Below are 72,089 nucleotides of genomic sequence, written 5' to 3' on the forward strand. Positions count from 1 at the left end.
ATATATAAAACAATGAGACACAGAACATTGTGTTTCAAGGGAATCAGTGTATTTATAGCATAGGAATCAGATGTGCTGGGTCAGGCATTCCAGTCCCGGTGGGCAGTTGGGAATTGGCCCAGGTACTGGCATCCATGCAGGTGTAGACTCACCAGGCCCAACTCATAGTTCTTATGGAAACCGTCGTAGGAAGTGAGTCATTTAAATATACTTAGCATATCTCATTAGCATATCTCCCAGGTACCTCAGGTGCGCTCCTTTTTGGGCACAGAGGTCTCTCCGTATGTTATTTAGAGGGAGGTTTGTGGTGATACATATATACAACTTGAGAGAGACCCTAATAGAATCAATAGGACACGCACAATAAAATAAATAAATATCGGAAAACAATTGCACATTTTACAATGAAATATTAAATTAATCTGAGGAAGAATTAGTAAAATGTAATACAATGTGTATTGCAGTAAATATTTGAGGGATTCTCTGTATTTTGTTTCTGTTTCTGAATAACCTTTAAATATGCTATGAGGTCACACATGTATACAAAAAAACATAAAAAAAAATCAAATTTGTTGGACTTTGCACTGTGGAACCCCCATAACAGAGACTGAGTATGACATGGTGTGTAACTGGTTTGTTACATTCCTGCACAAAAGGGGTTAATGTTCAGAATGAGGCTAGACAATAGGAGACAGCAGAGGTCAAGAAAACTATAAGGGAAGACAGAATGGAAGTATATATCTCCAGAGAAACAAACCTGATCTCACAATAGTTCCTCCTTCTATGCCATACATAGGTATTAGCTGTGGACACTGAATACACTGGACAATGGACTCACCCTTACACGCTATCCCAAAGGAATGCAGAAGATAAAGAATGTTTGAGAAACTGATCACAGAAGATAAAGGCTGGGTTGGAGAAACCTGCCTGGGCAGAATGATGTGAGAATGACATAGGGATAATGTTTTTTTTTAAAGTATATATACTAGTGCTTTAGAAGAAATTCTTTGTCTAGACCAGTGTGTTTGCTGTTAGCACTCAACAGAAGCAACACTGTGCTATTTATCCTAATTTTGTGCTGTGCTATTAAACAAAACTTACCGGTACTTTCAGAAACGTCCTTGTGTCAAACTCGACTTCCTTCACCATTTAATGTTATTGAACATTAACATAGAATATAATTCAAAAGTAAGGCAGCAAACTCTGTTGCAAATGTTTTGTTTTACCACCAATTTTTTTTTTTACATCATGAGTACTTCAGTATTAGGTGATACTTTTTATTAATTGGAGTAACAATTGATACTATAAAACAAGCTTTCAAGAGTTCTGCTCTCTTCCTCAGGCCTTCAATACTGATTTACAGAGATTCCATGAGCTTAACACAAATGTAAAAGAAGAAAAACTAAGGCAGATGATGCAGAGAAGGACTAAACAGACAGGGCAATACATGAACGAAAGGGATAGTGAGACACAGGACTATACATCCATCAGCAGTGTGGAGGGGGGTGGGGATGGAGCAGAGGAGAGAGGGTTTAATTATAAAATTCACAGAGAGGCAGGGCGAAATATTACAATAAATTATGGAAGTGGGTTAAAAACCCCATATCAGCATTAAGGAACCTATTCTATAAACTTCGATAAGTAACTCGTCGAGGATTTTGAGCACTTCCCATACGTTTGGCAAGATTGCTTTTCAGAAATCTCAGATGACCTGCCAAACTTGGATCTCCGGGGCACTTGTGGGTCACCGGGGGACCCCGCCGGCCTCCGGTATCAATCCTGTGCAATAAAACTAAAAGAAGCTGGCGCCAAAATATTGAAAGTTTTTAAAGTACGATATGCTTATCACTGTTTAGTGAATGGCAGTTTCTGGCAAAACAATGCGATTTCGAGCATTTTTTGCCTTATTGTACGGCTTTTTTTGTGCCATAGTATTATAAAAAGCTGTTTTAGTGCAATATTGCCCTGTTATCAGATCTTTGTGAATAGCAACACAGGCCATATCGCACTATAAGGGCATTTATAGTGCTATAGGCCACTTATGGAAGTTTAGTGAATGAGCCCCATTGTGTTGAAATTGTAGCTCAATCAAAAAGAATATACTTCATTACTGAACATGGACCACTTTCTGCTCTTTACATATGTATCATTCACACATATCATTCTTATCAATAAATGTAATGACAAATTAAATAACATGATGCTAGTGTTAACCAGTTAATATCATATTAATAGGGATCATATCGTCATATCGATCATATAGGGAAAAACTATCACTCAAGGTAGTTCTGTAGAATATCAGAAAATGTTATGATGAAGGAACAGAGTAGTACAAACATATGTTTGTGGCAGTATCCCTCACAAAATGATGTATAAGGGGCACATTATATGTATATATATATGTAGAGGTATCAGTACCGTGTTAGCCGAGCTTCAATAATTAAAAAATAAATAGATGATACCGTTCTGTGGCTAACGAAATGCTTTTATTTGTGTGAGCTTTCGAGATACACTGATCTCTTCTTCCGGCGATGTTACAATGAATGAAGCAAGCAAAAGGTATACTTAAAAACAGTGTCTCTTGGAATGTTATTTGTGCTTGTCCTTCCCCTGGTGTGGATGTGTTTTATGGCTAGTGGTGTCAACATACACATACATATATGCTGTAAATGGAGGATCGGATCATTTTTGGCTGAAATTCCCCATTGATGTCGGCTGCTTTGGCGCATACAGAATAAGCCTCTAAAGGAGGAAATGAAAGTGTTTTGTCTCTAACCAGCCATTGACTTCCAGCTGAAATAACACTGAAGATGTGATATACTGTAACTGAATCTCAGATCAGCGTTCCACAGAGAGTGGGTGTTCCTACAGTACTTCTACTGTAGTTTCAAATTGGATTTCCTCCAGCACAAGTTAAAAAAAAAAGGTAAACTCACAACAGGAGGAAATGTAACAGTTATCCAGAAAAAAAAGTCCATGATTTAAAAGTTTGGAGGGGGCAAAAGAGCTCAAACATGTCTTTCAAACGAAACTTTTAAACTGAGCGTTGGTTATTTTAAGCAGTGTACAGGCAGTCCTAGTTTTACAACTCTTCGTTTTACAACGAATGGCTTATCCAACGCTATGCAATGCATACCAATGTTCATTTTTAGAACGCCAAAACGGCCTATCCAAGGCTCTTACGACGCTTTGCAAAGTTGTTTTTGTGTATATAATATATATATTATACTATATAATATATTATATTTTTATATTATATATTATGGTATATTATATATATAATACAGTATATGCACTATATAATTTATGTGTGTGCTGCATATCTTATTGTCTGCGTAAAATATTTTGTGAATTTTAGCATTAAAAATGCCTTCAGGAACGGAACCTTTCATTTAAACAGTGTTTCTATAGGAAAACGTATTTCGCTTTACAACATTTCGCTATCCAACGCCATTTTGAGTAACGCATTGTGTCGGATAACCGAACACTGCCTGTACTGGCAGGGAGTCACAGGCTGACCAAGGTTCTAATTGCTATAATGGGACAGCTAATATTAATTGTTACAAATAATTCTTTAAACATCAGGTAGTGTTTCAATAATAATTAAGATAAAAAATAAATCTCGTGCTATGTCCCATTTGAAATCGTTATTTTGTCTCCAAAATACAGACGTATAACATCTAACAAATCAACTATATATTTTGGAAAGTTGTTTGTCTCTTCGCTGTGCATTTGGACACCTCTTAAGATATCGTAATCCAAATTTGCATGATGGTTCCTGAGATCAAGATTTTTGTCTGTTTGGAAATTGGATACATTTTATTTTTAACTCTATGAGTTATTAACATTTCTCTAAGCAAGTCAGCCATTTGGTGTTGTACCTGGTAGGATATGTATCTGGCATGTGACATCATACTGCTGATATCATAATGCACATAGCCTGGTGGCATATAAGGAGAGTAAGATAGCTATAAAGTTTACGCAAAAAGTGGACGATGAAAGAAAGAGAGGAAGTCAGTTGGCACATGAGAATAAAGTAAGAATGGTGGTGGAGGGGTGAGAGGCAGAAAGAATTGGGGACATTCTAAGGTATTAAAGGAAAGGGATGGGAGGGAGAGAGAGAAATTAGGATTGTTTCTTAGAATTCCCAAGCAACGCTGGGTACTTTTAGCTAGTACTGTATATTATAAATGAGCAAAGATCAAAAATGCTGAATAAGAAAAAATGTAATGTATAGTAAAAAGGTGCAACATCCATGCATCTGTGTTCTAAACAATAATTTATAGCAACAAAAAAGACATCAATATCTCATATAAATAAAAAGAAAACAAATGTTTCACATACAGTCAAATATTCCACAGATAGAGGGCCATCTATCCAGTCATGGCTTCATAAATATACTAAAGAACAAGTGTATTGCTTTTGAAAGTGACAGAGCAAGCAATACAATGCTAGACAAAATTGGTACCACACATATTGCTAAAGTTATACTGTACCCATGACCCATACAATATATCTCGTAGGTGGAAAGGCATGTATAAACATCTAATGTAAAAAACATATAAACGTTGCAAAAGAAAGTTCAAGCAGAAAAATAAAAAAAACTGAATAAAATGATATATCCAGGTCTTATCCATGTGAAATGTGGAAAACACTCAAAGTTAATGAATAAAATGACTCTCTTTGCAGAGATATTTTTCATACAGGAACTGAAGTGATACTGGACAGTATTTCATGTAGATCCTTATTGTTCCCCACATGTGCTCGCCTTAGTGTACCCCGGTACCTCATATCCACATGTCCCCTTCACTGAATTCTTTCTGGGGCATAGATATTTTGCCGATACACTTTAGCTCTGTGCAGGATGTTGAGTATTTTGCAGCCTCTCACTCCCATAGGGTATTCACATAGAACACTTCAGGACCTTATTCTTCTCATCTGCCGCAGTTCCCGAGTTACATACTATTCACACTTGCTAATCATTTTGATTTGAGGAATTCCATGTAGTCTCTCATGTCATTCTGAACTTTGTACATTCACGTTCTGCAAATAGGAGGTTAGAACTACTTCTACACCTGTTGACTGGATAATTTTGGATACTATAACTTTGACATATGCTAATAGCTGGATTAGATACAGGTGTGAGCAGTAGAGATCAAAACAAAGGTACAGTATGCTGTGACAGGGGTTCTGCCCATCAGCTTGTGGGTTCTAATCCTGTTGGGCCTGCCACCAGTACCTCACAGGCTGCCTTGGACTTGTCACCTCAACGTAGCTCTTATCAAAATCCTTTTAGGAATTGTGGGATGTGACTCCTTAGCGCATCCCCGGGAACATAAGGTACATTAAAAAAATCTGTGATGCAAGCGTGGGTTAGAGCAGTGGTGCACAGACTGGGGGGCGCGAGATTTGTCTGGGGGGGCGCGGGCTGTTGCAGAGGTCCCACGCTCCTCCCCAAGGCATTTAAATTAATGCCGGGGGATCGCGTGAGGCCTCTGCAACACTAAAACTTACCGGGATTCAGGCACGTCTCCATGGCAACGCGGCGTCAAATGACGGCACAGTGTCATGTGACGTCACCGGCGAGGGGGCGCGACACCGGGGGAGGCCAGGCAGGGGGGCGCAGCATCAAAAGTTTGCGCTCCTCTGGTTTAGAGGACCTACTCCTTTTAATATTTTTTTTCCTTTGTGAACCACTTATACATGTACAGAGCAGTGTTTTGTGTGACTGCTGCCACAGCTGTAGGGTCTAGTGAGAGAAACTATGCGGCAGATCCACAGAGCCCTGTTAAATCAGGGCAAATAACGTGACATTACTTATATAGGTAACGGACATTAGCTTCCCTGAGTTTAATGGAGATTCACAAAGCTAATGTTAAATCCCACACTTCCTAAAAGGATTTCCATAATAGTGAACAGTGAATAGCTTAAAGGTATGCTGTGAAAGTGATGCATCATTGAAGCTGCAGTGCTGGCAAGCAAGAGTGTGGAGTTCCCTTACTCGGCAGCCATCTTGGAGTGTGTTTTGAAGCTAGAAGGAAAGATACTACACAGGGAGCCCCTGAGGACCCCCACTGCTGCAGGCGTCTACCCCACTTGTCTACACATGCTTGTTATTCCAGTCCTGCTGTAAGTAGGGTTTTGGGTTTTAACCCCTTCATGACCTGCTGCAACAGGCTCCGTTTTTTTATTAAATAGTTATTTTTCTTTCAGCTTGATTGTTTTATGTTTGTCTTCTGTTAAGTGTTTCATGTTGTTTGTCCCATTTTAACATTACGTATTACACTATTATATTTCTTTGTTTCTGTCCCTATGTTACGGACCCCCGGATTGGAGATTTTACAGTGATTGGAGCATTTGGATTATCTTCCCTTCCATCTGTTTGGACTCTATTAGGGACTTTGGATTCTTTTTGGGCGCGGGTCTGTATATGTTCTCTGTGAAAGTGATGCTGCCCATCAGCTGGTTTAGCCCACACTGCTAAAGCTGCTGCACAGAATAACAACGGTTGTGCTGGATTCTAATCCTGTTGGGCTTTATACCAGTACCTCAGAAGCTACCTTAGACGTCAACTCAACATGGTTCTTATGGAAACTTTTTTAGGAATTGTGGGATGAGTCCTTTAAATATACTTAGCATATCTCCGAGATCCCTCAGGTGTGCTTCTTGAGCACAGAGGTCTCTCACTATGTTATTAAGCGAGAAGTTTGAGGGGATACATATACATCTTGAAATCCTATCCCTTTGTAAGAGCTAACTCACTCTCCCTGTCCCTATCTGCAGGGCTAGGTGGATAGGCCTCTTGCCAACCTATGATCTCAAAGTTCAAAGAGGTATCTGTAAGCAGGGGGCTCTTTATATCAGTCTCTGGGTTGTGTCCATTGGGGGCCACCCTCTGGCGGGTTCCATCATCCGCTGTGCCCTAGATGTAAAGCGTCTAGTTTCAGGGTGTCTTGCAGGCAGCAAAGCCCTTCTATGCTCAAGACAACTGTCCCTGTGAGTCTCTTGGTGGCAACACAGTTCCTCTGAGCTCAAGAGATCCCCTGCAGTTTAAGCAGGAGGCTTTTCAACCTGTCCGATGAGCCAGATGGAGACTGATAAATTGTCTGTAGCTGCAATTAACCAGCTCCCTTCTGGATTCCTCAGACCAATATAAGCTTTCTGTTGAAGTCTTTTTAGACAGGGGTTCTGTCCTTTCACATGGTGTTAGTGCAGGAAATAAATATTTGTGTCAAATATTGAAATAAATATTTGTGTGAAAGTATTACTGCGCTTAGAATCCTTTTTGCTCTGTGTTCTCGTTTTTTCTGTTTGAATTTGCAAGTTGTTTGGGGTGAATAAATCCTGTGAATTTTGACATGTTGCTAAAGGTTTTATGTTTCAATCTCGGCACATTCTGTGCTAGGCAGCAGTATATCTGGGAGATTTTGTAATTATAGCCAGAACAAAAACTATATTCTTCAATTTCATTTATTAGCAATCTTGTGAATGTTGTTTAAAAATTCTGATTCAAATCGCTAAAAAAAGTGAACCTGCATAGGTTTGTATGCCTCAGCTCACAAGTAAACGGTTCCCACTTTTTCTTGTAAACAGTTTCAAATCAATCTATTAGAAATCATGTCGACATTCCATAAATATCATATTTAAGCCACGTGGAAGAAAAAAAATCCGGATATACTGTAATGTAGGCATGTATATATCTATTAATATCTGTTTATTAAAATCTGTACTAATAGCTATAAAAGTGAGGGTTGAGAGGTCTTAAAAGACTGTAATATTGAAATTGTGAAGTTCCTTCAATTGAACTTGTTGAAAATGATGGATTCTAAACTGTTACAAAATAGATGAATTAGACGGCTCTCCTTGATAATTTCGTCCTATGTAAATTGTGAGCAGGTGCAGAAGAGGTAAAAAATGTAGTACACAGCGAGGACCCAAAGAAAGGGCTCAAAGAACCCCACTAATTGCCCTCATTCTAAACTGTGACATTTTTCTGTTTCTTGTCTAGCTGTTTAATTATCGATTATGTATCATGTAGTTTTGATGATGTGTATTAAAATTAACATAACCAATAATAGGAAGAACAAAAAAATGAACTCCCATCAGTAAAGGTATCTTTTAATTAATGTTTTCATTGCTGTAGAGGCAACATACAGGCATACCCCGCTTTAAGTACACTCACTTTAAGTACACTCGCGAGTAAGTACATATCGCCCAATAGGCAAACGGCAGCTCACGCATGCGCCTGTCATCACGTCCTGAACAGCAATACCTGTACCGAAGCTGTGTGCAAGCAGGGAGACTATAGAGCCTGTTACAAATGCGTTATTTACATCAGTTAAGCACGTATAAACCGATTGCAGTACAGTACATGCATCGATAAGTGGGGAAAAGGTAGTGCTTCACTTTAAGTACATTTTCGCTTTACATACATGCTCCGGTCCCATTGCGTATGTTAATGCGGGATATGCCTGTATTTCACTCTTTTTGAATCTGGGCCATGTTTAACAATATTTTAGATTTCCTTGTAATGGGATTAACTCATTCAGTGTTAAAATGTCTGTGGTTACAGAGTGTGATATAATGTACCGTTTTGGTCCGACACAGCACCGTGTTGCACCAAAACATTACAAAATAAATTGCTAACTGCTTTATTATAACTCCGGAGTACTACTCACATATTGGATTCTTTCATAGAGTTCCAAGACATGCAAGTATTATTTGTCAGTTAATTTGAGTGTATGTATATATATTTTTTTATACATGTGGTTACAGAATGCCATATAAATTTTGTCACTGGGGCCATGTCATCAGCATTGTATAGAGACATGGACGTGATCCTTTCAGACAGAAAAAGAAGTCCACTTTTTCTGTTTAGGAGCAATCAGTGGGTAAAACCTCCATGATGTTCATTGAAGGTCAACAACGTGTTGGCTTTTGAACACCATAGGGGTACTAATAATGAATAATCATGGTAACCTCCTGATTACTTGTAGACTGATTGTACAAGTACCGTAGAAAATGTATTGTATGCTTTCCTCAATCATGTACTCATCAGGTCAGGTTGCTCTGCTATAGTGCTTGTTAAAGTGAAACGACTTTCTCAATGCTATTATTATAAGGTATGACTGCCACCTAGAGTATCTTTAAGTATCACGTGTAACCGTTTTAGAATCTATTGATCACATGACATTGCCTAAATTGAAGCAAGATAACATTGGCAATATAAGGTTCCCTAATGTTTTAGCCTAACACAGATTTACTAATCTTTTGTCTTCATCCAGATGTTCTGGAGATCTGTTGAGGTGAATGTGCTCGGTAGTTTTAGATGGAGTCACTGCACAAAGGGCTTTTTGTTTTTCCTTTATAATTATAGAACACAAAACTAGATAAAACATTAGAATTACATTATGCAGTGTATCCATGATACTTTAAAAGGAGTGAAAAAAAGCAAGGACACAGCATTCTGCTCCCCACGACAAGAGGGAAGAAATGATCTGTTTTGCACAATCTGTTTTATTATTTCCACCATGTTCTTGATATCTCTTCACAAATAGTATAACTCATACAAAATGTTTTACCTATCCTCACCCATCACATTCACCCAGAGCAGGAGGTAGTGAGATGTCACTTTGGCCCATATTTAATAAGTGGTGCTATGCTGGAAGACACTAGTTCCTTGGATACGCTGCATTTTATTACTTGTGATGAAACCTGAACGTTGTGTATGGCTAGAGATGGGTGAATTTGTATTTGCGGTTGTTCAGTTTCAAATATTCACATATTCATTGGAGGTTTCAAAATTCCCCCCCAAATGGAAAAGAATGTAAGAAATTTGAGAATATTAAAGAATTTGCACCAAAAAATTGGAGAATATTACAACATTTTATTTTTATTTTTAAACAGAAAATTGGAGCATATTTAAAAAAATAAAAATAAACAATGAATCGCATAAAAAAAAAATGAAAATTTCCAAAAAATTAGAGGGGCAAATTAGCGAATCGAATTTCTACACTTTTGGCCATCTAGTGGAATTACCAGTGTATTACGCCCTTGTTTCTAAACTGATAAGATTATTGAAGCCTATACAGTACGTGTTGTTACTTTAGCGTTGTGTAAGAAAACACAAGGTCAATGATTCCACAAAATGTTAAAATATTTGTGTCTCACTGTGATTTTTACATTTGCTGGCATTATGAGTGCAACACAGCTTGTTTTTATTGTTTCTTGTACATTATCATCTTGTGCCTCTTGGGAAAAAGTTTCATACTGTACATATTTCAGAATAAATCACAATCAAGTTAAGAAGAGGTCCATCCAATACAAGAGAACCAGTGATGTAACTACATTTGTTGGCCCCCCCATCAAACATTTTGACAGTGCCCCTGTCACGTACTGCACGCCTATGAGCACGTGACCTGCATATGGGACCAGGATTAATACACAGCTATCTACCTGGCCCACTTTTCAACTTCCGCAATGGTCACTCAAATGAACAATATCTCCCCTCAATTTGTCCCAATATAGCATCTGTCATGGACAGCACACTTGTGAGCATGTGACTTATATATACAACCAGGGTTAATAAACACGGCTGAACTAGCCAACTCACCTTTTGCCTCCACAAGGTACTTATGAGGCCTTGGTGCTGTCAGCGCCCACACTGACGCTCCAACGACCATGTTGTTCCCTGGCATCCTTCCTCACTTCTGCCCACACTGAAGCTACAGTGGCCATCTAGGTTGCTGGCTTCCTGCCTATAAAAGGGCAGGACTTCCTCCAGGAAGGTGCCTGAGAATGGTTTGTATTGTATTGTATTGTATGTCTTTATTTATATAGCGCCATTAATGTACATAGCGCTTCACAGCAGTAATACATGTGGTAATACAATAAATAACAGATAATATAAATAACAGATCATGGGAATAAGTGCTTTAGACATTAAGGAAGAGGAGTCCCTGCTCCGAGGAGCTTACAGTCTAATTGGTAGGTAGGGAGAACGTACAGAGACAGTAGGAGGGAGTTCTGGTAAGTGCATCTGCAGGGATTAAGTTTGTTCCCATCAGAGTCCTGTGCTCCAGTTCATTTTCACCCTGCCTTGATCCCAATCTTTGACTTCGACCTTGCACCTCTGCCGCGTGTCTCGACCACTACCTGTGACCCAGACCTTGCTCCATTGCCACCTGCCTCGATCCCAGCCTTTGACCCCTTCCAGAACTCTAAACAGCTTTTGCTTCGGCACCTATCCTTATTCATCCCAATCCAGCCAGGCCTTTTGTCCTTGAGATAAATGCCTCTGATATGGGGATGGGAGCTGTTCTCTCTCAACATGAAGACTTGCAAGAAAGATTACACCCCTGCAACTTATTTTCTTAGACAGTTTCTGCTGCAGAGAGAAATTACAGCATCTCGAACCAAGAGCTCCTTGCCATCAATATGGCACTCAGATAATAGTGTCATCTTTTGGAATACATTGAAGGAGCTAGGAGACTTGGGACACACCAGGCCGGGTTGGCTCTGTTCTTCACTCAGTTACATTTTATAATCTCCTTCTGTCCAGGCTCAATCTGATGCCTTGTCCAGACTATTCTCTACTGGAGAGATCTTAGAGACTGATTAGGACCCCATTTTTTTCCCTTCCTGCATCATCTTGGTTTCATCTCCCCATTAAAATAAGATTCTTCTAGCACAGTTGGAAGTCTCTGCTCAAGCACCAGTACCTCCTTCAAGACCCGACATACCTCTGTGCTTCCGCAAAGAGGTTCTATGTTGGGAACATAAGTCCAAGTTCATCAGCCATCCCAGGGTGAAGAAAACACCTGAATATTTATCATACACGTACTGGTGGTTGCACTTAAGGCACAAAAATCTGTTGTAGCAAAATGTGTCCGAAAAATGTACTTTACTCTATAACCAGCATGCAACAGTTCAATCAGAGCCCAAAGTATCACCTTTTAAAGTTTTGTTTTAATATAAAAAATACAGCTTAGATTACAGAAAAAAGATTTTTACAAGAACATACAGTTACAATAAATGCAGACACGTTTCTTACAATAAAAGGATAAACATAGCAGAATTCCGTATACGTTACCACACGCCATAAATTCTTCCCATAGAAGTCACTGGCATAGAAAAGAGGAAAATTCAGGTGTCTGATCCCAAACACACCTCTGTTGAATTCTAATTTTCTATTCAAACATGCACACATTTATACCCAGCCCCTTTTGCATTGAAACACACATAAAATCCACACCTGTCGCAAATCAGCTAATTTGCTAACATATACGACTTGAAAGAAAAAAATATTGTCTTGCAGCATTTAAATATGGTCTGAATAAATAAAAAGCCTCATAACTTTGTGGCAATAATACTTAGACACAGGTGAGCCATATCGATAGGTGCAGGGAAGTTTGTTGAATGTAACTATTAATTTTCACCGGCTTGCTCCTAAATTTGAGTGACAAATGGATATCTGTCTATTGCCACCTCCTAAACGTGAAGGGTTTGGTTTTATTGCATCCGTCTTATTGCAACTGTTACGAATATCTATCTGTTATTCTTCAAAATAGATGTCATCCCATGATATCCTCATTTTTAATAAATGTACTCTTTCGTGGAATACCTTCTTAGCCTCGCCCTCTGATCCTTTAAGTGTGGTGTTGATTTTAGTGCCAGAAGGGCCATAATTTAATCCCATCCCTGGCAAAGCAGATGCCCTTTTCTCTAGATTCTATCAGTCCTACACAACCCAGAGCTGCCGAGACAGGCCATAAAAACAATTGTTGTATCTTTCACACAATTTGGAACCAACGTTAACCTCTGAAGTACCAGATTTATTAAAATACTCAATATCCCCTGCCATTTTTATTACAGCCCCCTAAACAAAAATACGAAACAAATGTAGTTTCCACCGGGTTCCCCGTGTGAGCAGCTTTGTCAGCACCCCCCTCTCACACACCTTGCTCAACCCCCCCACACAGTCCTCTTCATCCTCATACTCCCCCCTTTTAATGTCCCTCTCCCCCAGTGCCTCACACCCTTTCTTACTCTTTCTCCCTCTCTCCCCAGCTCTCTCACTCACTCTCCCCCCTCTCTCCCTCACACAGCCCTACTCCTCTTTCAATTCCCCCCCCCCACACACACATATACACGATCCGTCCCCCCACACACTCTCAATTCCCTTCCCCCATACACACACTCAATTCCCTACTACACAGACAATTCCCCACATGCACACAATTTTCACCCCCAACTCACAGACACTCACAATTTTCACCCCACCACACACACACTCAATTCCCCCCATACAATCCCTCTCCCACACACAATCCGCCCCCCTCACAAACACACAGTTCTACACACACACACACACACACACACACACACACACACACACACACACACACACACACACACACACACACACACACACACACACACACACACACACACACACACACTTCCCCCCAGACCAACGTCCCCCCCCTCCACACACAATTCTTCCCAACACACACACAATTCCCCCCTATACACACACACGCACGCACAATTCTGCCCCTATACACACATAATTCCCCACTAAACACACACTTCCCTCGCCCTCTATACACACACACTTCCCATCCACTACATTCACACAATACCCCCCCTCCTCCTCCCCTAGACACACCTTGAGGAGGGATAGGGCTGCTCGGAGCCCACCAGTGTGGGAGCTGCTGAGTGCTCAGCCATGTGAGGGTCGGGAAAACAGGCAGGGGAAGAATTGGCTGTGCAGCGACGCCCTCGTAACAAGCAGAGGCAGCAGCAGAAGCTGGCACAAAACCTTGAGCCCGGTGCTGGAAGTTGGAAGTGGGTTGCTGGTCGAACCAGGAGTCGCCTTTGCGCTGCCAGGCCCAACTTCCAGTCCCAGCCTGCAGGGCCCCCCTGTGCTCTTGGGCCTCTCCCCCGCACATGGTAGTTATGCTACTGATTTCTATGACTGCTCTATTTCTAAGGTCGGGAGGACCAAATGATGCCTTTAGTTTGAGTATAGACAATATTGGGGACATGAAAAGTTAGTAAATTGGAAAAAAAATTATTTTTTTCGTTTTCTTCTTTATGCAAGTTGGAACTTTGACCGTCTTTTTTCCTGGTTCTTATATAATTGAACAGAATCAGTTTAGTGGGATCAAATTCCATCCAAAAATTGCTCAAAATACATTAAATCCTGCAAATAAATAGAAATTGTGCTTTTACTAAATAGTTAAAATAGTTTTATTGTAAGGACAATCACAAATACAATTTGTTAACCATTGTAAACAAAATAGTATTACATGCTTATGTCCACCCATTTCCACCCACATCATGGTTACGGTTTTGCAAGCAAGAAAGCAATACATTTTTTATAATAACTTGAAGAGCTTTATCTTGTGGACAAAAAATGAAGAGATATGTTCAAATATTTCTATATCCACAAATATCCAATAACACAGTTGTTCTCAACTCCAGTCCTCAAGAACCCCCAACAGGTCAGGTTTTAAGGATATCCCTGCTTGAGCACAGGGGGCTCAGTCATTTTGACTAAATCATCTGTGCTGATGCAGGAATATCCTTAAAACATGACCTGTTGGCGGTTCTTGAGAACTTGAGTTGGGACCACTGTCATACAGATGCAGCGGCCGTTATTCGAACAAATCACGGAGCCGTGTTCGTGTGCGCTGCTGTATTCCACGTGGCATTAACGCGGCCAATCGCCCCAGGCACCCGTGTTTCTTGCGGTTGCTTTGTTTGAATTTCATGGATTCTGTTTCTTTGTGTGCAATGAAATGAATGAATTGTAATGTGTACAATACTGTGCTACTCTGTCAATTTCAGGTGTTTAAAAACCAGAACACTAAAATGCCATTTTCTGCACTCGACGGCACTCGCGTCTTAAGGCGGTAAGGTTGGAAGTAATCATGCGCCATGACATGGGTATTACGAGGTATACAACGCGTGAAGTGTTCGAATAACGGCTGCTACATCTGTAACATAAGCCCTTAAATATAATTATGGACTCTTTGTAAACAATCATTGAAAAACGTACAGATTTTTAGGTTGGATGATACTACAATGTTAAGTACTCTGCTAAGGCTGCTCACATAAAATACGCATTTTTAGTGGATAACACCACACAAATTACATAAGGAAATTAAATTGAAAAGTGGAATCTGGTAACAAAATAAGGATTGTAGTTTGCGGGGCTGACTGGTTGGAAAATGATGAAGAGTAACTTGAAGGGAGGAGGGAGACAGATCAGGGCTGCTAATCTGGTGTTGCTTTTATGGTTTTGGTTTAGATCTGGTGGGCTGGGCATTTGCCTCAATGTTTTGTTTGGGTCTTTTGTGGAGCAGATAGGACATGCACATACTGTAACTTTTTAAGTATCCAGAGTCACCTAAGGGTGTCACATTAGCTCCGTTCAGACACAGAGAGAGAGAACAAGAGAGAACGAGTGAGAGAAGGAACGAGAGAGAGAAGGAACGAGAGAGAGAGAAGGAACGAGAGAGAGAAGGAACGAGAGAGAGAGAAGGAACGAGAGAGAGAGAACATGAGAGAATGAGAGAACAGGAGAGAGAGAGAACGAGTGAGAGAGAAAATGAGACAGAGAGAACAAGAGAACGAGCGAGAGAGAGAACGAGAGAGAGAGAATGAGAGAACGAGAATGAGAGAGAATGAGAGAGAGAACAAGAGAGAATGAGAATGAACACAAACTCATTAGCATATCTAAGGGGTGCTACTTTTTTTTAGCACAGGTGTTTCTCCATATTTTATTTGGAGGGAGGGGATATATATATATATAAAAAAAAAATATATATATATATATATATATATATATATATATATATATATATATATATATATATATATATATATATAATGCCTTGGACTCAAAATTAGGTCGCTCTCTTACAGGCATAACATGGTGTTAAGCCTATTCTTATTAGATAAGTAATGGCCATTCTTTTTGCATATAATTAGGTTAGTGGATACCCTTTAAATTCACGGAAATTACTGTCCACTACCTATTTAGGTAACATCATGTTGATGTCCTTGATTTAACGGAGCTTCGTGCATCTGAGTCATATAGCTCTTTGCAAATGTCCCAATTTTGAGTATGGCAAAAAAGATTGTTGCGATCCAAAAGTTTTCAACAAGTTTGCTTAAACACTAGAAGGCAATGATCATTCCATGTTCGATTAATTTTTATTTAATTTCGCTTTGGAAATTTGATTAAAAGTTAAAAAAACAAACTTTTTTTAAAAGTCACAGGGTTTCTATTTCTTAAAAAAAAAAAAGCGAAATGGCGAATTTTGAACAATTTTGTTCGAGAAAATCACAGATTACTATATTGTATATAAGTATGCGAAACTAATGTGAGTGTACATTGAAAGTTACCTGTACCTTATTTCTGCAGGTTTCTAATATTTATTTTGACTATTCATAGACATTGTGCCTGGAATGTATTATTATGTTTAACTGAGAGGTCTTTTAATCAGTAAAAAGTTAAAAAAAAAAAAAAAAGAAGAAAATTCCATCTTAGTTTCAATAAAGTGCAAGCAGTGTGCAACATTTGGTAACAATTGATTAATAATTCAATATTTATTCGCTCCGTGAAAAGAAACTAATTGTAAAAAGAACATTAACAAATATCTTGGAAATTATCATGTATTGCTTTGGTTAGGGGATCAAACAGAACTACGCCTAAAAGAAAAATGTAGGAGCATTTCCAAACTTTTTGGAAAACAAAAACGGTGGTGATTTAAATTTTTTTATCATTCTACGTGAATATTTCAAATGTTAGAAACCTGCAGGGGATTTAATTAGAGGTGGGAGGCTGGTACAAAAATAAATAACAATAAGTGAGAATGTACCCCTTATGGCCATACAATAATATATTAATAGCAGTGTATGTACAACCGTAAAACATTTCCTGTACTTACTATGAGAAAACAAGTGCCAATCATAGCAGCTTTCATTTTAACATCAAGATCTACTGGAAACTCAATCCCAAAGTTATCAGCATTGGTGAAAACATCATTCACAAATCCAGACCAGTACTTGGAAATCTTCCCGATGGTTGACTTTTCATTAAGAGTTTTCACCTACAGAATATGGAAAGAAAGAAAATATATATACTGTATATACACCTTAAGTCATAAACCGCATACTGCACAGGGGTGAGGGATAGGCTTCAGTCACAGATACAATCCAGGATGCATTGTTAAAAACCTCTCTTGCTTTATCCATTGTAACACCGCCGGAGGAAGAGATCAGTGTATATCGAAAGCTCGCACAAATAAAAGCATTTCGTTAGCCACAGAACGGTATTGTCTATTCATTTTTGATTATATATATATATATATATATATATATATATATAAAAATAAATATTTGTTTTATTAATATAATAAACAAGTCGTAATCTCATCAAATGGAGGCTACAAAGTCTATGTTAGGAGCAAAGTCCTATTTCAGAGTAAACGGAGATCTTTCTAGGTAAGAGGCGCTTGATTAAGCCGTAATTAAGAAATGAGAATGGCATAAAAATATGTTTTAATCAATATTTTTCTAGACTTGTAAACACTGTTGAATTTCACACCTCACTGTTTCACATGGGACATTAATACACGTACCTTTCCAAGTTTGTATTTCAAATGGTTCCTAAATGGTATTTGCTTCACACTGCTTTATGTAGAGAGGTTTGAAACATGGGGTATTATTAAGAGTACTAATAAATACATTATAGAGGAAAATGTTTCCATTAAATTGCACTGAGATGATGCAATGCTTTATCGGGAAGAAAGTAGCTACATGACATCACTATTGTATATGTATCATTGACATACTGTAGGAGTTTAGGATATTAACTATTGGACAGATTGAATATATTTCAGTGTTAGGAAGTACCTATAGAAATGGAATCAACGCTCTTCAATTAACTAGAAACATAGTGTTTGAAAGTAAAAGAAACATTAACGTTAAGGTCAATTGCTGCCAAGGTGTAAAACCACAGCTTGAGGCTGCTACAGTATAAGTAAAGTAGGCATGAATAGACCCATCTGCTTTGGTGCATGTAATGACCTTGTGAACAGGGGTTGCTGTAAACATAATACTAAACAAAAATACAGTATATAGAATAGTGAACCAAAATAGTCTACCCCGCACTCAAACAAGATACAAACAGTTGGTTCAAAGTAATATTTTTACTAAGAAGGACAAGAATAATCAAATAACACAAAACCAGAATAACCTAACATAGTATAACAAAAAATTAAAAAGGGAAAAAAGACGAAAAAACGGGGACACACGACGCCAGCATCATTTTCACTAGGACTGGAAGTGTCTGCGAATCATCTCATGAATAAGTACTCATTCTGTCTTGATGCTCCAGATGGAACTCTGTTAGACTTTTTCTTCTAAAAGGAAAGTTCTGCTTTTGTGTTATTTGATTATTTTTGTCCTTATTAGTAAAAATATTACTTTGGACTATTTGTATCTAGTTTGAGTGCATGGTAGACACTATTTTGGTTCACTCGATTTTTGTATTGGAATTGGTGAGGATTCCTCTCTTCCTGCACACCATTTCTATACCTTTTAGATAGATCTAGTTTTTTATGTAGGTAGGTGGTGCTGTTTGTCCTTTGTGATATACTAAAAATATATACTGTATGTTGGTAGCAGTGTATACAAGTAACTTTTTCAAGTTTATGGAGTAGTGGTTTTCAGGTAGTCAGGCATATTAGTTGAGTCTCAGTATAAAGCAGTAATGCAGTGGACCTTCATGGTTAGCAATTGCAGAATTGTATAATGAGCAGAATTTTATTTTGAAATGTGTGAGTAGGAACAGATACAGAAGTGTCAGCAGCAGACAAGAGGGGATGGTGGTTCATGGGGACCTTGAAGTTGTAAAGGTAGAGTGTTCAGATTATAGAAAACAATGCTCCCGCTTTAAAATGTGGAAAAGCTTGGACATTTAGGCAGGGGCTGGAGGAGAGATGTCCTACAGATAGGAAATAGAACATGAGTAGCAGTCAGTAGAGATGGACGAAAGTGTAAAAGATAGGCATGGACATTTCCACCCACACTTCTATATGTCTCCGCAAACCTGTGAGGAGCTTACTCTCTCTCTTTGTACTCATATTTCAGGTTCTGGAGGAATTTGATAAAGTTCGTTGAAGTAAACTCTAGTGGGGAAACTGCATGGTCGCAGGTTTTTTTAAAGGTAGGCGAACCAAACTTTTTTGGACCAATTTGTGAAAGTTCGACCTTGAGATAATCATACGTTCAGCCATGAAATCTATTTGGTGCTCAAGAAAGGGGATGACATTTTGGTAGACTCAGGAGCAGAACCAAATAGACTGTAATGTCTCTTTCAGTCCAAGACTGTGTCTTTTTGCTTAGTAAATATGGGCCAATGTGTTCCTTTTAATTAGTACCTTCTTCCGTAATTAGCAGATTGTCTTTGTTTAATAGAATTTCTTCACAAAAAGCAATAAACAAATGAAAGCGTTTATAACAAAAAAAATCTACTTATTTGCCATTATTGTAAATTAAGATATTTTTTTTATTGTGCAAATTGAGAAAACCGAATACAAAAACTGATTTATCTTACTTTTGTAAACGGTTAAACCGTTAAACAGCAAAAAAAACAAAACAAACCCTGGCACAATTATTTCACTCTTTCAAAATACACTTTGCAGCACTTCTATGAAAGTAACTAAATAAAATATTTTCTGGTAGCACAGAGTTCATCACAACGCAAAACGAGAGAAAGAGAATAGTTAATATGTTTTTTAGTAAAAACTTCAAAGCAGATGTCTTTGCCTTGTAGGCTGTTTTTATTCTTAGATTTACTTCACTGCCCCAGTATTGCATGCTGGCCTCCGTGGTTTCAGAAAGAATTTCAGAAACAAAGACCCATTTGAGCAGATCTTGGGCAATTAGAGGAACAGCCACGTTAGCAAATGTGGTAAAGACAGAAATGAGCATTTTACCCACATTTTTTGCCATGTCAAATGTAATGAAGACATTTTTTTTTATCTAATATTAAAAGTTATGGGATCATTGTATTCATTTCGCAATTTCATGTTGACATGGGACTATATACATTCAGTGTTGTGTGTCAAGGTTGTTTTGGATTATAGTCTTACTGTATATGGTACAGTATTGTATATACCCTTTGATGCCTCAGTATCCAAATGAAAGAATAAAAGTTAACAGTTACAAAAAACAATACTAATTTTCTCACTACAATATGTAAAGTCTTTACCAGAAATCTAGAGGGGCCATTAAACTTTACTGTTCATAATAAAACATTTGACTGCCTTTGAAAGTGGGTATTAACAGAGATATGACAGAAAGGTTAACTTGTAGCGACAGAGAGAGTTTGGAAATATGATTATTCCTCTGACATTTCAGTCACCTTTACCAAAAATATAATTAACAGGAAATAAACATATGAAAGGTTATATCAATCACTCCAGCCTGCAGATTATCTACGTTGCTTCTGCTGCCTATAACAAACATGATGGCTTAAATGAAATACAGACTAAAATGATAGGTCAAATTAAAAACAGAATAAATACTATTTTCAGATGTCATTGACATAACAGAGTTTGACTTGTCACTTCTTCTGTTTGCAACGTGTCACCATGTGTGATATATTCTTATATATAATATGCATCTCTGAATCATCTCGCTAATACACCATCTCTCCTGATCAAATAGCACCTATGCATTTCTGAACCTTCTTGTCAAATGATTTAATCACCATTAGCAGTGAATATAATTTTTCTTCATAAGGAAATAATTATTTGCACAAGGTCTCACGCAGTTAGTGCTAGCTTTAACTTACATTGTTGAGGATAACTTCTTGAGGCACCAAACTAGCAAGCGTCTAGTAAACCAACAAGTATGTGGACTTATGACTCCATTGCCCAGGACACTGCACTCTCATAGTTATCAAAGGGTACAAATAAATGTAGGAGTTAAAAAGAAGAAATATATGTTAGAGTGCACTACATTGAAACAGGGTTTTCATAAGATACAAACTGTAGCAATGCATTGCATTTTCAACATACAGTACTAAGCACTCTGTTTTTATTTTATTTTTTTAAATCATAGGAGTCATAATATATATATATATCCAGACCCTGAATATGTGTTTCATTAAAGTATAAATAAAATAAAAAAGAGACTACAGGAGAAGAAAAGAGCCCTGTAAATAACTCTAGGATAGTTAAATCATACCTAACTGTGGTCTTACACTTATGCAGATCCTGAAACATACCTATTTTAGGGTCTCGATGTGAGTAACATCACCTTTAGCTCTGACCTAGCTAACATAACGTTAAATCCCTGCGGTCACTATAACGGAGCTCTGTGGATCTGCGCTGTTAGAGGGAACGACTCTTTTGCATATCAATAGATCTGATTGAGCCACCTGTGTTGAAGCAGGGACTGAGTGAGCCACTTGTGCTGAAGCAAGGATATCTTGAAAACCTGACCTGCTGGGGGAGCTGTAGGACTGGAGTTGAGCACCCCTGAGCCCTGACTTAAAACATACTACACTGAATGTAGAATGTTGAGGTTGAGATAAGCCACATATGCTTATGGTAACAAAAATGACCAGCGTGTCAGTGCAAAACGAGACATTTAGTTGCCCAAGAAGCATATGAAGATAAAATCTGCCCCAAAACTTTCTGGTAGTAAATTGATAAAAACAACTGTAATTGAAAATGTGAAACAGGAATGATGGTTTCATGAATCATACCTCAAAGTCAACATCTCCAAAACAGCTGCATGTTAGATATGGACCAACGATTTCCAACACGTCTTCTTTCCTCTCATTCTGAATGGTGAACTTTGGCAGAAGAGGGTCCCATTTCTGGACAATGAAGCCAACGGTTGTACCGGGAGGAGCTTGCACTTCCAGCTGGCAAGACAAGAGTTACATTAGGTTTGATGACATTTCAAGGATATCGCATTGACCTTCCAATGGCGAACTGCGACTAAAAAGATATCGTACAGATTAGAAGCGCAGAGTAATATTGACACCTTGGACAGGTTTTCACAGCAATTTATTCAGCAGCCTGTATGCTCAGAGATATGACTATTATAAAATGAAGTGAGAATTTGTTGTTTCTTAGGTTCGTATGTGTCAAAACTAAGTCACAGCTGTGGGTTTATTTTTTAAATTGTGCACATAAATGCATTAATAAAAACTGCATCTGAATCAAGGTGGGGAATCTATAAATACATAAATGAATCGTTTTTTCCTAATGTTGCAGTGACTGCGGTGTCATTTAGGGTTGCAATAAAGCGCACCACATTCATTCTTTCACTGCCCTTTTAATATAAAGTAATTTGCTGTTGCAACTGTTCTGCAGCAATGTAAATGGGATAAAATACTGTATATCGGGGTACAAATTCCCAATTCACAACAAACACCATATTAATAAAATTTATCTCCTTCTCAGTTTACATACCTATTATTAAAGCATCAACCCTACTTTATCTAAGGCTTTTCTTGGGTCCTTGGTTTTCTTCTGCCAAACCTTAAGCATCTTTGATATTTTCCTCACCACATGTGTTTGGGGGCATTTTCCATGTGTCTAATATTCCTTCAATAACCCTTTAATGTACTCACTCGTCTTTACCAGGAGTCTATCATCCAGCTTCAGAGCATACTGTAAATGCGCATTATAGTATTTTTTCCTGCCTATGGGGGTAAATCTATACTGAAGTGTTCGTCCAAGCTGTTTTCGCATGGAAGTCCCCATTGAGGTCTATGGGATTTGCAGATACAAAATGGTCTCGTCAGCCCCTTCGGTGTATATAGCATAAGGCCCTATATCTTGATAATAATAATAGCATGCTCTTGTATAGCGCTGCTAGTTTACGTAGCGCTTTACAGAGACATTTTGCAGGCACATGTCCCTGATCCGTGGAGCTTACAATCTATGTTTTTGGTGCCTGAGGCACAGGGAGATAAAGTGACTTGCCCAAGGTCACAAGGAGTCGACACCAGGAATTGAACCAGGCTCCCCTGCTTCAAACTCTCAGTGCGTGTCAGCAGCTTTACTCACTGAGCCACTCCCTCTCCCTAATAATAACAACCGTTGGTGTATGTGAAAGTATCACAACTGTGTTTGATATTTTTATTTTAAATGTTGCCAAGCCTCACAGGGCTAATCATTTCCCGAAATTAGTCATAGAGGCTGTATTTTCACCAACTCCCAGTGACATTTCCAAGATGTTAAGCGAGAAGCCTGTTTGAGAGCAAGAGGTACCTGGGAAATAAGCCTATTTGCATATCTAATTTAAGATTATTTGCATTCTACATGACCTTATTTTCCTGGTTTCTCAGGTATTTTCACAGGCACAGGACTCTCCACATGCACTATATGTGGCTCTATTTGAGGTGTATAAATATACTGAATAGTGCTTCTCTCAGCGATGATAATATACTAGTGATTAACACAAACTGACTAACCTCTTGCAAGTAGCACGGAAAACAGCAACTAATGCACCTCAAGGGCCTAATAACAGTGATTACTTCTTGGCCTTTATTATTAGAAATCCGGATGGTAAAGGGCCGCAGTGGCCCGCAGACGTTTCTATTAAGGTAGATATTTTCCTCCATGGCGAAATAAAGTCTTTGTCCCAGGTTGTCCTTTATTTCATACTTGTTGCTCTTCTCGGTGCCAAAAAAAACTAGACAAACAGACCCCAATTAAAAAAAACGCGTAACTTAACATGTTTTTAATTATCTGTTTTTTTTTATTAAAACACTGCAATATTCAATTAATGCATGCAAAATAACGAGTCATTGTGAAAGCTGTAATTGTTTTAGTCCATGGTCTATAACATGCTGTTTTTCAATCATTGTATAATTTAACACTGAGCTACTGGTTAAATTCCTTAAGCAATATTTAAATTCTGTATGAGTAGCTAAACCAAACAGCAAAGTGAGCGATGAACTGTGCGTTTAAAAAGCCGGAGGGATCTTTCACAGTTCTTATCATCCAGAATCCATCAGTGAACATGATATAAAATACAAAATATGCCTCCCACAGTGATCGATCAGGCTTGAACAGTTTTCTTTACCACACCTTCCCAATACCTGCATTGCTCCCTTCATGTTTTTTACACAGGGCATACCATTAAAATATCCTAGTTGTTGCAAAAAAAGGCATCAAAGTTTATGTAGCCTTAGGCAAGATTATCTGCATGAAGCCAGTTGCCAGCTGGGCACCTACTCCTGTGGGGGCCCTCAGTCATGTTGCTTAATAAATTGTCTCGTAGTAAGGCAAAAGTCTTAATTGAATTTAAGCCAAAATGGCCTTTTGTTAAATCACACATTTATCATGTACATTAACATTTTTTTTGTATTCTTTTGAGAACTCTGTGGTAGGTAATTGGTAGTGGGTTTCCTGTAAATAAAGCTTAGATAATACAATCTTCACACAGTATGAATGACATAACTAAATAAATCAAAGTACACGGGTTCGTAGACATGTCTCACGGTTGTGTCTGACCTGCAGCACTGATATGACAACACATTGTTCTGCATTAAAGGGTTCTATTGTGCGCACGTCCTATAAATTCACCAGAGTAATGGCAACAAAGCATAAATATTTGATATAAATATTTAATAATCTGCACTATCCTAAACTAATTAAGGTTTAGTCCCATCACTGCCAAATGAACCTGCAATGTGTTGCAAAAAATGATTACATATACGTTATTAATGTAGCTAAACTCTAAGGCCCATATTCAGTAAAAGGTACTAAATGGTAGGAAGTCTTACGTCCCATTCATTTGAACGTGAGTTAGGGTGGTCCAAAGAATAACATCCTTTGAATACGGTCCTACGTTTTTATCAGTAATAGAAGTGTGATGGTACTAGAGCAGGGGTGGCCAACTCCAGTCCTCAAGGGCCACCAACAGGTCCGGTTTTAAGGCTAACCCTGTTCAGCACAGGTGGCTCAGTCTTTCTGAGTCACCTGTGCTGAAGCAGTGATATCCCTAATACCTGGCCTGTCGGTGGCTGTTGTTGACTGGATTAGCCACCCGTGGAATAGGGTTTTTTGTTGTTATACTGTAAATACTGTAAGGTATACATTTTTCTAAAATACAGTCCAAAAACCTTTCCCTCAATATTTAACAAATGTAAATTTGTTCTTAATTCAGCAGAGTAGTACAGTACGTACAAAGACAGACGTGTCTGTTAGCAGTGATCCCCGCAGTCAGCTCTGTTATAAATCCACTCCCTTCTTGCTGCCTTCTTAGTGTAGTAAGTGCCACAGTTTTTAGGCCACTTTTTCCACTGGTTTATATAATACTATTTTTCTACTTACCTCCCAAGAGCTCCACCTGCTGGTGAATAACGATCTGCTGTATCTGCGTTTAAATGACAATTACATTGAGTGCATTTTTATTTTAGTCATATACAGTAATAGTAATTTGCCGTAAGTGGTAACCAGGGTTTGTTAACAGAAACCATGCAAGATACATTAGAAAGATACCATAAAAAAAGGAACTCAATTTATTTGTGTTATACAATTCGGGCCATATTTACTAAGCAGTCTTCTGCCAGTCTTCTTCTTTGGACCACCCTGGGTCAGACCGTGGTAGAGGACTGCAACACTCCTTCCTGATGATACACCTGTGGTGGCCGTCCACAGCGGCAGATGTCCAGATCCAGGAAGGGGAAAGCCAAAATAAATTGGCCCAGGATCCTCAGAGTAGTTCACCACACACCTTTGGGGTCTCCAAATGGGTGAGCGTGCAGACCATTTGGAGACCCCCCAAGGTGTGTGGTGTGTGGTGAACTACTCTGAGGATTCTGGGCGAATTTGTTTTGGTGGACGGCCACCACTGGTGTATCATCAGGAAAGAGTGTTGCAGTCCTCTACCACAGTGTGTCCCAGGGTGGTCCAATTGCCTGTATTTATAGCACTTTTGTAAGTGTATTACCTTTTATTTTTGCATGAATATAAAGCAGTCTATACTATCTGTGTGTCCTCTCTGTTTTCCACATATGGGAATTTGCCCATCCCTTCCATCCTGTTCCTGAGGGACGCCCTCTGACAATATTTGAAGAAAACCCTTGTGAGTTGGTTACTCTAAACAACCACACTGCCTACTATAATTTTCTGAATTGTGAGTGAGATAACTACGAACTTTCACCTTAATATTAATCTTGTTTAAACAAAATTGCACTATATGCTTTTTCACATAATTCTGGAAGTATTTGCACTCTTGATCCTCCGCTTTACTATATAATGTAAATGTACAGTATAATGTATGATGAAAAACGGTGGGTCATATTTCATTTGGTATATTGCATGTAGATCCACAAGCTCTGCAGCTTGAGAAATATAGAGACCTGTCAAAGACCTACACGGAAACCAGTGACCATGCAAATGTTGTTGTATACTATTGTCTCCAGAAATCTGAATTGCTTAAAGTACAATACAAAAATAATAACAACATCTTGAAATATGAAAATAACCTTGCTCAAATGTTCCAACCCAGGTGGGAATAAGTAAGAGGGATGGGGAGGTGTTGTTTGAGAAGGAGCTGACTTCAATTGTGTTGAAGACTCTTCATGCTCTGTGTGATCCAGTGGGTGGGGTGTACCAGGTAGATAATCCTGAAGATTTTTATCTGATTGACCTTGGATATCTAAATAAACAACAACAAATCATACAGTGTAGGTAACAATAAGAATATAATGTTGCCTTGATTGCGTTAGGTTAATGTCTCGTTATGTCAATACCGGAACCTCTGTGGATCTGGGCCTCTGGACTGTATGGAACCTAACCACATATTCGAAATGTACTTCTTCATATCAGTTTTTGCTGCCACTATTTCCTTTCGCTGTTTTGTGCCAGACCAGCCTGAAACCGTTTCCAAAAAAACCTTTTTAGTTCCTATTTAAATATGTATAAGTTAGTTGTAAATTATTTATGTGCTAAGCGCAACTCTATTTCATAGAATACAGTGTCTCGACTCTATTCCTTTGTGTTACATGAGATGTTATTTATTAAAATGAATAAAGCTGTTACATGAGATTAAAAATACATCTAGATAAGTAAATGGTGTACACTTAATTTTAGAATATTAGATAAGCACATAGACATTTCTGTGATACTTCCAGTTCTCCATCAGAGTGGTATCTCCCTCTCCCCTTGTAGACAAATTACATGTTTGATATTTAGTATTTAAAATGATTTATTATGTACTGTATTGTATATTGTGTTGAAATGTTGAACATCAGGTCAGGGGGGGCATAGGTGATTTCTATTTTGGTACAAATGTCATAGCCTGAAATAGTATACAGACATCTAAAAACGTGTTTTTACCATTCTTGTTTATGGTAATAGTTTTGTTATTTACCTTGAGCTGGAGATAATTTACATTTAATACCAATTATTTCGAGTCATTTACATGTCATATTTAGGAAACGCAGGTCTTGAACACTTTTTAACGAATACTGTACTATGTTATATACACAAATGTTGTACAATGAACCACTGTAATTATGGGTATGTGCAAAATAAGATGTTAAAGCGTCTAAAACAATATTGTATCCTCTTGCATACCTTACAATGCATTGCTGACCCTCTGGCAGGAAAGGGGTTAAGCTACTAATATTTATTTTATCATGTGATGCCGTGTGTGTTCAGCAATCAAAAAGTGATATCTAAGAAGCTGAACGTGCACTCATGGTGATGTCATTTCTCGCTCTCTCTCTCTATCACCTCTTCCAGCAACAGCCTTTTGTAGTACATGACAACAATGGTTCTCCTTGTTGTTGTTGGAAAAATAGTAGAAAAGTCTGTAATTGTGCTTGCTGCCCAGCGAATCAACACATTCTCACATTTGGACTCAACAATCAATTTCTCAATTTTTTATAATTATAATTGTATAATAATTGTTGCTACTAGTGATTTAAATATATATTGTTTCTAGTAGCACAGTAGGAATAGCGCTGATTTTGTATGTTATTTTCTTGCTCTATAGCCCTTTTATAGTGTCTGCATGGATAGAATTTGATTTGACTTAAATAATGATTCATTATTTCCCGGCCGTTATCCTTAACGGACTTTGGAAATTATGGGATGAATATAATTTAGGCTGGAATAGACTCATTCAGAATAACAGCCATTATAAATAGCACAATGATTTATACAGGAGTAAAACCTTGTTAACATCATATTCATTTTTTAGTGAATGCTGTGTTATGATTGGGCGTTAATTAACAGGTCAACATCATGTTAAATGGGCTAGCAGAGTTTAGTTAATCTGGGTCAAACGATCAGTAATTATAGTCATTCCAGCCCACACAAAAACAGGCTTTTTTTTTAATATGGAAATTCTCCATCATTTCTAGAAAATGCCAATTATTTTGCCACTTGCTTCCATCTCTCATTTGAATCAACCACATAAGCTTGTGAAGTGTCTATACATTATATTTTAAGGCGCTCTGTTACAGAATAGGTAGCCTCAATCTAACACCTGGAAGACTGATTCAAGATAAAACAGATCAGTTATCTGTGCAGAACCAAACTTGACAATCTCACACACCCCATTGTGTTATATTATGTGTGTCGTATTATTCTCATCTATGGTTTAAAGTCAGACAAATACCTAAGGTCATTATTTAGTGGGCTTGCCCATGCTTCCGGCTGTACAGCAAGTATGAATCCGCTATTAAAAATAATCATTTATTGACTTACCTTGCGAGGCCATGAAGCCACCCGAGCCACTTCTTCAAAGGGAGCCAGGTTAAAAGCAAAGGCTTTTCTTTTTGCAGTATGGAAGGCAGCTCTCAGCATGTACAGATACTTCACAGGCGTCCTACTTGGTGCTATGTTCCACAGGAACAGGTAGGAAAAAACTTTCCCATCTCATGTTGCAAACTCATGTATATTGTGTGACTGTAGATAACCAGGTGAAAGACTGCAATCAATTGCAAAGAATTTTCATAGATAATATGGTGTCAATAAGATACAACAGGCGATATACACATAAACATGAGTTGAGTCATTGCAGAACACAAAATCTTAAGCTAAATGATACTCTTCTGTGTTATTTTTTATGCTATGCTGCACTCTATTATTCATTCATACATAATAAACGAGTTTCAGAGAGAAGGAATCACGTAGACATTTCTCTTCTTTCATAATAAAGTCTCCTGAAGCGTAGAGTTTGGTTCCTAGAAAATGTTGATTGCCTTCCTCAACAAACGGGTTTTTATTTTACCCGGATCTGTGATGGATTGATGTTATTCATTGTTAATACAGGCAACGAGAAAGGAATGGAAACAATTCAGAGTTTTATTCCCACAACTCAAATTGTAATTATTATTATCTGTCACTGACACGGGAAACATTACAGAGAAAGTGGCCTAGCATTGTAAATCACACAATGCCAAATCTGTGTGTGTTTAACCATCATTGTGACGTCTCAATGTTACAAAATATATAACAAATGCAGACAGTACTGTATATAGGTCTATTACAAAATATCATGTGTTCAATTACTTTTAAAAATATATTCAGATCTACAGACGTACAGTAATCTGGGCAATGTAAGTTGGAAATGTTTGTGGTGAATGTGAAACAAATATTAATTCAGTTCTTTGAAAGCATTGTACTATTCAATACCACACTGGCCCATATTTAGTAAATGGTGGTGTAGCCCTCCTTGCCCGGCTCCTAAGGAGCTGTACATCAGGTGTCTATGATCTGTGTAGGCTGGCAATTGATAATGCAATGATGGGCACCAGGAACTTTATTCATACAAACAGGAGCTTTATAACCGCCGTCAATAAAGGCACAGTCTAACATACACCACTTTATATACTGTCCTAGCGGCCCCAATCTCGGCCCGCTAGGCAGGTACTAAGATTTGGGTCATAATGGGTTACCTAAATGATCCCTCTCCTACATAGCGTCTTTAGAGCTCCTTCTCCTGCGGGCCCTTGCTGGGCCATGTACTAGTGTAGATCCCCTCAGGCTGTCATCATTATCCCTGTCTTGGGTACTGAATGCCACCTTGTGGCCTTCTGTGTTAGCTAGTAGAAAAAACTAGGGTATGACCCCCAAATATCGAGGCCACTAACCAGGCACTATGGAGTGCGTTTGAAGACAGAAGGGAGCATTTTTTCTCTTCTGTGTTAGCTAGCCAAGGAACCTCAAGTTGGGCTGATCCTGTCCTGCCTCAAGGCCTTGGCTTGGGGAACCTCGTCTAGGCATAGGCTTTCTCCATCTGAAACAGGAGAGTCGGGAGAAGCCATTCCTATGGACACTATCTAGGTCGGACACTATCCCTAACTACAAAACAAGAAAGGGGGTCACTACACTGTTATAGAGCTATTTATACACCAAACATTATTTACACTATCTACAGCGAGGCTCCTCCAATGCTACTCCTCCAGGAACCTGTTCCAGCACCTTCTCCCTCACTATATATATATTCCCTACTGTGATGTCATTGTCACCAGGCTGACGTGGGCAGGACTTAGGTTCTGCCAGGTCGACCAGTACTATGTGATGGGAGGGAAGCGTTACTCTATGTGAGCCCACACGGTTAACCCTTAAGGCCAACCCTTAAGGCCCTCATAATCCCAAAGGGGGTTACAGGGATATTCCATAAAACACCTTCTGGTGCTGGAGGACACCTTACAACTCATTCAAATGAATAGGCTGTGAAGTGTCTTGTTTAATAGAGCTACTTAAATATAGTCCATTATATAAAGGTATACATTTATGGCCTGTTCAACATTGAAGGAAAACATGCGTTTGTCTTGATAATTCAACATAATCTATGCACAGCACTTTTCGTCAATGAAAATCATTATATGTTCATTACATATTTAATATGGGAGAAGGAGCGGCTCAGTGAGTAAAGACACTGACTGGCACTCCCTGAGTTTGAAGTAGGGGAACCAGGTTAAATTCCCGGTGTCAGCTCCTTGTGACCTTGAGCAAGTCACTTTATCGCCCAGTAAATAGATTGTAAGCTCTACGGGACAGGGACCTGTGCCTGCAAAGTCTCTGTAAAGCGCTACATAAAACTAGCAGCTCTATACAAGAACAAGCTATTATTATAATATGTACATATTTAATGTCCATGTTTCTTATCAATTCTGAAACATCAGACTTACAGTAGTTTGATCCTTAGCTTTTTTCCATATTTAGAATGCATCTGTGTGTATCTATACATGTATAACTCTGTTAATGTATAGCATTAGTCTATAGGATGCCAGATCTACTGTACCAATAAAGTACATTTCTTAAAAAATCTACGTAAGTACCAGCACGCACTGTCTAATAGCTAAATGATGAAAACAGTTGTAATGCAGAATAAACATTTAATAATAAAATGAACCAGAAATAAATCATATGTGTTTGCAGAAACCAGTATCACAAATGGGCATGTCACAAAGTGAGGGGTGGGGGGGGGGGAAAGAAGGAAAAGGGGAAAAAACATGAAACACAAGGAATATACACAAAAAAAACGGAGAACGGAAAGTATGCTAGGGGGGCGACGTTTCGAGGGACTACCTCTTCATCTGGCCCATTCCCCCTGGTCCAAAAGGACCGAGAGGTACTTCCCTAAGCCTCCCTTCCCCTATACCTGGTCAAATCAGACACCCCTGAAAATAGCTAGTAAACATATAGTGTAAGCTAAATACAGCTAAAAAGCTAATAGCAGGGCAGCAAGAATCCACTAATGGTACAGTTAAAGCTGAACACAGCTTGCAAGAAAGCAGCTTGCAAATGAGCACCAAGAGTCCACACAGTCAGTGAAAGGTTAATGAGAAAAATAAATGAAGTGGTCAAACCCTCAGTGGCTCTGCTCCTTCAGCTGCTTGTGTGGAGTTTGATTTATTTCTGGTTCATTTTATTATTAAATGTTTATTCTGCATTACAACAGTTTTCATCATTTAGCTATTAGACAGTGAGTGCTGGTACTTACTTAGATTTGTTAGTACTATACAGGGGAATAAGGGTCCCCTTTTGTTCCGTGCACCCTGCAATTGCATATATTTAACACCATCAGAGTGCTGTCTATCGTCCCCTTTTACCCTTAGATTTCTTAAAAAATGTTTTTACATGTTCATGGAAAGCAACATACTAAGCAATAACAAACATGGAGAAAATACCCTGATAATATTTTCTACCATTTAAATACTGTCTAAAGGATGTGACGTCACTTTAAGGGATTGTCTTCAATCCCATTGGCTCTAATACCATGTGATATGGCCATGTGGTTTGAAGGATGTGACGTACCTCCCTTGAAGATGACGTCACACCCTTCTCCAAAAAAAAGAGGCGGGCACATGATACATCGTCCAGTCAGATTGGAGCTGTACCACCTGACATAAACATGTCACATCACAGGCCATATTTAAGGCCTTGATGCCTCATTTGAGCTCAAGAAGCTGACGAGTCAACATCGTGTTGTGCATTTACCAGTGGGTTTTTGGATTAACAGATGAAGAAAAAAGATGAAGAAAAGAAAGAAATAATTACAGGTGAAGAAAGAAGGTGTTAGAAGATTGTGACGACTCAGGAGATTCCTTCCTCTCCCTCTTTCCCATCTCCTGTTACCCTTTCTTCTCCTTCCCACTCCTCTCCTTCATCTTCCACCTCTCTCCCCTTGCCGCAGCGCGTTCCCTGCAGGTCTCGCATAATCACGCACTCCCTTAGCCCCTGCTGTAATCCTCCCCGCTCCCTCTCCCCCGTGGTAGCTCCTTTACCTTCCCCTGTGGTGCCATCCGTCCCGTTGCCTCCTCGCGTGATGCCTGCGGTGCGGCGTTCCGCGCGCCTGGTGACGCGTCCGGTGCGTGCACCCCCTCAGCCCACGGGGGACGCGCGTGCATGCTCCTCTCTGCCTTTGCTGGCCATCGCACGGGCACAGGCCTCGCACGCATTCCCCTCCTCTTGGCTCCGTCCCCCTCCTGCAGTCTTCCCCTGCTCCGTGCGGACCGCGCCTGTGTTGCAGCCTGTGCGCGCGCATCCCCAGCTTACAGGGGGCGCGTGCACAGACTCTTCTTATCAGGTTTACCCTGTCTCCGCCTCCCAAGCTGTTCAGGCCATTCCCCTGACTGCCCCTTCTGTCTCCTCCTCTTCTCTCCCTGACCTATCTCCAGCTTCTCACTCAGAAGCGTGTGTGAAGAGCTCCCAGGCATTTGGTAAGGAATCAGCTTTATTCTTTCTTTATTTGGTATATTTTACTGTGGATCTGTGGGGGAGTATACTGTGAGTATACTGTGAGTTTATAGAGGGTTTTGGGTGCATTTTCAGGTTTAAAAAACGTTTTTGGTTTTCACCCAGAGGCTGCAGTGTTTTAACCCAGCATAAGCTGCAGTTTGGCTGGCTGGAAACTGCAGTCTCAAACCCTCTCTCCTCCCCTACCCCTGGTTGTTTTGTTATACTTCTAGTTTCACTTTATTTTAAGCCTGATTTCCTTTTGTCATTTGCAATTTTGGGAGCTCTGAGTCTTACTTTAAGACCTTCAATATTGTGGTGTGGTTTCTTGTAAGAGAGAGAGTTAAATAATAAGGGGAGAAAAGAGAAGATTACAGCAGGTTTTAAAAGCTGTTTTTCTTCCCCTCCCTGTGCAGAGATAGTTAATTGGTTCTTAAAGGGACAGTTTCCTCTCTGCATCTCTCTCCCTAAGCACTATTTCTTCCCCTTACTTAGAGGCTTATTTTATCATGCCTGGGGGGAATAGGACTAGTGCAGCAACGGGGGCCACACCTGGATATCGGACTCCAAAAACTGGGGCCCTTAGGATCAATAACCATAGCCCTAGGCCTGGTACATCCAGTGCCCTGGCCACACCTCCCCCGGCTCCTGTTGTCAGTTTAACCCCTGCAGTCCCAGTTCCAACATGGGCGCAGGTGGCAGCTTCAGGCGTTGACCCCAGTAATAACAATGTGGGGCCACGCCCTGTCTGAGCAGGAAGCTTGGGGTGAGATGCCCAATGTCACTTGGCCTCAACATGGAGATCTATGTGAGGGCTGTGGCAGACGTTGTGGGTCCCTCTGCTGTGGTGGCGGCCAGCAAGATGTATGGGAGGGGCATTTTCTTCCTCCATACGCTGGCTGCCACCCACACCCTTGTGCAGAAAGGCATCAGTGTAGGGGGGACCTACATCCCGATAGAACCCATGGAGGGGTTAGGCACAAAGGTCATCCTTTCAAATGTGCCCCCCTTTATCCCAGACAGCCTCTTGCGGCCGCACCTGCAAACCCTGGGAGACATTAAGGGGCCTATGCAGAGAGCAGCGAATTTTCGAAATTCGCTATTTTTTGGAGATAATCGCGCAGAAAACAGCAGAAAATGGAGATTTCCGAAAAACGCGCCAATTTTTCTTTTCTATTTGTAAAACTCGCCTCGCGGCTGGCGAGAACCGCAATCTCGCCAGTTTAAAAAATATCCGTATGCAGAGAGGCGCGAACGGCATCTAGCGGCTGTTCGCGCCAATAAAATGGCGCGATTGTCTCCGTTTTGCCTCGCCAAAAAAAACTGCCGCTCGCGGCCATTGCAAAGGGAAAAAAAAAGGCGCGAATTTGTTTTAACACATTTCTGAAGCGCGCATCTCGCCAATTTAAACTCGCCACACGCATCCATGTTAAACATAGCAGAATTCGCACTTTTCTGCATATGGAGATTAAAACTCTCCAAAAAAGCTACTTTTTAATAAATTCGCCAATTTTAAAATTCGCTGCTCTCTGCATAGGCCCCTAAGTCTCCTATAACAAAATTATCTTTGGGCTGCAGGGATAGGGCACTGAGGCATGTGCTCTCATTTAGGCGGCAGGTACAGCTGCTGATGCCGGGGAGCACAGAATCTGTGGAGGGGTCCTTTAGGGTGCCCTACGAGGGCATTCAATACACCGTGTTCTATGGCACGGAGGGGGTTAGGTGTTATTTGTGCAAGGAGCTGGGGCACACTTGTAGGAGTTGCCCCAAAGGGAATAGAAATCCCACTTCAGCTCTTGCACCCGCCCCTCCCTCTGCCAAGACAACCGGTGCCGCTGTGCCCACCACAGCGGGGCCCTCGAGGGCCCAGGTCCCTCCAGGGACCGCAAGAGATGTCGCTGTCCCATCCCGAACAGTGACGTCTATATCTCTCCCCAAAGAACAGAGGGAGAAGGAAAAACCCTTGAGGGCCCAGGTCCCCTCTGGGACCGCAGGAGTTGTCGCTGTCCCATCTCGAACAGTGACATCTGCGCTCACCACAGCGGGGCCCTCGGGGGCCCAGGCCCCCCTGGGACTGCAGGAGATGTCGCTGTCCCATCTCGAACAGTGACATCTGCGCCCACCACAGAGGGGTCCTCAGGGGCCCAGGTCCCACCTTGGACTGCAGGAGATGTTGCTGCCCCATCTCGAGCAGTGACATCTGCACCTCTCCCCGGGGAGGGGGTCGCCCTGGAGCGGCCACCCTCTGTTGTCGCTGTCCCCCCCCCCCAGGAGGAGACACCCTGTGATGCAGCGCCCACTGGGGCGGGGCCCTCGGGGGCCCAGGACCCCCTGGGACCGCAGGAGATGTCGCTGCCCCGTCTCGAGCAGTGACATCTGCACCTCTCCCCGGGGAGCAGAGAGAGGGTGAGGGGGTCGCCCTGGAGTGGCCACCCTCTGTTGTCACTGTCCCCCCCTGGGAGGAGACACCCTGTATCGCTGCACCCACCACGGCGGAGCCCTCAGGGGCCCAGGTCCCCCCTGGGACCACAGGAGATGTCGCTGCCCCATCTCGGGCTGTGACGTCTGCACTTCTCCCCAGGAAAAAGAGGGAGAAGAAAAGAGTAACCCTGAAGAAGTCACCCTCTGTTGTCGCTGTCTCCCCCCAGGAGCACCCTACCCCCAATGTAAGCACCGTACAGGGTGCGGGGAAGCGGTGGGAGGCTTCCGCTGAAGAGGTAGCGGTACCCTTTTTTGGGGAATCAATCCCCAGGAAGAGGAAAGCAAAAACTAAGAACAAGAGGGTGATTGAGGAGGGCGAGGAGGGTGAACCGTATTACGTTCACACTCAGAAGTCTCCGAAGCGGAATGCAACATCAATTCCGCTCAGGGTGGCCCTGTCCGGCCCACAGGTTAGGATTAGCCAGTGTAAGCCGGACCCCATAAATATGCAGTCCCCCCCCCCCCCTCGAAGATCTGGAGGGAATGCAGGAGGATATACCCGGTGTCCCTGGGGTGGAAGATCAAAGTGCTCAACAACATGAGGCTTTGCTCCTAGAAATGGATGTTGGGGAGCCTTCCAACACCCCTCACAGTTGGAGAACATCCCCCGGGGACTTGTGTTTCGGTGAATCTGCCGCGCCGGACGCAGTTGTCTTCGGGGACTCGGAGGTCGGCCAGGATCCCCCTCCGGCTGTGCCGCCTTCGGGTGGCATACCTGAGGCTAAGCCCCGGTTTGTGTCACCGGAAGAAGGGGATGGGCTAGGGCTGACCCCTGTTGTTGGGGGTTTGGAGGATGGAGCGGGGGAGGCGGGTGTGGGTGAGGGTGTTTTAACAAGCACTTCATTTTGCATCTGGGAGATGTCAGATGTGAGCTCTCCTGGTGAGGAGTTTTGGTCGGGCACTTTGTTGGAGGCGACTGCTGGGCTGGACGCTCCCTATGAGGTACTTGCAGAAAAGTGCCCTCCGGCGATTAATGCGAACGCCCGTGGCATCCCGTTTGTTCGCATGGTGGTAGAGGAGACCAGGAGGGCACTGAGTGCCTCGTTGGCCCCCAAGGACACTAGGGAGACCGCTACCTCCGCCATACCGCCACCAGCTACCCCTGAACATCCTACCCCGGGGTTGGATGTGGAGGACATAGTGGACCCCCTCGTAGAAACACCGAGGAGGGGACCCACTCTAAGGCTGAGAAAGGCCCCCGCAGGGAAGGGCGGGGTTCTTGAGTTTTTCAGTCAAGAGGAGCTCGGGGAGTTGGGGCTCAGTGAGGAGTCCTCTGGCACCGTGGAGGCGGTGGACTCTTTGACCCCTGTTATCCCTGCCCAGGAGCTAGATGGTTTCCTGGAGGATACCCTCTGCAAACACGGAACCACGAAGGTGCAGTTGGCCCTTGGAAGGTGGAAGGATGCCTCGGTCATTCTCCAATCTCTCTTAGTATACATCAGGGCTAACCACAAGGCCAAAATCTCTGGGCCTATCCATCTTCGTGTCCTGAAATTTCATAAATTGATGCGAGACCACATAAAGGCTTCTCGGGGTGTAGCTCCCTGAGCGCCTGTGGAAAGCAAAACTCCTGATTACCAATGGCTTTGAGCATCGTACACTTAACGTGAATGGCTGTAAGGACGGGTTTCGCAGGTTCCAGGTACTCTCCTTTTTACAGAAGGGAAAGTATTCTGTGAGTTTCCTCCAGGAAACCCATACCACTCCAGAGGCTGAAGCCAGCTGGCATCTGGAGTGGCGAGGCAAGGTCTTCTTCAGCCACCTCACTTCGTCATCTAGTGGGGTGGTGACCCTGTTCTCTGAGTCCTTTCAACCAGAGCTACTGCTTGCCAAAACTGTTGTTCCAGGTCGCCTGTTGCATCTCAGGGTCCGGCACGAGGACTACACATTTAATTTCCTGAACGTGTATGCTCCTGCCACCGGACCCCTGAGAAGGCAGTTCTTCGGCAGAATGTCTGAATACCTGGAGACAGTCGACGCGGACGAATACGTGGTGCTCGGGGGTGATTTTAACTGTACCCTCGAGGCTCAGAAAGATCGGAATGGTCCGGAGCAACACCCGTGTTCTGCGTCGGCCTTGCGGGAGGTCATCACACGCTACTCCTTGGTAGACGTCTGGCGAGAACAACATCCTGAGGCATCCACTGTGTTCACCCATGTTAGGGTGTTTAGGGGTGAACGGATGTCCTGGTCCCGGATCGACAGGCTGTATATATCCAACCACAGCCTGTCACGAGCCCAGTCCAGTGCCATTAGGCTGGCGCCGTTTTCGGACCACAATTGTGCGTCCGTGACGGTGACGCTGCTACCTGCAGCACCCTCGGCCGCATATTGGCACTTCAACAATACGTTGTTGGAGGACAAGGGGTTTGCGACGTCGGTCCGAGACTTTTGGATGGCCTGGAGAGGCTGCAGATCAGATTTTGCCACGTTAGAGCAGTGGTGGGACGTGGGCAAGGTTCATCTGCGCCTCGTTTGTCAGGACCACACCAGAGGTGCCAGCAGGCGGCGCGATGCTGAGATCGGGGCCCTCAGGGAGGAGGTGCTCGATCTCGAGAAGTGGCTGTCTGTGGCGGGAGACCGGGACCTGTAGAGTGCATACGTGGAGAGGAAGTGCGCTCTCCGGGACTTGGAAGATCGGAGAGCTCCGGGGGCATATGTGCGATCCCGCATCCACTTCCTTCGGGAGATGGATCGCGGGTCGCGCCTCTTCTACGCGCTGGAGAAAAAGAGGGGAAACCGTAGACATATCACCTGCTTGTTGGCAGAGGACGGTACCCCTCTGACTGACCCGGAGAGCCTCCGGGACAGAACCCGGAGATTCTATGTAAATCTTTTCTCTCCGGAGTCCATCCAGCCAGATAAATGCAGGGTCTTATGGGAGGGTCTTCCCACGGTCGGTGAGGATGGAAGGGAGCGGCTTGAGTTACCATTGACTCTGGCCGAGCTCTCTGAAGCCCTCAATCTCATGTCCCGCAGAAAAACGCCGGGGCTAGACGGGCTGACTGTGGAGTTCTTCTGGTTTTTCTGGGAGATGCTGGGACCTGATTTCACCGAGGTCCTAGCCGAAGCCCTGGAGACCGGTGAGATGCCCCTTTCGTGTTGGCGGGCAATACTGTCTCTGCTGCCGAAGAATGGAGATCTCCGCCAGATCTCTAACTGGCGACCGGTCTCACTGCTCAGCACGGACTATAAGATCATAGCCAAAGCACTTTCGCTGAGGCTCAAGTCCGTGCTGGCAGAGGTGATTCACCCCGACCAGTCCTATACTGTCCCGGGCAGGAGTATTCATGACAACATCTTTCTGGTCCGGGACCTGATGCACTACGCACAGAGGACTGGTCTATCACTCGCCTCCTGTCCCTAGATCAAGAGAAGGCGTTTGACAGAGTGGATCACCGTTACCTTATGCAGACCCTGCGGGCGTTTGGCTTCGGCCCACAATTTGTGGGCTTTCTCCAGATGCTGTACGCCTCTTCAGAGTGTCTGGTGAAGATCAACTGGTCCAAGATGGCACCTTTTGTGTTTGGTCGGGGAGTACGTCAAGGGTGCCCCCTGTCTGGGCAACTGTACGCGCTGGCCATTGAGCCCTTCCTCTGCCAACTGAGGAGGAGGCTCACCGGGCTGGTGCTGCGGGAGCCCGACATGCGGGTAGTCCTGTCGGCTTATGCCGATGACGTGCTCCTCGTGGCCCAGGACCTAGATGATATAGAGTGGGCACAAGCGTGCCAAGAGGTCTACACCGCGGCCTCTTCTGCTCGGATAAACTGGTCCAAGTACTCCGGCATTCTGGTGGGTCCCTTACAGGTGAACTCCTTGCCCCCCGCATTTCGGAATGTCTCGTGGGAGATCGATACTCTCAAGTATCTGGGAGTCTACCTGTCTGCTGCAGAGGACCCGGCCCCAGAAAACTTCAGTGATCTTGAAGAACGGGTCATTGCTCGTCTGGGGTCATGGGTGTATCTGTCGCAAATGCTTTCCCTTAGGGGAAGAACCCTGGTGATTAATCAGCTGGTGGCCAGTCAGTTATGGCACCGGCTGATAGCAATGGGTCCAACCCCCGAATTTATCAACAAGATCCAGAGGAGGTTGATGGATTTCCTCTGGATGGGGAAGCATTGGGTCTCTGCGGGAGTTGCGTGTCTCCCTTTGGAGGAGGGTGGACAGGGAGTGGTGTGTGTCCGCTCCCAGTTACACACTTTCCACCTCCAATACCTGCAGAGATACCTATTCGCTGATCCGTCCCCGCAGTGGTGCCAGCTGGCGACCAGTTTCTTTCGCCAGCTGCGCAATATGAGGTATGACCGGCAACTGTTTATCATCAGGCCCGAGGGTTTAAGTAGAGACCTCTTGTGCTGCCGGCATACTACCGGGACTTACTTAAGGCCTGGAAACTGGTCTCCACGACCGGGAAGGAACAGGCGGTGGGGGTTGATTTCCTCGCCGAGCCCCTGCTGTATAATCCAGCAGTGGGGGCTCGGATGTTGGATTCACCCTCTATTTGCCGCCGGCTAATCCTGGCGCAGGTGACCAGAGTCGGGGATCTCTTGGACTTTGAGCGGCGAAACTGGGTTAGGGCAGAGGTGCTCGCGCCCCGTATGGGTCTGCGTACTGCCCGTGTCCCTCGTCGTTTGATCCCGGAGATTAAAGATGCCATCCACCCCGACTCACGCACCTTCATTGAGGGGGTATTGCAGACCAGAGAGCCTTGTCAACCTTTCAACCCTAGCTCTCTGGATCTTTGCGTGGAACCCAAACCACGGCAACCCACTCGGGCTCCTCTTTCCCCCAACCTCAGCAGGTTGGGGGATATGTCCCCGGCATGTTTCCGCGGCATGCCGAGGAAAGACTTGTATTCTCTAGTGCTCCATATAGTGCATTACCTCGCCCTTGTCACCCGCCCAGATACTATCTGGAGGCGGGTATTCCCTGCGAATGAGGGCGAGAGACTCCGGTGGAGGGAACTCTATTCATCCTTGGTTCCTCGTCCCACCGGGGATTTGAGTTGGATGGTCCTCTACGGTGCACTGAGCACAGGAGAATACTTGGCACACTTCACGGACTACCCCGCCGCCTGTCCCTTCTGTGGCGAGCGGGAGTCCGTGTATCACACTTATTTGAGTTGCGCCAGACTGCAGCCCCTCTTTTCCTTCTTGAGGAGCCTTCTCCTGCAGTTCTGGCTACACTTCTCCCCTCATCTTTTTATTTTTGGGTGCCCAGTGTCCCGGAACAATAAGCCTAGGGATCTCCTGGTCAACCTGCTCCTGGCATTGGCTAAGGTAGCCATTTGTAAAACCAGGAAGCAGTGTTTGGAGGGGGGGTCCCAACAAACATCGTGGCCATGTTTCGGGCGCTGGTGCACTCCCGTATTCGGGCAGAGTACTCGTACGCCGAGTCTACTGGGACGGTTTCAGAGTTTGCCTCCCAGTGGGCGTTAGGCGGGGTGCTTTGCTCGGTATCCCCCATCAAGGTTTTTTTAGATTTAACCCTCCTGTTTTAAGTGCACTTCATCAGTGCACTTGTTGGGTTCATTTAATTTTTGTTTGACTGGTTTATCTTTGTTCTACTTGGCAACAAGTAGAATTGCTGTTCAACTGAATTGGCCGGCTTCGCCGGCCAATCAGTTTCAAACCAGATCAAAATAGACCCACTTCTCTCTCTACTCCTCCCCTCTCTGTCATTGGTGCACCTTCCTTTATAATCCCTGTCTGTCCACCTCTTCCTCGCTCTGCATAGTTCTTGTTTCCCTGACCTATGCTGTGCTCCCTCTCTGCTCCTGTGATTACCTGTTCCTGTGTTACTTTGGATTTCCTTGGCTTTTGACCCCTGCTTACCCTGGACTACTCTGTTCTCTGGTATCCCTTTGAACCCTGCTACGCATACGACTCCACTGACCTTTGGCTTGTTAGGGTCTGGCTTGCCCTCTAACGACTCTACCCTGTGGATCCCTGGACATTGGCAAACGGACACGACTATTCTCACGGACACTCCCCAAGCATTGCAAGTATACACTAACAACTCTTCCAACAGGCCCAGCAACGCTATACCACACTCCGGGCTTGCTCCCACTGCTGTGGGTGTGTGGTATCATACCATTCCCACCTCAGTATTGGGGTCAAGCTTGGTCTGTGGGCATACAGGCGTGACAAAGATCAAGAAAGAAGAATTTTGTTATCTGGTCCGGATCTTCAAGGTGGATGGCGTCGGATTGAGTTGGATTCGGAGGGCCAACGCTTCTAAAGGTAAGTAAAATATTGAATGTATGGAAATTTATTTTTTTCAGGTTTTTGGATTGTATATTGTTTATTTTATGTTTTTCATTGCCCATTGACAATGTATTAATCGGTGCCTCTATAGGGCACAGATAAATACAGTACTTGGCAATGCATTTTTTTGGCAAATGCTTGCTTTCTGTTGAGTGTTATTTTTTCTATTTCATTTTTTTTTTTTTGGATTTAATTGTTTGTCATTTTGCTGGCTTGTAAATATTTTCTTTATCCGATTGACTAGCATTTTTAATGAATTATTTCTTGTGTTGGCTCCTGCTTTTAATTGATGTGTTGGCTAGTTGTTTTATTAATTAATTTATTTGTAGGTTACTAGTTAAAATTATTAAATTGTTTTGTTGGTTAGTGCTTTTATTAATTGAATTTGTTGGCTAGGGTTTTTATTTATTGCATTGTTGTGTTTAGGTGCTTGTGTATGTTTTATTTTTGTGTATTTTGGGCCTTCATGTATTTTTATTAGGGTGACCATTGACTGCTATAGTGGCTTATCATGCCCATATTATTTGGGTATGATGTACCACTATGCTAATCAATGGGTACAGGGTAGGTATAGTGGTTCCGGGGTGGGTGGTTAGGCCTCCAGGGTGGCTAGCGGGGGACAGGGTTTAACCCTTTAATTACTATAGCAGTTATTAACTCTAAGGTTATTAAGGGGTTAGGGGCCATTTGATTGTATTACTTATTGTATTCTTCCTGGCAACGGAGGACATGGCCCGCAGTATGCTGACGAGGACACCCTTCATTATGGCAGGGGTAAGTAGAACGCTTTTTATTTACTTTCTTTATGCTGCCTGGCTAATGTTTGATTTAATAATGGGCAAATTAGCTATTATCCATATCTGGATAATAGTTATTTTGACATTACTGTATGGAATGTGTTAGGTGGTTGGGGCCGGGGGGTGAGGGCAGGGCAGGTGTATTTATTGAAATGTATGCCAAATAAAAAAATTTTACAACAGGATTGGTACCGCAGGTCAGCGGGGACCCACGGAGACCACCCGAGGACCCCCGGACACCCACGGGGACCACTTGAAGACCCCCAGATACCCACAGGGACCACCCAAGGACACCCGGATACCCACTGGTACCCCTGTGGAGCCCCCGGACACCCGTGGGAACCACCTGAGGGCCCCTAGACACCATGGGAACCACTCAAGGGCCCCCAGATACCCATGGGGAACACCAGGGGACCCCCAGACACCCGCAGGAACCACGTTGGGGCCTCTGGAAACCCACGGGGACAACCCAGAGGCCCACAGACACCCATGGGGACCACCCAAGGACCACCAGACACCCAATGGGACTACTCATGTACCCCCAGGGGGACCCCGGAAACCCATGGTGACAACCTGGAGGCCTACTGACACCCACGGGGACCACCCGGGGACACCCGCCGGCCTCTGGTATCAATCCTGTGTATAAAAAATGAAATCATGGTTTTATGTGGGGCCACAGGGGGTGGGTGTGTATTTGTGTTTATTACATATTGTAATGTTTATTAGGGGCACAGGGGTAAATGAAGGGCCAAGTACCCGCTTCACTCACCCCATCTGTCCCAAATAAAGCTGCTGTTGTTTCTTAACCCCTTCATTGCCTTAGTGGTTAGTCGCCAAGGAAATGAAGTTGACTGTAAATGCATTTTTATTGCAAAGGATTGATGCCGGTGTTTTCCGGTTTTGATATTAATGGCTATTTTTCTGCGTCTCCCCCTTCAACTTCCGGCATTACCCTGCAACTTCAGTGAAAAATGGCCGTACGGCATCAATTGAAACCATGTTGCCATGACAATGGGACGCTATGGCAACTTGACGGCGCGTGACGTCGTGACCTCACGTAGCGTCCCGTTATCATGGCAACGTGGCGTAATTTGATGCTGCGCGACCCTTTTCACGGAAGCTGCAGGAGTATGCTGGGAGTTGAAGGGGGAGACACAGGAGATTGCCGGGAAGACGCTGCACCACAGTATATAAATAAAACCAGAACAAAATCCAAAAGTGGATTTTTTTTGTTTTTAGATCCAAACTAAAACACCAGTCAAAGTGAGCAGCTCTACTATTTGTACTATTATGCATTTCAGATATTGGAGCAATAGTATTGGTGTGGTCCTCAGAGGAAATGTTTTTGATAGTTATGTACTTGGCTGCTGGCTGATCTGCTAGTTGCTTCTGAAGTGTCGGCTGTCAAAATGATTTTCTAACATTGTATTTTTCTATCAGAGCAGTTTAATGATTTGGAACTCGCACTTTTTCTTTTTAATTCTGAAAAGGAAAATAATATGAAATGGCGAGCTAATCTAGGATCCTAAACTAGATTTAAAGCTGTCATGACTAACACAGGTTTTCACATTCACTTGTTGTTTTTATTAGCAAGTTTTATTTCCCCCTATTATTTAATAGCTATTGGTGTTGTTCCCATCAAGCAAATCACAACCGTAGAACGTGTGCTGTGTGAATGATATCATTCCTATCATCCCTGTTTATTTTATGCATTGATCTTGCCTGCTTGTCCTCAACATAAAGCTGACAGCTATGACAAGCATGACGGAAATATGCTGCAATGCTTACTATCTAAGAGCCAAGTGAATTTTGAGGCAAGGTTCCTGGTTACTTTGAGTACAAGCCCTAGACACCTTGTTGTCCTGAAAAATAGGCTAGCTTCCTTTAACATACCATCTGAGAGAAAGTACAAAGCAAAGCAGCAGGATTAAGACTTGTTGTATTCATACCTTTTTTTCTTTACGTGGGCTGAAAGAGTAGCCCAGTGCTAAGAAGAATGTTTTGGATGCAGATGAACCCAGTTGAAATCTCAGTGGCAGCTCCGTTTCCGATCTTGGGATTTCCATTTTATCTTCCTGTGCCGGAGGCCCCAAAATTAGATTGTAAGATCTTCAAGGCGGGGACGTGCACAATTCTTCATATAGTGCAGCGTACATTGTCAGAGCCCTATGGCAAAAAATAATAATATTTTGCTATTTAAAGGTACAATCAACATGAGATTTTTAAGAAATGCTAAATATGTATCACTGTTTTTTATTATTATTATTATTATTATTTTTTTACATTTCCAATACTATATAGCATAACATATTTGGGCCCATATTTACTAAGCAGTGCTATTCCGGTGCTTGGCAACGCCTACTTCATAATTCTGTGCCCAGGACATACTTGGAAACGAGAGCTAACTCTCAATGTATTACTTACTGGTTTGCGATGGTTGTGGACGGCGGTGCAACTGCTGTTGGAAAAATTTGACCAGTACTGCAAAAAGAACAAGGTGCAAAAATTTATTGAAGGCACGTTAAAAACAGTAAGAGAACACTCTTACGCATAAGAGTGTTCTCTTACTGTTTTTAACGTGCCTTCAATAAATTTTTGCACCTTGTTCTTTTTGCAGTACTGGTCAAATTTTTCCAACAGCAGTTGCACCGCCGTCCACAACCATCGCAAACCAGTAAGTAATACATTGAGAGTTAGCTCTCGTTTCCAAGTATGTCCTGGGCACAGAATTATGAAGTAGGCGTTGCCAAGCACCGGAATAGCACTGCTTAGTAAATATGGGCCCAAATATGTTATGCTATATAGTATTGGAAATGTAAAAAAATAATAATAATAATAATAATAAAAAACAGTGATACATATTTAGCATTTCTTAAAAATCTCATGTTGATTGTACCTTTAAATAGCAAAATATTATTATTTTTTGCCATAGGGCTCTGACAATGTACGCTGCACTATATGAAGAATTGTGCACGTCCCCGCCTTGAAGATCTTACAATCTAATTTTGGGGCCTCCGGCACAGGAAGATAAAATGAAAATCCCAAGATCGGAAACGGAGCTGCCACTGAGATTTCAACTGGGTTCATCTGCATCCAAAACAGTCTTCTTAGCACTGGGCTACTCTTTCAGCCCACGTAAAGAAAAAAAGGTATGAATACAACAAGTCTTAATCCTGCTGCTTTGCTTTGTACTTTCTCTCAGATGGTATGTTCTTTTTGCAGTACTGGTCAAATTTTTCCAACAGCAGTTGCACCGCCGTCCACAACCATCGCATGCCGATACTCCTTGGTAGGAGCACGCCGACAGCACCAGGATTTCCACAAGGTCGGCAGTGAGTAACTTCATTACATTTGTTACTTCATTCATGTGATCATCCAGCTCCTAAAACCACTTTGACTACCACATAAGATATACCTGTTGTAGGCTAGTGGAGTCTATGTGTTGTGGTGTTTAAAGGGACAATAACATTTTGGATATTGGAGTCCTGAGTATATCAAGCTGTCTTTGTTTGGAGGAATATGAAGATTTAAAAGCTATATCACTTTAACACATGGACTTTTCCTGGTCAGCATCACTAGGGGTTATTCCTCTATTTTTTCTTATTACTTACTGGTGAAAATTTTTATAAGTAAATAAATATGGGCCCATTCACTTTAACAGTGATAAGGCTCAGAGCTTGGTAAGGGGTCCACCGGCCTAAAAGTTTGGTAATACTTAACACAACAATACGGCCGAGCAAGTAATAGAGTGTGTCAAAATATATTGCTACTAAAGTGCTCACTACAACCAGATAACAGCCTCGCAACAAAAAAACAAAAGATGATTCCACGTTTAATTTGCATGCATATGAACTTAGATGCAGTGGTTATAAATATTACATAAACTGCTTCATTATTTTAGTTACGTAGCTGTTGGTGAGCAGCAGCACACCCTGCAGTTAACAATGAAGAGTATCTCCACACACTGGGAAGAATTGAAAAATAAAAGTAGTATATACAAAGAGAGGATCTAAGCCACAGCTGGCATTTAAATCAAACATTTTCTCTGAGGTCAGTTTGCTTCTGCCTTTCCACAGTAGTAGCTAAGTGTAAAAAAAATAATTTTAAAGCTTTAATTCTCTGAGTGTATATTATATACAAAGAATTTGAGCTTTCAAAAATATTGGCTTTGAAGCTGAACAGTATAACATCAAAGTATTTTCAAAGCAGTGTTTCTTACAAAATAATTTAATAAAGTTTTTTTTCCTCCATACTGTAGGACATGAAATTGATTTATCTTTGAATTATATAAGACCACAATCATTAAGTTGCTTGATTATATCATTGAGTTGCAATTTGGAGAAGTTTTGCGTTGCTGGGTACATGCACAATGTATATAGTTCATAAATATAATACGGGTGTATGCCATTTTTGCCAGGATTGTACAGAATAATTGACATTTGCCTACAGTTGAAACAAAGTTAATAATGGAACATGACATAACAATGTAGCCCCTTACACAATTATGGCTTATAGTTGTGTATAATGTTATGGCTTCTAATATGTATTAATTTATTTTTATTTATAAAATGTTTTACCAGGAAGTAATACATTGAGAGTTACCTCTCGTTTTCAAGTATGTCCTGGGCACAGAGTTATGGTGACAATACATGGTTACATCAAATGAATTATTCATCATATTTACAGACATGTCATGGTCAGTTAGAGATATTATATGTTATCAGCGTGTGTAACAGTTACAGACAAAATTAAAATGTGAGACAGCTGAAGTCTTGAAATGACTTAATCTGGAGGCGGTTTTGAGAGTCTCTGGTAGGTTTTTCCAGTTGTATGGTGCATGGTCAGAGAAGGAGTGGCCGAACTCCTTGTTAAAACTTGAGGCAGTGGACAGTTTTTTGGGGGCAGATCTCAGGTGATTAGAGCTACGTGGGGTAGGGGGCGAGACGTGCTTGTTCAGATAGGTGCGTAGCTTGCCCAGAACGTAAGGAAAAATGTTCTATGCGTTTGGACTCAGGTGATAGCCAAACTAGTTATTTGAGCATTTTGCAGTGATATGTGTTGTAGGAACATTGAAATCCTGATATTAGGCTTTTTAATCACTTTTATTACACTCATACGCGCTCCATTCAGTGGCGAACATTAACTTCACTATATTAGGAATAGCAGTATCAGATAACACTAGGTGATTACTGCTTACCTACTCAGTAGTGCTGTTCACGTTTTGTAAGAAATAGGCGTTCTTACCTTTACCTTCACCTGAAGGTGAACTCATATCTTTCCTACAGGAATAAATATCACAGATTAAAATATCATACACACAATAATCCGAGAGAGACATTTTGAGCAAGTGGTTCTCCAAAGACCTGTTTATGTTATGTTTTGTCTAGTCCACAAATATTTTACATATTTACCAATAAAGGTTATATTTTAATTACATAATCATTACACCGCGGGGAGTGCTAAATTAGGGACCTTCTTTTTCGACCTATGTCTCTTCATAGTATTTATTTTTTACATAACCATAGTCCCAGCACCCCAATGCAATTTAGGACAGTAGCTAGTGTTCTCCCTCCCATACCACAATTTCATGTTTTTCTATCAATTGTAGGAACATTGTAATAAAAAGCGACATATTGAGATGTAGAGGGTGTCTAGTTTTGCAGGTGAGTTTGGGGTGCTGTACCATATACTATGTCCCCATAGTCTATAACTAGCATTAGCATCTGCTGGGCTATGCACTTTCTGACTGGTGAGTTTACAGAGGATTTTGTCCTATAAAGTATACTGTACTTAGTTTGGCATATGTCTGTTGTCAAATTAGAATGGAGTATCAAGTTAAATTGTATTTATATTGCAAAGTTGGGTTATTGTTATAACGTTTCTTACAAATAGATAATTTTGTAGCGATGGGCAAATTATTCGCCGACATTAAAATTCACTGCAAATATGATGTTTATTCGCAAGTGCGAATATTTGCAGATCAATTTACAAATGACAAAAATTACATTCACCTACCTTCGTATGCAGGTACTGTACTACCACCAGATAATGTAAAACAAATACTGTATATATATTTACTGCGCTTCTCGATGTAAGGAGAGACACGCGCACATACAACGGGAACCTCTGAGATAGAAGTCATTAGCATATCCGATTAGCATATCTCCCAGGTAGTATACGGGTGCTAAGCAAAAAACAAGCGCAAACCCAAAAGACACCAAAAGTGAATCAAAAACGGCAAATTTATTGCATTAAAGGAGAGTACGTGATTTATATAACGTAATGTTTTAATATCACCCTTGTAGAGGGATGCTGCTCTTTCAGGAGATGTTTCCCAACATCTATTAGGTAGGACAGCAAGAAACTTTAAATCGCGAGCCTCTCCATGTTCATGAAAGAGAGAAAAAAATATACATAGTGCAAATGTGCTAATAAAATTGAAATGTGTTCCAAAAATTGTGTCTGAATGCCCACTCATGTGATGTCAGGAAAAAACAGGCTTTATCAAATGTTATCAGGTCCCGGTCATGTGGAACGTTGATATTGATGAAATGCTCCCTGTAAGTAAAAGCATTTAGACCTCTCTGGTTCTGAACAGTTGTGCCGTTCAGATTGTATACTCTTATATTAGCCGGCAGTCTCCACTGACTGGTGGTCCCAAACCCAAATGGATACCGTGAGCGGGGGAGAAGGGGAATCGCATGGCCTGACGGAGTCCAGGTAAAACAGGATGTTTGTGCAGACGAGCTGTCCCAATTTTGTTCTCTTCGTATTTGCCGGCTCCGTCTCAACTGGCTGATGATCGTGTACCCGGATGGATGACGTCAGCAGGGGAGAGGACCTCTGTAGAGTCACCCAGATGCAACTATTCGAGAGAGGGCGAAACATGTGCACAAAAAGTGGGAACCTCTCAGATAGCAGTCATTAGCATATCCGATTAGCATATCTCCCAGGTATTATAGGGGTGCCCATTTTTCTTGTGCACAGGTGTCTTCACGTGTTGTTTGAATATATATATATATATAAAAGAAAAAAAAGTGCAATCCTACATAGCACATGAAAATATATAGGGAAAATTTATTGTAAAACAACAAAAGCTTGGTTGCTGGACATAAACACAAAAAATACACAGACACTAAATGTACAGATAAAAAACACAATTAGAGGGGTAATCCAAGATAAAAAATGGTAGAATACCAAATAAAATGTCCAAAAAGTCTGTTGTGGAGGAGTGATGATTATTGAAAATGATAAATCACTTGTAGCATAGAAAAAATAGCAAATTGAGGTGAGTAAAGTAGCCGTGTATATTGAGTAAAGATATCAGTAATTGGCTGAAAGATAACCTCCGTATTGAAAAGGTTGCTGAAAGATGACAGGCAGGGCAGATGTAGGGAATAAAGGAACGATCTTACCAGATAGTGTAACCACGATGAACCCCAAGGGTCCCCGCGTCCCTCCGTCAGCTGCACCAGCGATAGCACGCTGTAAGGTGACCACGTGATGCTGACAGTGTAACACTGGAGACAGTCTCCTGCTTCCTGCTTCCTGTTTCTCACAGCCTGCCACAAATCTGAAGTTTTAAAGTTGCACACTGCAATGTGTGATCTCCGTTGTAGCAGGAGAATATCAGACTCAGCCACACTGACTGTGAAACAGTAAACTTCCGGTAGATATACCGGCATAGACTTGAATGTATTCCACTCCTCACTCTTTGATCCACACTCCTCCCACAAACAGCTGCTGGACACAGTGACGTAAATCAACGCGTTTCATCAGCTGTTGCGCCGACTTCTTCAAGGCTTGAGCTTCCTTCCAGCGCACAGGTGCATGTCCGGCTGCCTTCACATCTCGGAAGCGGCGTTCAGTCGCCACAGGTGGTGATTGATTGGTGGTGGCTCATGATGCACCTGTGCACAGAGGAGGAGGCTATTTATAGTGTTTGTTACCGAACAGGAATCACTCTTTGGTAAAGCACCCTAGAGGCGAGAAACGTGTCAGAGGATTCACTTTGCAGTTTTAACTTTTTGGCTCTTATGCCGTAATAAATGATTTTTTCAACGCACGTGCCTCCTGCCTTCCTATTCCAGCGGTGCTCATTCTATTTTCCTTTTTGCATCTAAGGTGAGACCTTTGTGTTAGTTAGAAAAGGCAAGTGCAGGAAGAGAGTTCCTAGACAATTCTTCACATCATACATATTCTACCATGGCTGGATTGAACGCCAGGAAAACCTAATGCAGACTGGACCCTTTGGGGCGGATTCTATATGTGCTGAAGCAACCGAGCAGGCAATTTTTCATCCTAAATTTCCCATTGACTTCATCCACTTTGGCACATACTGTAGAATCAACCCCTGTGTGTAGATAAACCCAATGTCTCAATAGATTAAAAAGAAACACCTAGGGGCCTATGCAGAGAGCAGCGAATTTTAAAATTGGCGAATTTATTAAAAAGTAGCTTTTTTGGAGAGTTTTAATCTCCATATGCAGAAAAGTGCGAATTCTGCTATGTTTAACATGGATGCGTGTGGCGAGTTTAAATTGGCGAGATGCGCGCTTCAGAAATGTGTTAAAACAAATTCGCGCCTTTTTTTTTCCCTTTGCAATGGCCGCGAGCGGCAGTTTTTTTTGGCGAGGCAAAACGGAGACAATCGCGCCATTTTATTGGCGCGAACAGCCGCTAGATGCCGTTCGCGCCTCTCTGCATACGGATATTTTTAAAACTGGCGAGATTGAGGTTCTCGCCAGCCGCGAGGCGAGTTTTACAAATAGAAAAGAAAAATTGGCGCGTTTTTCGGAACTCGCCATTTTCTGCTGCTTTCTGCGCGATTTTCTCCAAAAAATGGCGAATTTCGAAATAGCGCTGCTCTCTGCATAGGCCCCCTAGTGTAAGCCTCTGTAGAATTGTTACCTAGAATAGACCTTCCCTTCACTCTCAAAGTGTCAGTCCACATCATTGAGTGTCTTTTGCTCTGTGAAGTATACTATTTTTGTTTATGAAGATTGTTTCACCGATGAATCATTACCGCTGTTTATCTAGAATTGTATGATTATTTGTGTAGATTGATTTAGAAAAAAAAAATGTGTTTTGCTTTGTTTTGCAGTAAATACCTTTTATTTTCTGAATAAAAGTTCCAGAAGGTTTACGCCATATAAATAAAAGATAATAGTAATAATAATTGAAAATAAAAGTGTGTTTTGGGCGTTGTTCCATTTATTTGCCATTGGCTGCATTATATAAAAGAAGCAGAGGTGTGTGAAACCTTCAAACGGGTACGCAAAGAAAGGTGAACATTTTTTAAAAGGATCAACTTTCGCAAATAAGCAGCCGCCTAAAAAATCTCTCTTAAAATATATTTATTTATTTTATATAGCGCACTTATCCAGGGCGCTGTGGGCACTGAGAGATAAAGTGACTTGCCCAAGGTCACAAGGAGCTGACACCGGGGTTTGGACCGGGCACCCCTGATTCAAACTCAGTGTCATTGCTCCCCGAGTCAGTGTCTTTACTCACTGAGCCGCTTCTTCACCAAAAATGAAGAAAAATTTCTCTTACTGCCGAGACCATAAACAAAAACGGGCCCTTTAAATATAGGAAAAGACAAGAAGCCTCAGTGCTACATCAAATACGACAAATTATATAGTTAAATACTTACCTGTCTTTCCTCTCATAAATAAGGGTCATTTAGTCAAATACTTTGGCCAAATGATTTTTTAAGCTTGTAACCACGCCAAGGTATACTATTTTTACAGGTCCTAACAACATCTGTGAACGCTCTCTTTACTTCTCTGATGGAGGAAGGAGTCTTAATAGACTGGTCATTCACAGGTGCATCACAAGACCTGCCATTTAAAATTGGAGGTTTGTGACCCCATCCTCCCTGGTTTTAAGCTCCCCCAACACACTTTTAAGAAGTCATATTTTATGTAGCATTGGGGCGTTTTGTCTTTTGTCCACATTGTTGCAAACCAAGTAGCACACCTTATGGCAGAAATATATATATGGTGTTGTGGGTTTGGGTTCTGAGCTTGCACGGATTGTGTGTGCCTTTAAATATACGGCCAGATCCAAATAGCTCTATTAAATCAGCTCATCAATTCATGTTACCAAAATCATTTCCCTGAGGCTAATGAATATGCAAAAACAGCAGCCATTATTGAGCTCATTAGCATAATCTTCATCACGTTATTGAAGCACAACATTGTGTTTGCTTCCAATAAGAGTTAGAGACTCTATTTGAGTCCTAATTTACTTAAATACTGGTAAGGTATAACCAAGCTTTGTGGATCTGGCCAATAGTCATTTTGCATAATTTTGTCCAAAGTGGCAAAGTTTTGCATGCCTTTCGCACGAACCGGTGAAAGGGTTCTGTCTATGGAGGCCTTCTGCAGATCTAAATCTTTACTGAAAACTTTTACAAAAACACAAAGCACCTGTAACAGGGGAGTTATCCCTGTTCAGGTAATGTGCCTCTAATCCAGCAGTGTGGTGGTTAACTGCTGGTAGTCAATTAACAAACACCACCTGCCTGATTAGATTGCTTAGAAAAGCCTGTCTTTTGAGACAGGAAGTGAGACTCCTTAGCTCACACCTGAGCTGAACTTGGAGACAGAGCAGAGATTGCCCTTGACTCTCACAACTTGTGAGACTGACATGGGGACACTTGTCTTGAGCCCTGCCAGAAGAAACAGCAGAGCTGCTTTCAAGACACAGGGGAAACTTCTAAACCTGAATGCTGACAAACCCTGAAGAAAAGGTAGCAACCAGGAACAGAGAAGATTTCCCCTCCAAACCACAAGGAAGGACAGATGTCTTGAGCGACAAGCTGACCACAAGACAAAAGGGGACAAGATTCTAACCTGAAGCCTGATATTTCCTGTGCACACAAGGGTGCGGTTCCAAGAGAGCAGAGAAGCTTTCCCCACAGCAGCCCAGCTAACAGATAAGACTTTTATTTACAAGACTTTTTATATCTGTTCATTTCATGCTATATGTTTGGGGCTGGGAGACATGCTTATCTAAAGGGAGTTGTGGATTGCATAGTATTTCACTAGAAATAATCCCAAGTGAATAGAAGCTTTGTTTTCCCCTTGTTTGGATGGTTTCCTGATGTTAAGGAAACAGGCGCAGTAAAAGCCTTATTTAATTTTACCATAACCAGTCTCCCTTGCATACCTCTGTGAGCATCCACCTACAGCACCAAAGCAGAAAAAATACACATCTAGTATTTAGCTTGTTAGTCATTGTCACATACAGCAAAGGACAGGGGATCCCAATGCTACATCCAATTGACAAACATATATGGTAATGAGTATAAAGTTAAATACTTAAATAATATTATTTTCTTGGCTATTTAATGAAACCCTTTGGCCAAAGCGTCATAAGCCTGCATACCAACGTCAAGGTATAACCAAATTTGCAGGTCCTAACACTACACTGTGAGCCCTTCCTTTTACCTATGTATGAGGGGAAATAACCATAGTAAGTCTTGTCCATACAGCAAAATGAGAACCTCCCAAGTTATAAAGGTGGGGAGGGGTGAGCTCTGGGAGGAGTGGCCACCTGCCTCCAAACAACTGTTGCCAGTTAGAAATTGAATTAACATATACTTTCCCAGCACGCTCAAACCCCAACACCCACCACATCATTATATATATATATATATAAATTTATGTCAAAAGTTGTGCTACTGAGCATGGCAAATGTATATAACAAAAGACAGGGGAGCGCAATGCTACATCCAATTGACATGACCCCGCCGCGTCATTTGACGTCCATCGCCATGGAGACACGTGGACCGAAGCCTGGTGAGTTTACAGATGCCTTGCGGGGCCTCTGTAACTGCCGCGCCCCCCATAAAACCTTGCACCACCCCCATTTTGCGCACCCTTGACCTACAGTACAGTATACTTATCAAATCAAGTGTGAACTGGCTCTTAGCATTTGTAGTAGAGCAGGTCATGGGGTGAAGATCCAAACACCAAAAAACTGTACTCCAGTTGCATCTCAAGCTGTGTCTTAAACACAAATTCTTATACCCCATAATCCTATGAGCTGAGTCCATATTAGAGATGAGCGAAAGTGTAAAAGTTTGGGCTGCAAATTTTCACGTGAATGTTTTCATCTTTTTGTAAATCTGCAAACGTTCATGAGAATATTTTGTTTTAAAATGTTGGCAGGAAAGCGCTCAATTCTGCCTTTCGCCTCCAGAATTTGCTCTTATCTCTCTCTCCTGCAAAAGCCACATTTCAAGTTCCCGATGAACTTTATAAAGTGTGTTGATGTGTGTTCTGGTTGCATCTCTCTATCTCTATCTTTCATGTTTTTTTTTTAAAAGGCATACCAAACATTTTTGGACAAATTCGCAAAAGTTCGTCAATGCGTGAAAACACAATTTTTGCAGCAGTTTTGACAAATTAATCCATCTCCAGTCCAGATCTCTTAACAGGGGGGGGGGGGGGAGAGAGAGAGTGTATGTATTAACAGTCATTTGTCACTTTCCATTGACCAGGTATACTTCTATGACTGGATATCTGGGAGAGGAGAACGCTTTAATTTTCAATTCAGTCATGCAGTATTAAACACTTAATAACGCTCTCCCAGTGGTTACTAGAATCATGATATCCGCATCATCATACTCAGGGGAATATCCTGGATGAATATATATGAAATATAATAGACCATTTGGTAACCTTGAGGTTGAAATAAATGTTCTACTATTTGTCATAATAATTTGTGGGTAGGATTAATGCAAATCCTGAATCCGGTGCTCAAAAGACCACCCAAACAAATAATACAGTGATGATAGTCCAGTTTAATCTTTACACATATATGCAGCAGCAGCGGAGATCATATTAGTCCATAAACGTATAGCGCAGCGTTGTATCCACACTGTGTGTGATCATGAAGGTATATGAGTATATATGCAAGCCAAACACCACTCACGAAGGAGGGAGACAAAAGCAGAACTACCAACTTTGTCAATCCACACCAGATATGGAGGGTGTAAACAGGCAAAACAATTGGCTTAGAACTTTGATTGGTCAATAATGGCTGGAAGAGTTGAAGGTTCAAGGCGAAGCCGAGGGATTTTAACCCAGCCGGGGCATTATTGGCCAGTAATGCCCTGTTCTGAGGAGATAATTACTATTATAGGCTAAATGTAGGCTTATTTATTTATTTAATAAAAAAAGAGACACTTTTGTAGACACTTTTTTAGTCATATTGATTTTTATCAGTATGATCGTCTACATTCTTTTACTGCACGTGTTTATTAAAAGGAAATTGTACATACACACAGCCCCATCTATATACCCATACACTCTGCATCCCCCCTCTATACACACAAACAGACTCCGCAGCCACCCTACATACACACTGCAGCCTCCCCCTCTACACCCACAACACCCACTCTGCAGCCCTCCTCCAACCTCTACAGTCACAAAACACACACTGAAGGCACACACACACACACACACACACACACACACACACACACACACACACACACACACACACACACACACACACACACTAGCCCCCTCTACACCCGCTGCAGCCCCCTATAAACCCATCAAAACTGGAGGCACACACGCATACCAAAACAGTCTGCAGCCCTCCTCCACCCTCTACACCCACTGAAGACACACACACTGTAGCCCCCTCTAAACACAGTGCAGACACACACACACCAACAAAACAGACTGCTGCCCCCTCTATATCCACAAAACAGACACCAGCAGCCCCCCTCTACACCCACTGCAGCCCCCTGTAAACCCACACACAAAACACTCTGCACCCCTCCTCCACCCACAAAACACACACTGAAGACACACACTGCAGCCCCACCCCCCTCTACTATCACGTTGACAAGAACTTTTAACACCAAAATACCCGGATCCTTTGATTGAGCAAAGCAAGAGATAAAATATATTGTGATTTATTTACAGAATGAACACACACAGCTTGGTTTACATAGAACATAAATGTTCCCAGCACACCAAGAAAAAAGAACTAATAAAGGATCAGCCAAAAAGTCAAATTTAATTAAACAGCTTGGTTTACAATTACAACGAAAATACACGAAACAAAACAAAATGTTGCAAAACAAAGTCTCTAGGAGCAATTTCCCAGGAGCGGGAATTGCTCGCAAAAAGAACCTGAAACAGTCCTCGGTCAGCAGCGCAACTTGCCACTGCAGTTTACTCTGCCAGAGCTGCTTCTTTCGTTCTGTTCCCATAGCACTGGATCTTGGAACCTTAGTTCTTACAAACTCTTGAAGCTTAGCTGAATATTTGTTGTGATGTTACGAATCTCTTACAGCATGATGAATCTTTAGTGAATCTGTTACAGCATGATGACTCTTAGGTGAATCTCTCTTCCTGATGGGCTGCACGGGTTCTTATAGGGTTAACATTCCTATGTATAACTAGTGCAGCCTATCTCTCCATGGGACTATTTCCATCCCCATGTCACGGAGTTGCCAATACTTTGCAAACCTGGCAGAGGGGGCTTCTCATTCTGCTCTGGGCACGTGTGAACTTAGCATATGAGACCCTGCCCCTCTTATCTGCTGCTGCTCAGTCTGGGCAGGGTGACATCTTGCCAGGATGGCTTATTGAAGTTCTCTTCCCCTACCAAGCAAGCTAACAAATGGTTTCATACTTCCATATCCTGGATTGCCTTTGAAACTTGCCAGGATGGCTTATTGAAGTTCTCTTCCTTTAATCCTCCTAGCTAACAACTGGTTTAACACTTCCATATCCTGGATGGCCTTTGAAGATTAGAGGGCGGAGTAGCCACTCTGTCTCCCATGCAGATGGATTTTTATCCCTTCTGACCATTACTGTAACTTAAAAACATATAACTCTCGCCACCTTATACCTGGTGAGAGATGTACTGAGCCCCACACTGGGTTTTGGGCATATACCGGGGACCTTTGAATATAATTCAATTCCCTACCACTGGTTAACACTCCTGGAATAATAAGACACACACATACAGTTTTATTAACAAAAACAGTGTTTCTGCCATGATTGGGTTGCAGAGCTGACAATTCACAATTCCCCAACCTGGCTCAGGCGCAACCAGCCAGGCATAATACCTTTATTAGTGGCCTGGGTACCCCCTCATGTCACATATACACCCACAAAACACACACCAACAAGACACACACAACAAAACACTCTGCTGCCCTCCTCTACACCCACAAAACACTCAGCAGACAGACACAGCCACACAAACCGTTCCCCTCACTCTCCTGTGCGGAGCTCTCTGCAGGCAGGGTGGGGGAGGAGTCAGTGCCCTGCTGGTGCCTCCTGTCCAATCAGGTCCCTTGAGTGAGAGCTACTTTCACTCTATATGAGATGAGAACTGAAAGCTGATTGGCTGAAAAACTTGGCAGGGTGCCAAAAATTCCAGGGCCATTACTGAATGAATAATGCCCGGAATTTTAACTAATCACAGATCAGGGATTTCAATAATGCCCAGAATTTACCAGCTTTAACCTATATTAAGGGTTATATGGATTATTTTTGCCTTTACTGATAAAGATATACTAATCCCAAAGTAGTTCCTTGGAATCTGGCGTTAAGGAATTTACATGAAGAACTTTGAGGCTCGCAATCCATATAATAAGAACACCTTTGGGTACCTGCAACCCCTCATTTTAATATATAAACAGTCAGCCAGATGATTCCTGAGAAAACAAAATGCATTTCCTTAATTGTTTGATTACCTGGTCTGCAAACAAAATCATGAAACATTAACTTTTTATGACCCAGACCACCATGCAAGGCAGAACTTAAAACACGTTTAGCAAGTAGGTTAACCCCTTGAATACCACACCACACAAAGAAATGTAACCTTACGTGGATGTATTGACACTGATGCTTCTTGCATCTTGTGCAAATGATTAACAACTATCTGACTCCTGTTTCTGACACATGCAAATTGTCATCTGTTCTGCATGGGACTGTACCTTAATACATTGATACATAGTAGTGCACGATAGAAATGCCTCTCTTCAACACTAGTTTTGTCACAAAATTGCAAAATTCTGTAACCAGCGAGTTCATGAAAAATGTGGCACAAGAAAAAAACACCGGGATGTCGAAATGGGGGTTGGCACAGGAAGTGGCCATCTTCCAGACTGGTGGTCAGGCCCTCCTACACGCGTTGCCAAGTTCCAGGACACTGGTTAGGCCAAGATTACTTTCAATTTGCACCGCTACCTTTGATAATCTGCAGTTCTATGCTCCAATTTTGCCCCAGTTTTACAGCTGTGAGAATTTGATAAATAGAACCATTCATTTTTTTATTGTGTGCAATAGGCATGTTTTATATGTATTTTGTAGGTGTGGTATCCATGAGGCATATTCATTAATTAGTTATGTACTTGTAATTTCGGTACACTTGCTAATAACACACTTTGCCGTACATTTTTATCAGATACTGTAGGAGTTGACAGTACAAGGAGAAACTGCTTCATTTGAGAATCTCATTCTAGTTAAACCTAATCATGTTGTTATGTAAAGCTGATAATAAACACACTCAAGAAAAAGAACACGATTAGAGATATACTTTGCAGAAACATTGTATTTGGAGAATAAACTGTTTTAATATCTTACAAGGTTAACAGTAATTTCCTTTCAACTGTAAAAGATACTTTGATCCCTCTTTATCATCTAGTTTTCAATTATATTATTGGGCAACATTTCCACAAGAGGTATTAATTACAAATACATTCAGTATGCTATTTTTGTCCAGTTTATAGACTGAACATTATAGTACAAATTGTCCAAATTTCCCTAATGCACCAACCATTAACCATATAATACAATAATCAGCATTTCTAAAAAGTGGGTAAAACCTCTTGGAAAAAAATTGTATGCACCATGGCAACTATATAACCATTAAAATAGAATTTTATCTTCCCCGAGGTATTCTTTTTTTTTTAATTAACAAATTCATGATCCAGCTCTATTAACTAGCATATTGAAGCAATAATAAGATTTAGATGAGCTTAACTCTAATGAACATGTTGAGATTCTGTAGAAAAGGAATAACCAGTTTTTGCCTAAGTACAGCTCAACCCCCGTATAACGCTGTGCTTTGGGTCCAAAGAATCACATCGCGCTATCAGTGGATCGCGTTAGCAATAATGTAGAATTGCATGCATTGCACAATAAAGTATTTAAGATACCAATAATCGTGTTGTAAAGTATTCATAAATACGAGAATTGGGAGCCACGCTTGCACCACGTTATAAGCGGATTCGCGTTATAACGGGGTTGAGCTGTAGTGCTTTTTTTTGTTTCATATTGTATTTCTCACTGCTCTTCCTTGAGGCCCGAGCTATATATATAAAGGACTCAACATTCACTTGTTACAGAGCGAGGGTTCCACCATTTCCTTCATCAAATTTACATAGAGATGCCTTCAGAATTGCAAGAAATCCCATGCACACTGGTGGAGAATGTGAGTGTAACACACAATTGTTAACATTACGTTCATAAAATAAATAATCTTGCTTTTATTTTATTGAGTATAAATTGAACCATTTTTTACATGGCAAATAAACAGCTCAAATAGGGCATTGAAGTTAAATATTTTTACATTAAAAAACCCTTGGATTTCTAATTTGAATAAGTGCTATAGGCATTGTGATCACATGCATTTTTGCTTGGAATTTGTTAGTTGCCAAGGCCATGATTATTCTTGTTGCTCAAATTAATTATTAATTATAGCTATAATTATAATTATAAAATCATGTCACCAATGGTGATGGGGAGCTAGCATGTCATTCCACGTGGAAAATCAGTAGACAGCAATTCAAAATGCAGGTGTGAAATTCTTCCTCGGCTAAATCAGTAAAAGAACAAAAACATAGGAGTGAGACGTAGAATTTACTATGAGAGAAATGGACTAAAAAATGAAAGATAATTTTGATGCAAAGAGAGGTCAAGCACTTTATAAACAAAAATAGGAGTGAAGAAGAATAGAGGTTAAATTGGTACAAGTCATCAGCTTAGCCTGTGACCTTGAGCAAGCCACTTTCCTTTCCCGTGTCCCAGGCACCAAAGATTACAGGGTAAAAATGTATTGTGCCTTTAAAATTCAATGTACAGTGCATTGTTAGTGCTCTATAAGAAAGACAAGTATTACAGGCAAAGTGACAATTGGGATGATATTTTGAATAGTGATAAAACATTACTACTATACACAGTATTATCTAAGGTTGCAAATACAGTATGTTTTATTGAGAACAATCTGTGAGCCATACCTTAGGCATGTGTTATTTAATATAAGTGGCCTCTGGAACTGGAGGAAGACAATATTCGGGACACTTTCAAGACTTAAATTAATTTTGGGAGCCCAGTTTTTAGGAACGTTGAAGCACAGTTGGATGGCCATAAACATTATAAAGTATTAATAAATATAAATGATACTCTAATTTAACCAACTGGGGTTTCATGTAAACTCTAAGTGGAGACATAGGTTGGTTATGCTACAGTACTAACCATGTGTAACTGAGTCTCATTCTAATACGTTTGAGGGGACCAATGTGAGTGTTCTTTAAAGGTGAAATTATAGTGTACATCAGTGTTTTCCAACCTTTTTTGTTTGGAGGAACCCTTAAAGTATTTAGAAAAATCTCAGGGAACCCTTATCTGGCTGACACATATTAGTTTCAACAGGGGTCAGTCACAACATTTCACACCTCATGAGCCACCTCTATTTCCCACCCTCTACCCATGTATTTCTTTCCCATCCATCTAACTCTCCCCCCTCCCGCCTCGCATGTATTTATCCCTTGCGTTTCACTCTTACTCCCTCTTTTCCTCACTCCCTCCCTCCTGCCACCCTCTCTTCTCTCAATCTCGCCCCCTACCTTCCGTCAATTACCCCACTCTCACTCAAACAACCCTACAAAATACATACCAAAAGAAAAACACCCCAAGGGGAGGTGTCTGTGATCCATAGGAAGAAAACCTTAGACTGCTTCAAGGAGCCCCAGGGTTCCACGGAACCCTGGTTGGGGATCACTGGTGTACATTATAGTGAAATTATAGTTTCAAAACTTCATTCATCTCCAAAGGCACAAATGTACAATAAATCCGAAGATACTAAGACATAAGGGATAATTCTATATACTCCAAAGCAGCAGGCGTTTCTTGGCCAAAAATGCCCATAGACTTCAAATTGGGATTTTTGTACTGCATATTTAGGATTTGTCCCGTACACTGTATGAGACATTTTGGTGGTATATTTCTCCTCCCAGGGTTAAATATAGAGTATTGAATACTACCCATGATCATGTAAAGTAGATCTATAACAGGTCTATGTCTTGGGCCAGAATAACTGGTATAATATTGTGTGTACATTTGTAACCCAATATCTTTGTCTTCAAGGTGGCCTTTTTTTGCCATGAAATTGATACAAAATTTGGAGCATGCATGTTAGCATTCGTGTATCAAGGTACTTTGTTGCTATTTAACTAATGATTGAACCATTTGGGGAATGGTTAACTGGGGCAATACAAATTGATAAGGGAGCATGTGTTGGTCTATGTCAGGGGTGGGCAACTCCAGTCCTCAAGGGCCACCACCAGGTCAGTCCATAAGAAACTAACTTTCACCATTTAGTTATATCATTTGATTAATTGTTTTCCCTTTGAAGTGAAAATGCTATAATTATGTAGACTATTCAATAAACTGCATTACTAAGGTCAATAGTGTACACTACCGACACACTTAATCCGAGCAGGGCTAGTTCCGCAAGCCGGGGGATGCCCCGGCTTGCTAGCCCCACTCCCTCAGCGTGCCGCGCGTCACCGATGCGCGGTCACGCGTCATCGGGTGCCAGCGCCCCCTGCACGCGCGTCCAGGGCTCCCCGAGGGAGCCCTGGTGTCCCGCGATGTGGGGGACGGCGGCAGGGGGTTCCGGGGGACCCGGCGGACCCGGCAGCGGGAGGGAGAGCGCCCCGATCGGAGGGCGCTATTCCGCTGCTTCGGCGCGTGCCCGGCACCCTCCGGCGCGCGCCAGGTTACTGCTGCGGCCGAGAACGGGCAAATGCTCGAATAAACTCGGCCGCAGCAGTATAGCAGGGCTGGCCAATTAATGAAGTAGTGATTCATATAGACCAGGGGGTGGGCAACTCCAGTCTTTAAGGGCCACCAACTGGTTAGGTTTTCAGGATATCCCTGCTTCAGCACAGGTGGCTCAATCAGTGGCTCAGTCATTTGAACCACCAGTGCGGAAGCAGTGATATCCACAAAACCTGACCTGTTGGTGGCCCTTGAAGACTGGAGTTGCCCATCCCCTGGTCTATATGAATCACTACTTCATTAATTTAATTGCGCAACCTTTTCACTTTGTTGAAATCAAAACACTTAACTGATGCCAAGACAAATGCCTGTAATGATAGAGTACAACAATAAGTGTACTATACAAGAGAGGGCTAGAACAAGTATGAAGGTGCCTGCTTTCAGCAGTGTGGCCAGGCACACTGGGAATGGGACAAGGGTCCTAGACCGAGACACGACTACCTGATGAAAGGCCAAGGAGGGCCCGAAATGTTGTCATTTTGTTGCTTGCTTCCGAAAATAAATGGCATCCCTTTATGCATCAGATGTAACATTTGTAATCTACTCCTTGCAAGGATAATATCTTCAGAATGCGAGTCTTAAGGCCACGATTCTAGTGAGTGCGATTGTGCGTGCTACATGAACAAAGTGCAGCAGCTGATACGGGCTGGCCATAGTGAGCGAGGGCGCGATGCAGAGCGACCGCACGGCAGATTTTTCAAAAGACCAATGATTTTGTATTTTCGTCAGCTGCGTCATGGCCGCGTCACCTGAGCGATTCAGCCGTTGAGGGGTGAACAAGCCTGGTGACGCCTCCACCACTCCTCCCCATCGCCTCCCCAATTGCCTCCATCTAAGTGCACTCATCACGCGAGCGACAGGCGCGCGCAACGCCATGTGCTCCGTCGCGCTTGCGCACCTCCTCTGATCTAAGCCTTACCTTTTGAGTGCTGCTTTCTCTACACCTTTACGTAATGATAGAGAGCAGAATATATATTTACCACAATGTAAACAGTGTTTCTAGAATGTATTAAATGAGATATATTTGCTAATACTAACTTCAGGCTCCAGGTCTATCCTTTGCATCCAGATATCAAATTGCCTATTTTCTGATTCTTGTGTACCAGGTTTTCCCCCACCATCTGGGAGATCTGCCTGTTACAGGGTGTGTAGTGCTGGCTACCTGCTGGTTCATAGGATGCTGAGCTTTCTGCCGGTTGTATGGGGAGAACAGGACAGGCTTTTGGGGTGTTGTTTAGTTAATCTCTCGGTGTTCAGCGTCTCCATCTCTTGGAGGCTCCAAGAGTGCTGGAGACAGCAACGTCTTTATTGTCAACAGCACACAGCATAAAACAGGTACAGTACAACTCTTCCCAGCCTCAGGATGGTCCCTGGAATCAACCCGCAGGCAAGGGCCCTAGAACCTATCCTAGCTCTTCCCCAACTACCTGGTGGAGTAGGAGGTATAGTCCACTCCCCTAAGGGAGGGGATAGAAGGTGGTCAGAGCAATGCACACGCGCTGCCTGGGACAGTCTTTCTCAGGGAAGAGCACTGACTAAATTTGCATGTGCAGCCCCTTAAATACCCTGGGGGAGGGTCCCAGTCTGAGCCCCTGATTGGGCAGAACAGAGACCCTAGGCCCAACTCTCCCTGTCACACAAGGGAGCTGCTATTGCAGGGGAAACCCCAGATTGGGCCTAACACTGCCTGTTCTGTACCAGGATTTACATGTTAAGCAGCGCAGATTAGTAGCCAAAAACAGGCATGGCTACACTTGTCCCTATGACTGTCATTTATAAAGGGGAAGGAGAGTGGGGGAGAGCCCTTGCTACAGTCTGTGTTAATTTGCTGGTGCCAGTGGTGTAGATATGAGGAACAAAACAACTTGCCAAAGCAAGTAAAAAGGCCGCCTATGGTACAGCACTCGCCAGAAAGTACGTAAGTATGAGTAGGTTTAAAACGTAACCTTTAATGGTTAATATTGAGTAAAATATAGGTGGACAAAACGAAACAAAGAACAGCACATGGACAACTAATCACTGATACAGTAATTTGTAATAAAACGAATATTAAATTGATACTCTCGCGCTGGGATAGGATATGCTAATATATGTCGTAGGCTTCTACCCAGAGGTGGGGGTAAGTGAGTATTGTGGTAGCTTCAGGATGTCGGCTACCCAGGATGTATGCACAAGTTTGTGAGCCCGACTGTGGTTAGTGTCAGTCTACCAGACGGGTGTATAAACAATGGGTGGTGAGCACGGTATATCCTGCAAGGACAAGACTCCCGCCCCTGGTAGAGATCGTGCGTGCACACAGGATACCTGTGGGTTAAGCAGCTCAAGGTGTACCAACGATTGGACAGGCACACAGATGGTTTGCTCAGGCTAGGAAATTAACAGGTAAGTGAATGGTATAGTTCCTGTTGTATCCTGATCATGCTGCCGATACACTGTTATGATAACCAGAAGTAGGCATATGTAGAAGTGAGCACAGGAGCGCCTTGAAGGGGCCTGTTTGACCCCCTTTACGAAAGTATTAATAAAATCGTGGAACAAGCAACATGGCTTTGTGTAGCTTAGAATGATAATACAGCTAGCAATCTAAATTATGGGTTGCAGTCTATTTGTGATGAGAGCTGCACGGGTGGATATATGAACACCAGGGTTTGAGGGGTTAACTGTTGGGATAGTCAGCTTGGTGTGTTAATGAGCACCCCTCGCTGAAGTTGCAATTAAATCCCAGAACAGAATAACAAAATGAATAAGCAGATGACAGTTTTACTGTCAATACCTGGTGTATTTATGAACCTTTAAACTGTGCAATTAAACTGTGTATGTGGTCAGTTTGGTGTATTCATGAACACCAATTTAATATTCGTTTTATTACAAATTACTGTATCAGTGATTAGTTGTCCATGTGCTGTTCTTTGTTTCGTTTTGTCCACCTATATTTTACTCAATATTAACCATTACACTTTAAACCGACTCATACTTGCGTACATTCTGGCGAGTGCTGTACCTAGGCGGCCTTTTTACTTGCTTTGGCAAGTTGTTTTTTTTCCCTATGACTGTCACCCATAATATTATCTTTCCTTACTGTTTTTAAACAGGGTTGCATGCTAGAAAAATTACGTTGTATGTAGTAAACATTTATCCAGACTTCTCATCACATGCTCCTAGTTACATTAAAAATGATGCAGTATACAAACTTGCAGATATTCACTACAATCTAACCTTTGAAACGGGTCGGTTAATTAATGCTCTTGATTTACAAGATAGACCTGGAAGGAAATAGGTGTGCTACTGAGAACTCACAAGATTAAGCCATATATGTAATTACAAACATTGTCCTGTTTCTGTGTTTCTTCTAGGCTTACTAATTATAACATTTCTCTTTCAAGGCCTGATTCATTGCGGAAGGACAATATTTTTCAGTTTCTTGAATATTTTATTCCACATCATTGTTTTGTCTAACAAAAAGAAAATTCCCATAAAAATGTCCAAAAATAAAATATTCCTCCACAATGGGGCAGTGTTGCTTTATCAATAAAATATTGGAACAGTGGAAATATTTAAAACGGTAAAGCACTCTGATGAAAAGCTCCGACACCAAACATAGCAATTTCTCTTCTCAAGGATCATGTACATGAATCAACCGAACAAAGCTTTCCTTGCTTTGTATTTATTCATACAGTATTACGCAAACCTGTTATTGTCATAAACCTGAGTCAACTTCTAAATTAAACTCATTGTAGCCCTGCACAGAAGTATGCATTTACAGAGGGCTTTTTAAAAAAAATGAATATGTAACAAAAATGAGGCACACGATGTAAAGGTAAATTACATAGATATGCTGGAGTAGAGGAAACATCTGCAGATGACAGCGTTATTCCAGTAGTATGAGAACAGGGATTTCTGATGTACTTTAGGTGAGGATAACAAAAGTAGACACAACGTAAATGTTAGAATACAAACAAAAAATAACACCATGGCTGCTAAATGTTAGACAAAACCGAGGACCCAAAGAATTAGGGTCCAAAAGCACCCCCGAAATATGCACTCAATGCCCTGTGGATATTAGACGGCTTAAATAGCCTTAACTAGTATTACTGCTAAGTGGTATATCATAGTCAGAGGGTGATAGGCTAAAATAAAAATAATAACATTTTATTACATCATAATTATTAAACACCAATATTAAAAATCAATAGAATCCTCGTATCAAACCCTAGTTTGATACAGATAATAATTAATTATGACACGTGTTTCGCATTTTGCGTTTCGCGTGTATGTCATACACGCGAAACGCAAAATGCGAAACACGTGTCATAATTAATTATTATCTGTATAATATCCACAGGGCATTGAGTGCATATTTCGGGGGTGCTTTTGACTCTAATTCTTGGGGTCCTCGGTTTTGCCCATCATGGTTTACCCTTTGGCACCTGCATCATTACATAGGTGAGCAGTCTGATTCGTCAGGTTCTGCTAAATGTTATGCAGTATTGATGATGTTAAGGTTTATTCAAGGCAATATGTTTCGAAAGTGTACTGTCAAACGGCTGATTATCACATGCCATACTTCACATGGTAAAATTACCATCAATGGCCACAACAAGCAGTTTGTCACAAAGAAAATGACAAGTCAATGACCTTTGTGGGTCTTGTGGAAAAGGAATTAGGGCATGTGTCCAGATTCCAGCAAAAGAGCATTGAATGCTCCAATTTAGATTGAGTTATTACCAGAAAATTACAGCTTTTCCAGGTACAATGCTGTGTCCCATTCCGTGATCCATCTGAAAACTGTTACGTCTGCGAACTAGACAAAATATACCCTGTCTTGCAAAAAGTCACCTAGCCCTTTATATTGGCCATTTCCTGAAATTTTTGCAAATATTCGGAAAATGTTGTGAAATCCTTATGATATTTTGGCAAAAAAAGTTTCCAAACGATGTCGTTTAGTGATGACATTTCAGTCACTCCATGCATGTGTGTCAGTCGTTATTGGGAAAGTTGAGATACCTCAGAGGAGTTACAACAGGCAGGTACTAGCAGTGAGGCAAGGCTCACTGGGGAGTGAGGAGTGGCTCCGGGGAGTGGATCATAGAATGTGACAAAAGAGGATCTTAGGTAGTAGTTTTAGGAACTATCAAGTCTAGATAGCCAGTCTACTGGACTTGGGTGGTAAAGGAGAATGTATGAGAAAAGAGTATAGATACTGTACTGTATATGGCTGTGGGTGTTAAGATTTTGCTATCAAGGCCCCCTTTTTATAATGCTCAGTTGCTGAGTCCCACCAACAGTAGTCAGAACCTAAACCCACACAACCAAAATAGCACATGCAGATACTATAAACACACAATCATATAACAGGCCAGAAAGACACAGTCACACAAAAAACCAGAACAGAAACACGCCAATCACCTCCCTCTGCTCTCTGTCCCCCACCCCGACCCCCCCCCCATGACTGGCCATGCTCTTAACACCTCTTAAGGGCTCAATTGTACCAAATGCTGCAAGGCGGCAGCGCTATTCTGTGACGTCACCAAGCGCGGCCACCAAGCAGCATAGTGATTATACCAGGGAGCTGGTGGAGAGGAGGCAAGGAGGCGTGGCGGAGGCCTGGCCGTGAGCTGTTCGCCCTCATTGGCTGGAACCGCTCACGTGACATGGCTATCACCAGCCAAAAGAAATCTGCAGATCGTGCCAGGAGACTTCCGCCCTGCAGTCCCACGCGATGCGCACGCCGCAACAGGTATGTGCGCTGCTATTGGTTTTATTAATGTTGTTTTTCATGTGCGTTGCGTCGCGCCATCGTGCGTCGTTTTGGGTATAATCATGGCCTAATAATTGACTGCTGCTAGGTGATGCAGCAATCAGGATGGCGGTAACTAACCCAGCCCCCTAGCAACTTTCCAACTGCTCTAGGACATGGAAATTCCAAGGCACGCTTTTAACACTCCCGCAGTGCCTCAGTTTACAACACAACCTTGGTTGAGAAAATGCGCTAAAACAAAAGACGCATTAATGCTAAATCCTGTAAAATATATTCAGCTCCAAAATGTTTTAACATTTCATCTTAGAACTCATATAATAGTGTTAGGAATCAGAGTTCTCAGCGCCGTCCGCGCAACACACAGACTACCCTCAGGGAGTCTCAGGCCACGCAGCGCAACCTCCGCTTACCTGCCTTCACAGGCCGTCAGCTCCTCCATCGCCTCAGGGTCCCTCCCCTCGGTGGTTCTGCGGCTCCTCCTCCTTCTCAGAGCTAGGCGCGGGTCCTCTGTCCCGTGCGCACACGTGTGTCCTCCTCCAATGCTGGTCGCATGCACACGCAGCTTACAGAGCGCGCACCAAGCATCCACTCTTCTACTTCCACTCCTGCTGTGAGGCTCCGCCCCCGTACACCGCACAGGTGAAATCAGAGTACTACTGCACCGACACACTTTATTCGAGCAAATACCCAGTATGTACCTGGCAGATACCTGGAATGCGCCGCTCCTCACCTCTGACAAGCCCCGTTGCGTTTGCCTTCCCAGCCTGGGTTCATGCCTGGCTGACGGGCGGCTGATCTGTTAAATGATAATGATTAGGATTTAATAGGCTGCAATGCTTCGCGTGTCTACCAGATGGCATAAATTCATGAATTGTAATGCAGTATATATATATATACTGTGCAGTATTGCAGCCAGCGGGAATAAAATGCTTCAATCCCTGCCTGGAAAATAACCCAATGCACTCGGGCAGAAAACAGTCACAAACCTCAATACACCCGGGTATACCCGAATTCGTGGGACTAGCCGAGCTCGAATAAAGTGTGTCGCCAGTGTACCAGTGCTCACCTGGGTTATATCAGCCACCCCAATCCAGAGAGGCACCCTGCAGTCCTCCTGACCCGCCCCCGTCCCTGATTGGTCAGCCCAGCCTTATCTAGCATCTCTGAGCCCTCACTCATCGCTCGACATAGTCTCTGTATGGAAGTGTTTGGTGTACTCTCGGTTACTACAGGTATTGACACGGCTCGTACGACTATCCCCTTTGGCTCTCGACTTCGGCTCTCCTTGGACTACGTATACTCTGGCATCCCACGATCACGGCTTGGACTTCAACCTTCCTCATCTCTCCGCTCCCTGACCTCGGCAAGTAAATCACTATTCTACTCCTATACCCGGTACCGGCAAGTATTGTCTACGTTACTTAAATCTGGCCTGGCAACGCTTAATACCACACTCCGGACACGCTCCCTTTGCTGCGGGTGCGTGCATTCCTACCTCCCCCTTCAGCACAGGGGACGGGTCTGTTCTGCGGGCAGCACCGGCGAAACAAATAGACATTAAATCAAACCCATTATTTCTTAGTGGAGAACAGTCACCTAAAGCTAAAAAGTACACATCTTGAGTTATTACATAATTTCAAATACAGTTGTCACAGGAGACCAGGCCACTTAACACTGGGATCACATAGGAAAGGCAGAGAAAGAGGTTAAATAAAATACGTTTATTTTGACCGGAGTCAACAGGCACAACACAATACAAAGCTACAAATCTTCTGGGTTATCTATGTGCTCTTTGGTGAACTTCAGATGGGCAGCAATGTTCTTTTTTTTTTTTTCCAAAATTTTTTATTAGGCAAATACTTATTTCACAATGTACATATCATACATGTTAATACAGCCTAATACAAGTTTTCTCCATTTTTTGGTTAAAGAAACCAGAAAGAAAGAGGAAAGCTCATCGCCCCCCTGACCCTCCTGGGGTTGTAAGGGGGGTGCGAGTATGGAAACAGAGAGTAAGAGTGTGGAAAAAGAGAGAAGGGGAGGTGGGGAGGGGAAGGGGGAAGGAGGGGGGGGATACCTGTTGCTCATCACATCCTCAGAATATTTCTATTGGAGTTTCTGGACTCGTTCTTTTTACTTTTTATTTTTGGGTTAGGGACGCGGGGGTGCCATATGGGTTAGCCATGGGTCCCATGTTTTATTAAAGGAGTCCGTGGATCTTTTCAGAAATGCCGATAATTTTTCCATATTCATTACCTCTTGTATCCTATTTTTTATCGTTTGTTTTGAGGGGGGAGACACTTTCTTCCAGGCGGCTGCCACTGCACATCTAGCCGCTGTTAGGATGAAGGAGATTAATTTACTTGTTGGTCGGTCCACATTTTCTATGGGCCTGGCCAACAGGTAGGTCAGCGGGTCAACAGGGATTTTGAGGCCAGTGACCTCTTCTATTAATTTTTGAGTGGTTCCCCAGTATTTTTGAATTTCCGGACATGTCCACCAAATGTGTGCCATGTCCCCCCTTTGACCGCAACCTCTCCAGCATAGATCGGACGCCTGGGGGTAGATTTGGTTTATTCTAACTGGGGTAAGATACCAGCGGAACAGTATTTTATATATATTTTCTTTGATTGTGGTACATATGGAAGTTCCTGATGCATTCTCCCAAATTCTTTCCCAGTCCTCTCGGTCTATAACTATTCCCAATTCTGCTGCCCAATGCAGCATATAGTCATGGGTGGGGGCTTCTATAGCCCTTTCCAATACTGCGTAAATTTGTGTTATAAGACCTTTCTGGTGGCCTGTTTCTCGACAGAGCCGCTCAAAAACTGTGAGAGGGGGAAATTTCAACGTTGGGGATAAGGTTCGAATAAAGTGCCGAATTTGTAGATACTTGAACACGTCCAACCTTGCTATTTCATATTTGGTTTGTAGATTTTGATAGCTCAGGAATTCTCCAATGCTCAAGAGGTCAGCGATCGCTCTAATATTTTTTGCTTTGAATTGATCCAATTGTCTGGGCTCACAACCAGGAGGGAATTTCGGATTTTTGTGAATTGGTATGAGTTGGGATTGGGGCGATGTGAGCTTGAATTTATATTTGCATCTCGTCCAGATCTCCCATGTGTGTCTCATTGGGCCTAATTTAAATTTACTATTCTGCATGTCTTCCCTGCTCAGGGACCAAAGGCAAGCTGGTAGTGAAGGCGTCCCGGCGTAGTATGATTCTATATCTAGCCAACAGTATTGGTTTGGGTTGGCATTCCAGACTACCACCTGTCGCAGTTGTGCGGCTAGGTAGTATTTGGTGATGTCTGGGACACCAAGTCCTCCTCTACCCCTTGATGCCAAAAGAACTGTCCTAGCGGTTCTGGGTTTCTTACCCTGCCAAATGAAGTGGAAGATTAGTTTTTGTATGTTTTTTAATT

General features: G+C 42.1%; 1 protein-coding gene across 1 annotated transcript; it reads right to left on the bottom strand.

Moving 5' to 3' along the window:
• Nucleotides 1–14,167: 14,167 nt before the first annotated feature.
• Nucleotides 14,168–52,479, bottom strand: PLSCR5 (phospholipid scramblase family member 5). The gene is made up of 9 exons (XM_075569415.1): nucleotides 52,451–52,479; nucleotides 48,040–48,074; nucleotides 45,220–45,276; nucleotides 26,540–26,712; nucleotides 25,383–25,425; nucleotides 23,516–23,736; nucleotides 21,794–21,955; nucleotides 16,962–17,123; nucleotides 14,168–14,206 (listed from the first exon to the last, which is right to left on the bottom strand). Exons 1-9 carry the CDS (start codon nucleotides 52,477–52,479, stop codon nucleotides 14,168–14,170), a joined length of 921 nt encoding a protein of 306 aa, XP_075425530.1.
• Nucleotides 52,480–72,089: the final 19,610 nt, after the last annotated feature.

This window comes from Ascaphus truei, chromosome 14 (genome assembly GCF_040206685.1).
Source record: "Ascaphus truei isolate aAscTru1 chromosome 14, aAscTru1.hap1, whole genome shotgun sequence".
NCBI classification, from domain to species: domain Eukaryota; kingdom Metazoa; phylum Chordata; class Amphibia; order Anura; family Ascaphidae; genus Ascaphus; species Ascaphus truei.

What these genes read in the sequence shown, in the direction of transcription:
- PLSCR5 (XM_075569415.1), bottom strand. Translation starts at nt 52,479, where the DNA reads ATGACCCTTATTTATGAGAGGAAAGACAG. An exon ending in ACCTTCAGGTGAAGGTAAAG is followed by an intron (nt 45,277 to 48,039) that starts GTAAGAACGCCT and finishes TTCTTTTTGCAG; the next exon opens with TACTGGTCAAATTTTTCCAA. An exon ending in GCAGGTGGAGCTCTTGGGAG is followed by an intron (nt 23,737 to 25,382) that starts GTAAGTAGAAAA and finishes CTGTTTGTCTAG; the next exon opens with TTTTTTTTGGCACCGAGAAG.